The sequence below is a fragment of the Crocuta crocuta genome, unplaced genomic scaffold (assembly GCF_008692635.1).
Source record: "Crocuta crocuta isolate KB4526 unplaced genomic scaffold, BGI_CrCroc_1.0 scaffold113, whole genome shotgun sequence".
In the NCBI taxonomy this organism is placed as follows: Eukaryota; Metazoa; Chordata; class Mammalia; order Carnivora; family Hyaenidae; genus Crocuta; species Crocuta crocuta.
Genome location: NW_027530368.1, coordinates 8,844,998 through 8,908,749, shown reverse-complemented (window position 1 = coordinate 8,908,749; position 63,752 = coordinate 8,844,998). Strand labels below are relative to the sequence as shown.

The 63,752-nt window shown below is 42.3% G+C and overlaps 1 long non-coding RNA gene and 1 pseudogene across 1 annotated transcript; both read right to left on the bottom strand.

Moving 5' to 3' along the window:
* Nucleotides 1-12,993: 12,993 nt before the first annotated feature.
* LOC144233351 (uncharacterized) lies at nt 12,994-61,757 on the bottom strand. The gene is made up of 6 exons (XR_013335646.1): nt 61,718-61,757; nt 50,739-50,812; nt 38,832-38,938; nt 37,933-38,088; nt 18,346-18,489; nt 12,994-13,033 (listed from the first exon to the last, which is right to left on the bottom strand). It is a non-coding gene; the product is annotated as an uncharacterized LOC144233351 (long non-coding RNA).
* LOC144233507 (small ribosomal subunit protein eS25 pseudogene) lies at nt 27,522-31,926 on the bottom strand (annotated as a pseudogene).
* Nucleotides 61,758-63,752: the final 1,995 nt, after the last annotated feature.

Here is a 63,752-nt window from a genome sequence, read left to right as displayed (position 1 = left end):
GACATGAATGGGGGCGGGGGGGGGCAGCTGAGCAAGGTGGGCTTCTGTGGTTGGGGGATGGAGCCAGGAACAAGTGTCAAGTGTCACAGCTGGTGTGAAGTGAGGCAAGTGTGTGACCCAGCATTGGATTCAGATTCTATGTGGGTGGCATGAGGAAAGGATCTATGTAGAGAGATGTTGTTCTGGCACATTCCATTGTGCTCAAAGAATGATGAGGATGTGTTAAACAGATTCTCACTAAAGGAGCCCCCATTGGCCACACTGAGGACAGTTTTAATCTCAAAATTATGGTGATGATAGATTATAACCCTTTGAGTAAATCAGAATATCTCTTCAATACAGATATAAACAAACAAGGTAATAAATTGAACATTTGAGAAGGAGATATTTATATGGTTTCAAAGTCCCCCCCACCACATCCTGATTAATTCCAAAAGGAAAATAGTAACTTCACAGAAGAGAAGCCCAGCATGCCCCACCTTCGACAACTGATCAAAGGGAACATCATCAGAATGGGACAAGTTGACACCATAAACTTCCTGAGAGGATGTGGTGAGAAAAACACGGCACCAGCTCTGTGGTAGTGTGCACACCCTGACACATAACCTGAATCTAATCCTGAGAAAACATCAAAGCCCACTGAGGGACATTCTACAAAATAAGGTTATGTAAACCAAGGTCAGGAAAATCATGGAAAGATGGAGGAACTATTCTGGACTGAAGGAGACAAAACAGATATGGCAACTAAGTGCAGTGCTTGATTCTGCACTGGAATCATTTGCTATGTAAAATGGTATGGGAACAACTGATGAAACATGGAGTGTCAGGATTATCAGATGAAGATGTATCAGTATAAATTTCCTGATTTTGATCATATATGAGGGTTATGTAGGAGGATGTCCTTGTTTGTAACAAATACACTGTGCAGTATCAAGGCATGATAAAGCCATCTGTTCAAAAACGGACTCTCAAATGACTCAGAAAGACAATAATTCTTTATTTTATACATCCCCATTTTCCATAAGGTTGTGATTATTTCAAAAATTTGAAAAGGAAAAGAAAAACTCTAGTACAGGACATAGGAGAAGATCTACATACATATCCATCCTCTGTTGGATTGACTGACTTAATAATATAAAATGTGAATTCCCCCCCAATTAATCTTTGAATCCTATGCCATCTCATTAAAAATTCCAGCTAGATTTTTTGAGCAACTAAAAAAAAATCTTACTCTAAATGGAGAAATAAAGTTCCATGAGCAGCTGAGTAAACTTTACATTGAAATCATCATATTTTACACTGTATATTATGCATTATTTCAACCATTAAAAATAAAATACAGCATTTTGCCCTACGAGATAGTAAGCCATACTAAAAAGCCATAGTGAGAGTAGAATGGTTCTTGCCAGGAGCTGAGGGAAAAAGGGGGGAACATGAAGATGTTGGTCAAAATGTACAAACTTTCAGTTATAAAATGAGTAAGTTCTAAAGATCTAATGTACAGCATGGTAACTATAGTTAGTAAATAATACAATGTTATATACTTGAAATTTGCTGAGAATAGAGCCTAAGCATTCTTATCACAAGGGGAGAAAAAGTTAACTATATGAGGTAATGAATTCATTAGTTAGCTTGATTGTGGCAATCACTTGACAATGTATATGTTTATCAAATCATCATGTTGTACACATAAATACACAGACTATTTTGGCCAATTACTCTGCAGTAAAGCTGTGGGGAAATTTTTTTTTTAAACCCATACTAATAAAAACAGTATGGCTTGGGTGCAAAAATAGGCAAATAGGCCCATGAAACAGAGGATTCAGAGACAGTATGTAAGAGAATTTAGTTGCAACAATGTAATTCATAAATCAATAGGCAAAGAATGAATTATTTATTAGATTGGGTTGGCTTACCTTATAGAAGAAAATTAAGTTCATAGAAAAAAATGTAGACTATTTTGTGACCTAGTATTAAGATATTCTTAAACAAATCATAAAAAGCACAAACCCTAAGACAAAATATTCAATAAATTATATTACTTGAACATAGAAGGCACCTGTTCAACAAAAGGCGCTGTGGACAAAATGCATAGATTGCTGACAAATGGAAGAGGATGCTATTTACAGTGTCTAAAACAAACCAGGGATTGATATCTAAAACAGACAGTAATGCCCAACATCATGCATCACCAGGGACATGCAAATCAAAACCACAGTGAGATATGGCCTCACACCTGTCAGAATGGCTAGTATCAAAAAGACAAGAAATAAGTGTTGGCGAGGACATGGAGAAAAAGGAACCCTCAGGCACTGTTGATGGGAATGTGAATGGGCCCAGCCACTGTGGAAAACAGTATGGAGTTACCTCAAAAGATTAAAAATTGAAATAGCATATGATCCAGTAATTCTACTCCTGAGTATTTACCCAAAGAAAACAAAAACACTAATTTGAAAAGAAACATGCACTTCCCTATGTTTACTTTACCATTATTTACATTAGCCACAATATGGAAGCAACCCAAGTGTCCATTTATAGATGGATGGATAAAAGTGGTGTGTATGTGTGTGTGATGGAATATTACTCAGCCATAAAAAAAAATGAGATCTTGCCATTTGCAACAACATGCATGGGCCTTGAGGGTATAATGCTAAGTGAAATAAGTCAGACAGAGAAAGACAAATACCATATAGTTTCACTTATATGTGAAATCTAAAACACAAAACAAATGAACAAACAAAAAAACCCAGAAACTGACCCATAAACACAGAGAACCAAACTGGTAGTTGCCAGAGGGGAGGGGACGTGGGGGAGGGTGAGCAAAATGGGTGAAGAGGAGTAGGAGGCACAGGCTCCTAGTTATGGAATGTATTAATCAGCAGCATAGGGAATATAGGCAATAGCATTATAATAGCATTGTATGATTGCAGCTATTCTTGTGAATATGGTATAACATCCAATATAGCCCTGTCAAAATCACTATGTTGTACTCCTGAAAGTAATGTAACATTGCTTGTCAACTATACTTCATTTAAAAAAAAGAAAGAAAGAAAGAAAATGCATGGGTCACCTGGGTGGAAAATGCCAATTAAGAGGAAATAAAATAAAACTGAAAAAAGAAAACCAAAAAACCATAAAAAAATATATAAATAAGATGCACAATGAACTTCTACAAAAGCAACAAGGAAATGACGGCTACTCCAACAGGGAAACAACCAGGTCATGATTATGGTTATTTTATATGGGGAGCAAACAGTGCTCTCAGAGGCTGCAGCCTGAGAATTCCTGCTTCCTCTTGCTTCTCAATTTAGCAGACAGAAGATCATAGAGGGTGGCAGGGAGATAGTGGTGGGGGAGGTGAGCGGTCTCAGATTCAGACATGGTTTAAACACAGAGTCAGTATGATCTGCTGATACACTGAACGTGTATCAGTGGGAGGTGTAAGGTGGGAGAGAAATAATGACGCCAGGGTGACTCCAAGGTTCTCAGGCTGAGAGACTGGAAGCATGGATCTGTATCAGATAGGGACGTGGAAGGCTGTGGCTGTAGCAGGTTTGCTGGGGGAAGATCGGGTGTTCAGTCTTGGACTTGTGAAGTTTGTGATGGCCCTGTCACCAAGCACTGTGCAAGTCACATCATAGCTCTATGCCTCAGTGCCTCAATTTCTCTTTCCGTCAAGTTTTCCAGTCTTAGAGTCTTTTATGTGGAGTGTATTTAGTCCATCTCCTGCACTTTACAGATGAAGAGACTGAGGCCCAGAGAAGGAGGCTATCATGTTAGGACTATCATCCCAGCCTCCCGTTTCCTTTTAGCGACCTCTCCTTTATATGGTATCGCTTCTCTGCCCAAACCAAACAAAATGAGGGAAAGAATACAGAAGAATTCTGCTCTGTATAAAGTGGAGAATACAAATGCTAGGTATTGATGTTGCAATGAGAAGTAGCTTCCAAGGTCCTTTTCAAATTCGCTGTGACTAAAAGATAAGGGCCACTGTAGGTCCTAGGATCCCTCCACCTCCCTCTTTCTCAGGTGGCAATAACACAAATGAGAACACGTTTCTTCTGGCACATACTTTCCCCTTTGCTAAAAGGCCGGAGGCCATCTCATTCCGTTTGGAGCCATGCTCCTGTCTCTCCAAACGAAGCAGATGGTTCTTCCTTGCTGCAAGCATGAGGCCACTGGCTGAGTGGGCACTTGGCTTGGACTTGGGGAAGAAAGCAACTGCCCAGGAATCCCACCTTGTCTACAGCTATGCTTGAAATACCATCATCAATAACTAATATCTATTGAGTACTTATGTGCCAGGCACTGTTCTAAGTATCTCATGTGTATTCATTCATTTAGGCTACCAGTTGTCCTATGAGATATGGTACTATTAATACTTTTTAAAAATACATTTTTTAATGCTTATTTATTTATTTTGAAAGAGAGCAAGAGCAAGCATGAGCAGGGTGAGAGGCAGAGAGAGAGGGAGGGAGGGAGCCTGTCCCAAATAGGCTCCTCACTATCAGCACGGAGCCTGACTTGGGCTTCACACAAGGCTCAAACCCATGAACCAAGCTTAAATCGATAGTTGGTTGCTTAACTGACTGAGCCACCCAGGCATCCCAATATTGACCCCATTTTAGGGGTAAGAAAAACTAGATACAGAGGAGTTAACTAACTTACCTAAAGTCTCTCACTGGTAATTAGAGGTAGAAGCAAGATCTGAACCCAGAAAATATGGCCTTAGGGCCTAGGCCAGTATTGACTATGTTATAACTGTCCCTGGTAATTAGACACTGCACTAGGGACTTCTCTAAATGTTGTCTGTTGTTGTTGTTGTTTAATGCAGCCATCTACACTGAGAAGCCGATAGGGAAATCCATTTTCAATCATTCACACACTACTGTGTAACTTAGATTCTTAGATAATTTCCTGTCTGCTTGAGAGCACATCACCAAGACACCAGAGATTTGCTTTTGGTTTTTGCTTTAAGTAATCTCTACCCCCAATGTGGGGCTCAAATTCACAACCCTGAGACCAAGAGTCACATGCTCTACTGACTGAGCCAGCCAGGCGCCCCGAGATACCAGAAGTTTTGACATTGAAGAGGAAGCATTTCACACACAGAATTAACATTTACTGGGCACTGACTGGGATTTTACATATTTATGGGACCTTCCAAACATCCCTGCAGGGTAAGAATGACCCGCCCTTTGATGTCTGAAGGGAAATGGGGTTTCCAGAGAGGTTGGAGCCTGAGTTTGGTCCGTGGATATTCCTGGTGGCCGCCAAGACCCCAGGAGCCCCTTGGCTGGCTAGGAAGATGGAGAAGCTTTCTGGAAGGGAATAGCAGGATGCGAGAGCCAGTCACAGCCTTGAGTAGCTCTGGGCCTGGCAAACAGTTGTTTTTATTCAGTGGTAACAAGAGGGCAGTCGGGGACCTCCCTACTTCTGAGGCCGCTGTGTGCCAGGCTGGCAGACGAGGCTATGGCAGTGCACCCTGCAGTCTCACCGTTGTGCTGCAGAGTACCCCCTAAGCAAGAGCATTTTAGCGGGTGAGGACAGAGAAAAGAGAGCTGGGGCTAATTTATAACTTTAAAATTTGTCGTTAACTTTTCTTATTTGCCCCCAGTCTTCAGATACAAATATCCTGCCTGCACTGCTTTATATGCAGCTGTAATCTGAAATTGATGACTCTACCACACCCTACACAGCCCATTCTTTGTTCTGAGAATGATATTTACCTACTGTGCATTTCAGTTTAGTCTGGAAACTGCTTTGCTTGAGATTACTGCTTTGGGCTTTTTCCCCCACCATCCAGAGGCTTAAAAAAGGGTATCTTGGGGCGCCTGAGTAGCTCAGTTGGTTAAGCATCCGACTTCTGCTCAGGTCATGATCTCACGGTTGATGAGTTGGAGCCCCGTGTTGGGCTCTGTACTGACAGCTCAGAGCCTGGAGCTGCTTTGGATTCTGTGTCTCCCTCTCTCTCTGCCCCTCCTCCACTCACACTCTTGTGTGTCTCTCTCTAAAAATAAACAAACATTATATAAAAAAAGGGATCTCTCTGGCACATTCAGGCTCTCTTATGTTTCAAGCTACAAACATGTGAACCCAAGTCATGGTTGATGTACATTTCTGGGTTTAGGAACGGATGTTATGGATGAACTAACTGATCCACTGACAGAAAGGCCCCTATGGGAGCAGGGTGAGAGCACAGCCAGGTTTTGCCGTACACTTACCATTCAGAAAATCTCTTTCTGGAGGGGAGGCTGCAAACTGTGGACCCCCATCCAGGCATTGAAAAGGCAGCATACAACTCTCCATTTGTAGGCACCTCCCAAAATAACCCTCAACAGGATATGGCTCGTTATATTAGTTCTGTAATTTTATTTTCCAAATGATGCTTGTCTTTGATGCTTGGCTAGAGGAGCTGTTGCTAAGATTAAGTGGGGTTCAATGTTTTGTGACAATACTTCCTTAGATTTACACATGACTTTGAAAAAACACAGATTTTTTGGATCTCTTAAAACCTGAGACACAAAATATTGGCTCATCTCCCATCCTGTCATTTGTTTCCTGCATTTAATATAAGTATTGAGTGCCTCTGATATTTGTTGGGCCTTTCCTTCATTGGAGCTGGGAAAGATAACAGTAAATAGATGCCAACCGGCCTCTGATCTCAAGGACCTCAGAGCCCCTGGGAGGGGAGGGGAGGTGGACATTAATCCAAGGATCTTACAAAGAAATGTACAGTGCAGCTGTGACACATGCTTAGGAGGCCAGGCTCTGGTGCCAGGAGGATATGCATCGGAACAATCTAGTAGAGTCCAGGAGGTCAGGGAAGCAAGGCTTAAGTTAAGATAGAGAACAGCATGTGCAAATGCCCTACACTATGTCCAGTGAGGCTGAGTAGAGCCAGGGAAGGGAGGGTGCTGGCAGATGGGACTGTAGAGGCAACTACTCCATGGGGCTTTTACAAAATTTAGTACCCAGGCCCCAGTCACAAAGATTCTGATTCAGTTAGAGGAGGAGGCATTTTATTTTTTAATACCTAAAAAATGGTTTGTTTTGTTTTTCTTTAAGTTCCCTAGGTAAAGTATCCAGGGTTGAGAATCATTAGCCTAGGGTTATTTGATCGTGAACCTAAGGGCCATAGGAACTACTAAACTGTTGGTAACAGGGGATGACATGATTCAGATATAGTCCTTGTATCCCTAGGATGTCAGCATATACATATACCCAGTGGGGGGGGGCGGGGGGAAGGAACGACTCAAAAAATTTTAAATAGCTTTCAACTTAACAAAGGGATTTTTTTAAGATGAATAAACAGAGGTGACCATAGATGTGTATGTTTTTTTTCCTAATGCTATTTAGGTCTTCATTTAAGTCCCTGGCTTTAGAAATTTGGATTCAAATGAAGTGGCACAAATTTAAATCCCGAATCATCAAAGAATTTTCTACTTGTCCTCAGGAATTTGTACATTATAGGAGCTCCATCCTCTAAGATGAAAATCTTATACTAACCTAGGCTCTTTATTTGTATTTCCAAAATGTTTCCATAAAAGATCTACAGGTCACAGAGATTGTTCTGATTTGAACACTTTTGTTGCAGTAGGGAATTTGTGGTGTTAGAATGGTGTGATATCTTTACACATAAATTGTCTTCCAAACAAATCAGTTTGCTGATATGGAAAGTGTTTCCACAGTAATATCACATTTGATCCTTACAGTGATAGTGTGAGGAAACTGAGGAACAAGGACATTAATGAGTCCTTCAAGGTCAAAGAGAAGTTAGTTGTCAAACCAGAACTAAGCTTCAGTTCTCCTGGCTTCTAGCTTCATAGCCTTCCCTCCACCCTTCCCTCCACCCTTACCCCATGCAAAACCTGGGAAATGTGAGATCATAGTCAAGACTTTTCAGAAGATTCTGGGCATGTGATTATAATAATTGTAACATGCAGTTCCCTTTTGTACAGTCTTCAGACATTAATGTAAATGAGTCTTGTGTTCCACTTCAAGGTGAGAATTACTTCCCTTTCATCTTTGTTCACACAGGTTCGATGTCTTCCCAATTAGGCAGCCAGCCTCACAAGGGCACGTTCCATGTCTGTTTTATTCAGTGATGTGTTCCCAACCCCCCAGTGCTCAGCATAGGTAGGCATTCGATAAAAATGTGTTGAGTTGGGGTACCTGGGTGGCTCAGTCGGTTAAGCATCTGACTCTTGATTTCAGCTCAGGTCATGATTTCATGGTTTTGTGGTTCAAGCCCCACATCGGGGGCCCCACATCAGTGTCTGCAGTGTCTAAACTGACACTGTGCTGACTTTGCAGAGTCTGCTTGGGATTCTCTCTCTCTCTCTCTCTCTCTCTCTCTCCCCCTCCTTCCCAAGTTCACGCCCTGTCTCTCTCAAAATAAATAACCTTAAAAAAAGCTTTTTAAAAAATGTGTTGAGTCAATAAATGAATGAATGACTGACAGGCTAACTCAGACTGGAAATTCTTTGAGCATGAGAACTGCAACTGTGCTTTTTAATTTGTTTTATTTATTACATTTTTAAAGTAAAGAATATTTCTGCATGGTTTATTTTTATATTAGAGAGAGAGAGAATGCACAAGCAGGGGAGGGACAGAGAGAGGGGGAGAGAGAGAGAACCCTAACCAGGCTCGATGTTTAGCACAGAGCCTGATTTGGGACTTGATCCCATGGCCCCGGGATCATGACCCAAGAAGAAATCAAGAGTCAGAAGCTCAAGTGACTGAGCCACCCAGGCGCCCCAGCATTTTTATTTGTTTTAATATGTCTAATGTACCCATAGGTCGACTCTGGGACTAGTAAACTCTTTCTTTTTTAATGTTTATTTATTTTTGAGAGAAAGAGAGTGTGTGTATGTATGTAAAATGAGGAGGGGCAGAGAAAGAGGGAGACACAGAATCTAAAGCAGGCTCCAGGCTCCGAGCTGTTAGCACAGAGTCTGATGTGGGGCTCAAACTCCTAACTGTGAGATCATCACCTGAGCCCAAGTCGAAGCTTAACTGACTGAGCCACCCGGGAGACCCTGGGACTAGTAAATTCTAAACTAACTAGATAGCCTGTTGAATTAGCCCAAACTTTAAAAGATTAGGGAGATCACCATTTCTTCTATTCTTAGGATGATCAACCATCCTGGTTTGCTCAGGACCATCCCAGTTTAACACTGAAAAGTCCTGCATCCAAGGAAATCCTTTAATGCCAAGACCAGAACTGCTCACCCTAACTAGACATAGAACATAAGAGTTTTCACCTTTAAGAATGTATGTTTAAGACCAGTGTTTCTCTAAGTGTGATCCCTGGACCAGCAGCAGCAGCAGCATCTCCCATGAATCTACAAGACTACAGACCTGTTTTCGGGCCTCTCCCTTGTCCTACTGAATCCAAAATCCTGAGGGTGGGCCCATCAATCCATATTTTCACCAGCTCTCCGGGTGACCCTGATGCATGACAAAGACAGAACCACTGTCCATGTAAGGCTTGTAAGTAAGTAAATAAAGCCAAAATGCAAATGCTCTGATGATTCCAGTTCTGTTCCTCTTTAGCTTTAATTTTAGTGGCTTTAAATTCTCTAATTTTGGCTAACTTCTCTGCCAACTTGAGTGGTAAAGGAGGCATGTGTGGGTGCCTCTTAACCCATCTTGAGGCTTCAAAATTTGAAAAATTTGGTTTATGATAGTTTCCAAGTAGGGCTGATTTCAGTGGCCTCATCGCTAATTATTTACAGTGCACGAGTAGAGCAAATGAAATAGTTCGGTTTATGAGCAAGAATAGGCCATGAATAGGTCTATGAACAGGAAGATAACTATAATATTGGAGAAGAACATCTTTTAGAAAGGATATGTTCATGATTTTCTCTTTTTTTAAACCTCCAGTTTTGCAGAGACATGAAAGACCGGGCCAGACCTAATGCCCACCCTCCACATTATCCAGTTACTTACATTCCTGAAACATCAGTGAATCCAAAGTGAAATGGGCTTTTTTTTTTTTTTTCTGTTAGTCTCTGTAACACTGAGACTTTATATAGGATTCTTAGTTACACAAGTAGATACCATAAACTCCCTAGGGAGACAAGTAGGAAGTTAAGGCGCAGAATGTTTTCTTCTTTTTGAAGATAAGGAAACTGAGTAGTTAAGTGACTCCCTCAGATGACTTTTAGAAGGGGCATCTTGGCCAAGGACTTGGGGCTTCTGCACACAGCTGGGGCCATTTAGGCTGACAGGGCATTCATCTGTAAAGACCTGAAGATGGTGTGCTTTTTTTTAATGGCTTATCAGATGAAGTGATGGCTTCCAGCCACAGAGCTCACTCTGGGAAACTGACAAGGTTAAAAGTTCTATTTGCAGGTCTCCTCCATCAGACTGTTTTTGTTTTTTAAATTATTTCTAACATGGTTCCTAACCCATTTGGATGGCCTGGTAATGACATCGATTCACTGCTCTATGGAATGTTGACTATGTAGGGGTAAAGGTGTGGGCGCTGTGCCAGAACAGAAACTTGTGAATGGTGCCAGCCAAAACCAATTGCTGACTCACCAAGGAATGATGTGCTAGGATCCTGTAAGATGCCAATGTATTTTTCTAGGGCAATGAATTGACCAAATGCCCTTGCAAATCTGCCTCCTTCCCATCTCTGTTTTCTTACCATGTTGTCACTCCATTAACTAGAAATGAATGAAATATCCTCTCAGGATGACCTCCTAATTTAAATAAAGTTAAAATAGTAATAGGAACACATGTAATGCTTACTATATGCTTCTTCAAAGTGACTTACATATATTATGAATTCACTTAATCCTTGTAATTGCCCTCTTATAGATACCATATGTTTTCACTCATATGTGGATCTTGAGAAACTTAACAGAAGACCATGGGGGACGGGAAGGGGGAAAAATAGTTACAGAGAGGGAGGGAGGCAAACCATAAGAGACTCTTATATACAAAGAACAAACTGAGGGTTGGTGTGGGAGTGGGAAGAGGGGAAAATGGGTCATGGGCATTGAGGAGGGTACTTGTTGGGATGAGCACTGGGTGTTGTATATAAGCGATGAACCACAGGAATCTACCCCGAAGCCAAGAGCACACTTTACACACTGTATGTTAGCTAATTTGACAATAAATTGCATTAAAAAATAAAATAAAAACAGAGCACCAGNCCATAAGAGACTCTTATATACAAAGAACAAACTGAGGGTTGGTGTGGGAGTGGGAAGAGGGGAAAATGGGTCATGGGCATTGAGGAGGGTACTTGTTGGGATGAGCACTGGGTGTTGTATATAAGCGATGAACCACAGGAATCTACCCCGAAGCCAAGAGCACACTTTACACACTGTATGTTAGCTAATTTGACAATAAATTACATTAAAAAATAAAATAAAAACAGAGCACCAAAAAAAAAGTAATAATTGCCTTCCTAGGCAGGTACTATTACAATCCCCATTTTACAGATGAGGAAACTAAGGCACAGAGAGTTTAGATTATTTGCCTAGGATCACACAGCTAATAAGCAATATAACTAGAATTTGGACCCAGGTAATTTGATTTCAAACTTTGTGCTCTTAACTGCTTCCCCCAACATCCCCTTTATAAAGGGTAAATTAAATTAACCCAAGCTTACAATCTTAGCTTCCCCACTGCAAATGTATGTACAATATGTTATCATACTGACCACAGCAAACATTTCCTTTGGATTCCACAGGACAGATAGAGGTGATGTTACCTACCAATAAGTAGAATATAAGCTATTTCCCTAAGTCTTCCCTGTAAACCTAACACCTCACACATAGGAAAAGCTAACGAAGTATTCCCTTAATGTTATGCAAAAGTACATGAAAACTATGAAGCACTTTAAAATCTTTCTACGAATGCTCTATACACCCATATCTGTGTGCCAATCAGGCCTACCATTGTCATGATCTCTGCCATTTCTTTGTCTCTCTCTCTCCATATATATGTGTGTGTGTGTGTGTATATCTCATGTATGCTTTGTGCAGACACTCTTCAACCCACAAAGCTTTGTCAACTATTCCTCAGTCGCCCTGTCTGGCAGCCATTGCAGATGCACCCAGCTATAGTACCTGAATTCTCAACTTTGCTCCCCTCTGCTCTCTTTCCTCCACTTTCTCACCACCTAGAACACATTTCCATATTACCAGCTTGGCCTAGTCAGTACCTTACACAAATTATTAAAAACTTAAAAATGCTTTTCAGTGGCTACAGAACAGTAAAGTCAGTTAAAAGTAGCACTACTGTCGTTGTTGCATTCATTGGAAATTATATGAAATATAATGAACACAAAGCTTTCACAGCATTAAGAAAGTGGCTCTTATTAATGTGATTTCTCTTCAAACTTATGTTTCAAATAGAATCCAAGCATTTATAAAATGAATTTCATTGTTGGGGGACCTGGGTGGCTTAGTTGATTAAGTATCTGACTTTGGTTTGGGTCATGATCTCACAGTTCATGTGTTCAAGCCCTGCGTTGGGCTCTGTGCTGACAGCTTGGAGCCTGGAGCCTGCTTTGGATTCTGTGTCTCCCTTTCTCTTTCCCTCCCCTGCCCCTGCTCACACACACATTCTCTCTCAAAAATGAATACACATTAAAAATTTAATTTATTGTTGAGACCCAAATTCAGCTTTTATTGCCTGAGCAGCCATTTGTAAATGGACCGGCCCACTTGTGAGTGGGCTAGATTTTTTGTGTCTGGCATAGTACCACAGGAAAAACCAGCAGATGGAGAACAAGCTTCATGTTTGTATTTCTACTGTCTGGATAATCATTTAATCAGTCATCTCTTACATAAATATCAGTGCCCTCACTAAAAACTCAGTTCTTAGGTGTCTGGCCCCAGAACTTAGAAGGAAATGACCTCAACCCTGTGAGGCTGTGGGGGTCAGGAAGGTAAATCTGAGGAGGATGGTGGCTGGGCTCCAGGATCAGCTTCACCTGCCCTAGGCTGACTGCCTGCACTCCTGGAAATGACTGTGCCACCATCATGAGAAACGGGACGCAAGCAATAACCTGGTAGAGACAGAACCGGATAGACAGTTGGGCCTGCAACTTTGAAGAGTTAAGCATCAACCAATGAAGACCAGGTCTTTTTAACTAACAGGCTAACGTTGTTCCCAGGCAGCTTAAAGCCTTCTTGGGTATGATCTTCAGACCTCATCCCAGCTGGGTCTGTCTTACCATGACCCTGCCTATAATTTCTCTCTGCTAATCAACCACACACAGTTGGTGCTGTTCTCTGTTTCCTGTTTTCTGCCTGCCTGGTTGATTATAGCCTTGTTCTTGGTCCCCTGAGGGACCACTCATAGTTCTCCAGTTCTCTAACTGTGCCTTTTGCTCCTAAGTATATATCATCACAATCTTATATTTACATATGCTAATTTATGATGATAGCCAACACTTTATAACATTTACTTTGTGTCAAAGACTTCTTTTTTAAAATGTTTTTTAATGTTTATTAATTTTTGAGAGAGAGAGACAGAACATGAGTAGGGGAGGAGCAGAGAGAGGAGACGCAGAATCCAAAGCAAGCTCCAGGCTCTGATCTGTCAGGTTCTGCTCCAGGTTCTGATCTGCACAGAACCCAATGCAGAGCTCGAACTCATAAACTGTGAGATCATGATCTGAGCTAAAGTCAGATGCCCAACTGATTGAGCCACCCAGGTGCCCTTTGTGTCAGGCACTTCTGTCAGCAAAAAGTTACACTTCCTTAGACCAGTGGGCCAGTCCCAGACAGCTTATAAAACAGATTACAGGTTCCCAACTCCAGAGTTTCTGATTCAGTAGGTCTGAGTTGCAGCCCAAGAGTTTGTATTTCTAATGCTTATTTTTGAGAGAGAGAGAGAGAGAGAGAGAGAACGAGTAGGGGAGGGCAGACAGAGAAGGAGACACAGAATCTGAAACAGGCTCCAGGCTCTGAGCTGTCAGCACAGGGTCTGACGTGGGGCTTGAATCCACGAACCACAAGATCATGACCTGAGCCAAAGTCAGATGCTTAACCAACTAAGCCACCCAGGTGCCCCAAGAATTTTTCTTTCTAACAAGAGCAAATGCTGGTCCAGATGCCACAATTTGAAAACCTCTATTGTAGAGCATCAGATATCCCTCAGGTGGGCTTGTTAGAAATGGTCTTATACAAGGTTAGAAGGGCAATAGATAATTTTTCTTAATAAAGGTTGAAAGGAAATCTTCATCATAGTTCTCTATCAAGGTTCGGATATTGATAGATCATATCCCTCAAGAGTTAGAAAATCCGTTGGTTCTTATGGGCCTCAGCAGTTGGATTTCAGATGTAAGTGGAGAAAGCACCAGCATTGGTGTGTGCCTGCTATGTGTCAGGCACTGTACTGGGCACCTGAGTCCATGATAATCTCATGGAGGAATCACCAGTGTGGTTGGCATTAATCTCCCATTTTGCAGATGAGGAAACCACACTTTAGAGATCAAAGGGTCTACAGCAGACCTCTAAATTGGTGTGCTGGAATGGCTCATGTGCAGTGAGTTTTCAATCCCCTTAGCCCCAGTGATGCCAAGACTGGAACATCCTGCCAGTCACCTCCTGAGAAGAACAGAGCCCTCCTCTAGCCCCAGCAGTTGCCCCTAGGGTGCCCTGGCCCTAGAAGAGACCTTCAGTGAGCTCAGATCCAGGAGCAGACACTGCTCCTCTGTCCTCTGACACTCACAGCTCTGAAAGGCAGGGGTGGGACTGCAGGGGCAACCTCAGGAGCCTGCTCATGAACAAAGGCACAGAGAGCCTGGAGGCAAAAAATTTTCTTAGGATTAATGCTGAGGCTGAAGCACTAAACTGGTGAAATACTCCCAGGTACATTTGGGGAAAACAGACTCCTTTTCTGGCAAGAAAACAAAAGATCCCTGAGGATACGTGTGCACCCCAATCTTTGGATACAACTAAGAGAGAGAGGAGGAGAAAACTGGGACTCAGCTCCACAGAATTAGCTCTTAGCAAGGCCGGAAGATTGCCAGACGTTGTCTTTGGTGAAGTGTGGCAGAACTAGAGATTTATGACCCATATTTTAATAATCTCTTGATTGGATGATTGGAACTCCCTATATTTTTGTCTGCTGGCTAAGTAGCTTGGTGTCTGCACAAGACCCAAAGTGCTATAGCCAGACTCTGGACAGTCAATGGCTATATATGTTGGGGGAAATCTTAAGTAACTTGATTGACTTTCAGTTGTTGAGAGCATTGATTTTTTTTTTAATTGCTTATGGTTTATAAAACCCAAAATAGCCCTGGATGGGTTGCTCTATTAGTTCTTTAGGCAATTCTTGACATATTTTGTCCTCTAAAAGGGCCAGTTAATGTATCAGTTAATATATTAGGAGCTTCTAGTTCAAGCCAAAGCTTCCACTGATACGTCTACAGGACAATTTCCATTCATTCCCATGGAAAGGCAACTTTCAGAGAGTCACATGTCCCCACAAAGGTTCTGGGAGATATTCCACCTAAATGAGATATGTCTGGGGGTTGTGCAGCCTCTCTTTTGTTCCGAATGTGATCTGCTGGCACTTGTTTTCCTTTCCCGAGGGACTTTTGTTCTTAGAACCTCCACCAGCTCTTGTGGGCAAGGAAGCCATTTTCCAGGAATACTAATTATTCCTCATGTTTGTTTAGTACTAGCTAGCTTTTAGTGTTACAGAGAACACTAAAAACATCCTAGGCTGCTTCTGCTTTTATAAATAAAAAATTGAGGCCTAGGGAGATTAAGTGATTATCCAAAATGTCACAGCCAGCAAGAAGCAGGGCCAATGATTATAAATCTAGAGTCCTTGCCAGGACATCAGACTAATCTATTTACGGGTAGGGGATCCAGGCTCCATGATGTCCATGGGGAGAAACTCTTATTAAGTTTATTGAGGTATGTTACTTCTCTGCCATGTTCATATATCAGACTGGGGTGGGAAGATAAGGACACACACAAATGAGAGTGTGGGAGAGGAACCACAACTCCTACGTCCTTTCTTTAGGCAAGGTTTGGGAGGCTATAGGAAGGTTCCCCCTTCCCCATATTTCTCCCAATTCAGTTACTAAGTCAAGAAACCAAAGCTAATGGAATCAACATAAAATAGATTAGCTTTTCATTGCCCTAAAATAGTCCAGCTTAAGAAATGTTTAGGAAAAGGGCGCCTGGGTGGCTCAGTCAGTTAAGCGTCTGACTTCGGCTCAGGTCCTGATCTCGCAGTTCATGGGTTTGAACCCCACGTCACTCTATGCTGACAGCCAGCTCAGAGCCTGGAGCCTGTTTCAGATTCTGTGTCTCCCTCTCTCTCTGACCCTCCCCTGCTCATGCTGTCCCTCTCTCACTCTCAGAAAAAAAAAAAATTAAAAAAGAAATTTTAGGAAAGATACCAGGGAGACCAAGGTACTCATGCAATTAAAATATGAAGAATATACAATTTGTGCCTGAATGACTCTTTGAGGTGACACTTAGCTGAAAGGGCAGCCATATGTACCAGGTCTGGCATAGGAAGATTGCAAGGGCTGGAAGACATGTGTTTTGAAATAGATGATAGAGAAGATAGATAGATATTCCACAGGACTGGCACTGGTTACACAGACATACCCTAGAGAAGAGGGAGAGAATTTTACAGCCTCCCATGAATTCATTCCAGAAAGATTTATAGAACAGGTAGTGTGTGCCAGGAAAGGATGTATGGATATGAAGACTGCAGGGTCCCGTCTCTATGAGTTCTTCATCCTGCAGAGAGAGGACAATGTGGGGGCTAGAGGTGAGGAGGAGCCCAGAGTTAGAACAGATATTGTCAGCTCGGCAGGGGTTGAGAGTGACTAGGGCTGCTTCCCAGCAGGGCAGGGTGGCTGTGATCTCATTAGATCTGCAGCCAGCAAGGCTCAGTGCTGACAGGGTCTCGGAGGAATCACCCCCATGTTAGCTAACTGGTTCCCTAAAGAAATTCAGTTCGATTGCAAGAATCAGTAGACTTTACCTTATACCCCTTCCCTTGCTCAGAACCCAAGACATTGCTTAGGGATCACATTTTCACAGCCAAATGACAATATACCTGCTCTAATATCTGAAGATGAATTTGCAATCAATAACATTTTCTCAACCTTGGAAATGTGGTTTTAGGTGTTGTTGACTAAAAGCTGTTGCTTAAAGCAATATCCATCCCAAATCTCTTTAATAAGAAAAGGGTTTGACATTTATTACTTAACTTTGTGATAGGTGCTGTACATGCATTAGATCATTGAATCCTCCTAATCAACCTCTGGGTAGGTCCTATTATTATTCCCAATTTATAGATGAGTAACTGAAGCTGAGAGAGTAAGTGATTAGCTCAAGATCACATCAGGGGAAAACGGTTTAGTGGGGATTTGTAACTTCTGAGCCCATGCTTTGAGTCTAAGTAGCTTAATCACTGCATTAAACTGGGTCTTTATTGGAAATAATGGAACACCCAAGGCAAATTTCTGTTTCAGGCATTTTCAGAAGGGGTGGGAAGGGCTTCTCAGTTGTGGAAAAGTGTATAGTTTCAGGAATTTAGGTTTATCATAATATTTACTATTTATTTATTTTACAGGGGAGGTGCAGAGAGAGAGAGAGTGGGACAGAGGATCAGAAGCAGACCTCATGCTGACAGCAGTAAGCCTGATGTGGAGCTCGAACTCATGAACCACAAGATCATGACCTGAACTGAAGTCAAATGCTCAACCAACTGAGCCACTGCTATCATTTTATATTTTAAAAAATGACAATGATAAAGACTCTTTCATATACCTTAATTAAGGGAGGGCACTCATCTATAATACCCAAGTGGGGAGAAGCCAGAAGCTAAGCATCTCTCCATGGTGCTGGCAGCAATGAGCTGGAGAATAGTCAACAATCTATAAAGTGGAAGGGGTCACAGCACCTACACATTAGGGTGATGGTGAATATAAAGTGAGACAAGGTCTGTAAAACAAGTGCTGTGTCCACTAAGTAACTATAATTGATCACTCAAAGTTTTAGGGAGAAAGACAATGTGAGTAATAAAAAGGTGTTTTGTTGTTGTTGTTATTAAAATAAATGGGCATGGATAGGACTCGAATGAAAACTCTGCATATATTTAAAAAGATACACAATTGTGTCTCCTATTTCAGACCCCCAGTAGATGCTTGAAACCTCAGATAGTACTGAACCCTATATATACTTTTTTCCTATCCATACACAGCTAGGATAAAGTTTATAAATTAGGCACAGTAAGAGATTAATAGTTATAAAATAGAGCAACTGTAACAAAATGCTATAATACAAGTAAGTGATTTAAAGGTGGTCTCTGTCTCGAAATATATTGTGATGTACTCACCCTTCTCCATGTGATGATGAGAGATGATAAACTGCCTGCGCGAGGAGATGAAGGGAGATGGGGTAGCATAGGCATGTGATATAGCATTGGCCCATTTGTCGGAAGGAGGATCATCTGTTTCCTGACCACAGTTGACAGCAGTAACTGGAACCGAAACCATAGATAAGGGGGGACTACCAAAGATCAAACTTCAAAGATTTGCTGCCTGTTAGGGGACCCCTTTGGGATCTGCCTTAGACATTTATCTTTCTTCTGCTTTGGGAGCTACTTCAATGAAAATGGCGAAGTTGCCAGGTCCTAAAACATCTTTTCCTGTCAAAGGCCTCCAGCACCCACAAAAGGGGCCTGTCACTTTCCTTGAGATGTAAATGAAGCCCTTGAGACCTGGGCACTGAAAGTGGAAAGTGGCCCATTTTGTTTGTTGTTTTCCAGAACTCCCTGGTAGCTACTGACACCCAGGGAAGGCTAAGGCAGGGTCTGTGTTCCTGATACCATCTAAAGGGAGTTCAGGGAGGAGAAGGGATACTTTCCAAGAAGTGTGGCAAGCCTGAGGAATCTTGGTAACTTCCTCTTGTGAGTTTGCTTATCTCCTTTCTGTCTCCCTTTAGAGATTAGCAGTAAAACCCATCCAACCACTCTTGTGAAAGACACCAACCTAATACCATTATTTCCTTTTTTGCAACTCAGAGGCCCTGAGAGGTTGTACTATTCTTCACAGTTACACAAAAAGTTAGGTGACCAAGAGGTTCAAGAACACATCTTCCACGGCACCTGGGTGGCTCTGTCGATTGAATGTCCTACTTCAGCTCGGGTCATGATCTCATGGTTTGTGGGTTCAAGCCCCGTGTCAGGCTTTGCACTGACATAATGGAGCCTGCTTTGGATTCTCTCTCTCTCCCTCTCTCTGCCCCTCACCTGCTCGTGCTCATTCTCAAAAGTTAATAAATGTCAAAAAAAAAAAAAGTCTGTTCTCATACATTTGCCACACTAGACCACTAGGCATCTCAATAAGGGCCCTTCTAAAAACCATGGTGAGGAGATCTGGGCATGGAGAGACACAGATCGGAGTCAGAATCCCAGCTCCACCTCTTACTGGCTATGCAACAGTGGAACTTTTCACAACCTATTAAAGCTTTAGTCCCTGCCTGCGTAAATGTAGGGACAAAATGATATGCTCTATTTAAAGCCTGAGCACAAGGCCTGGCAGAAAGTGATCCCTTAAAAGATGTTAGGTATTCATATTTCTTCTAACAATTAATTCAAAGAAGTGCCTTTTAGGATTTTAGGGCACAGAACCTGAACCATTGTTCGGGTCCACAACCAGGCAGTTGGCCTTCTTACCTCCTTCAGAAGCTGCATGGAACTGTCTGTACTCAGCTCTACCCCAATGTAAAAGCTGAAGTTTCTGCAGCATGTGAGGGCTTGGTAAATACTTAGTAATAACACCTGGGTTGAGGAGAGGGGTGGGGTCCTTGATATACCTTAAATCCAGTGTGTGTGGGGAGAGGTGGTGTGTTCACCAAGAAAAGAAAAATTGGCTATATTGGCCCTGCTGAGTCATATTTCTATGTTGAAGGATGGCTTACTGGAGCCACAGTCCACACACAGGTCATTGTACCGAAGAACAACTAGTTTGTAGGGAACTGGTTTGCTTACTTATTGGAGCAGAATCTCACTCTTTGCTTCCTGCTCCCAGGAAAGATGCCCAGCCCAAGGACCCAGGAGGAGGATGTTAAAGAAAACAAAAACTCAATAACACTTGTTAAAAATGATAAGGCAGATCTTATTCAGGATTGACCGCAAGTGGGACTTTATAGCCAAGAAGGGGTATGGGGTTAGTGGATGGAAAATTACTAAGAGGAAACATCAGGGGTAAGAGGGCATCTGGATAAACCTCCCTCACAGGATTCTTGCTGAAGGCCGGCCAGGGTGATAAGACATCACCTGGGGGCTGTGGAGGAGGAGGAACCTGACTGAGGAAGAGCAGATATTGAGCTTGAGGCAGGGTGGTTCTGGTTAAACTGACTTAGCAGGGGTTTTGCTAAAAGTGGGTTTTACAAGGAAGTGGATGGAGAGGCCTATGAGAAGTTTCAGGAGGTTGACTGAAGTTTGGTCCAGCAAAGAATCTTCGCCAACGTTGTAAGTCTGACTTTCCCCAGTGCCATCCAGCTGGTGGGGCTTCCTTGATGCCTTTAACCTTTGTGAAGGAAATCATTGCTGCAGAAAGAATTCAGACAGGTTGGCAAACACCCAGATTTGGGTCAGTGGGGGGGTGGCGGTTGAGGGAGAAGGATCCCATGCAGTAAGAAGTCCTTATCTTACTGAGGGAATTTGTAGTCCAGGAATAAAGGAAACACAATGAAAAGAGAAATATGTTTTAGCTAAAAGAAGCATCCAAACAAGTAGTTTGGAACAGCAACTGGATTTCCTCAAGGAAGCTAAAGGCACATTCTAGTATCTCCTTTGTTAAGACACCATCTAGGGGAAGAGGTGGTGTGTGTGTGTGTGTGTGTGTGTGTGTGTTAGCTTAATTATTTTTTGAGAGAAGGAGAGAGAGCAGGGGAAGGACAGAGAGAGGGGGTGACAGAGGAACCGAAGCAGTCTCCACACTGACTGACAGCAGAGAGCCCGATGTTGGGCTTGAACTCACGAACTGTGAGATCATGACCTGAGCCAAAGTCAGACACTTCGGCACCCCAGGTGCCGACTGAGCCGCTTCAGCACCCCAAGAGGCAAGGTTTTTAATCAGCCCCCACAGCCTTTCCGGAGATGGGTCTCTGCCCAGAGAGACCAAATGCCAAGGCTCAGGTATGCTGGGGATACAGGCTCAGGGAGGCCACCTTGGATTTCCACCTGCTGGATCTTGCCTCTTAACAGAGACAGAACCCCACCTAGTTCCTATTAATCACATTTTTATTATGGAGGAGATGAGTGGAGAGCTCTAGTTCTATGTGGACTTGGGAGAGAACCTGGGATGAAGCTTCCCAGCTTCACTCTTTACTGATGAGCACAAGTTTAGCAGGACTGATGCAAAGATCCTACCCTCTCCTCCTCCTCCTTTTCTGTGGACTAGTTGGAAGAAGTCTATAAAACCACATTATTTTCAGTCTTTGAGGCGAGGCTGATCCACCCCTCCTCTCGCTCATTCCTTTGAAATGCAGAATCCTTTTTGCCCCCGCCTGGCCTGGGCACCCGGTTTGCCCCTGCATTGTCCTGGAGCAAAGCAAGCTCAGATCTGCCCCATCAGCAGGGTGTCTGTTCCACCTTGGCGGGAGTGCAAGAACGCACAGACCTGCCAGTGGGAAGGGTTTAAAGGAACCGAAGTCCCAGCCAGGGCTTTTAGCTGTCATGATTTAAATAGTCAGCCCGTTTGTTCATCCAAGCGGGTCAGCGGGATCCAGTAGAGCAGTCACAGGGGAGACAGAGAGACAGAGCGAGGGGGTCGGCAGCAGGGTGTTATTCCCAAGGAAGGATTGATGACTCAGGTTAAGTACAGAAATACCCTTTCTGTGATTAAAAAACAAAAAAGCCTCACGACACAGTTCTAAAATTACTTAGGAAGGAAGTGTATCTTTAAAAAAAATTATCCAGAAATCTTTCAACATATGAAGAAATGCACAGTACATTATAACTCACAAGTATGAACTCTTCTAACATCCCGATTTAACATGAAGCCCTATTGAATTTTATTTAATTTTAAGGAATAGAACCTTCCAAGTATCAGTTGAAGCCCTCTTGTGCTCGCTCTCCATTTCTCTATGCCATAGGAGGGGCTATGCATCTTTCATTCCATCAGAAGTAGTTTCAAAGCAGTCAGAGAAACAGAAGCTTGTAAATTAGCTACTAGCATTAAAACATTCTCTTTAACTTCTTCCTCTTCTTCAGGTGAGCAACGTCATTATCTTCAATAGGACCATTACCGTCAGTCGCAATAAAATATGTCTCCACTACTGTAAATTGCAACACAACCTCCAAGTCATAGATTGTTCTGGAATGGGTCTGAAATGGCCTTAACAGTTACAATGAGAAAACTAAGACCCCAGTAGGTGACAAGTCTGTATAGTGAAACCTCACACTCAAGTGCAGAAGCTGGGAAGGAATGGCATGACTCTCCCCAGGGCCCCAGCACCCCTGGCCTGGATCTGAACATAGGAGACGTGCTCCATAACCTCCTGTTGCACGATTCCCTCTGTTAATGAACAAATGAGCAGCTAAATCCTGCCCACAGTGCATATATAGTTCATGCCCTGAACTTCCACCTAATCAGCAAAAATCTGCTAGGGATTCACCTTGTTACTTAAAATAATGAATGGAATGTTTCACAAAACGTCCTAAGTCTAGAAAAGTCTGCTTGGGATCTTTAAAACACTTCAGTTGGGCAGTAGGTTTTCATTAATATGCAAGAGAAAGTGTTAGCTTTTTGGTGAGAATCACTCATACACACACACACACACACACCTAAAGAAGGAAAAAAAATTAGGCTTGCTTGGGTGGCTCAGCTGGTTAATCATTCGACTTTAGCTCAGGTCATGATCTTGAGATTCATGAGTTCAAACCCTGCATCAAGCACTGTGCTGACAGCGAGCTCAGAGCCTGGAGCCTGCTTCAGATTCTGTGTCTCCCTCTCTCTCTGCCCCACCCCCACTTGCTCTCTGTCTTTCTCTCTCTCTAAAAATAATAAAAAATGAACATTAAAAATTTTTTTAAAAAGAAAGAAAAAAATGAGACCCTGCCATCAATGTTTAGCATAGTTCAATAAAATGCCCAGAAGCTAGTTGCCCTGGGTGTGGTACATCCTATTTATTTATCTACTGTCTGCTATGTGCCAGGAAATAAGAATGGATAAATCACAGCCCTACAGGAGTACACATCTCTTGCCTGGTGTGGCATTTATAAGCTTACTGGCTAGGCTGAGGGTCACAGCTGGAGGCTGCATGAGAGAGACTTAAAAACCCCTAGAGATGCCAGTTTATTTGTTGGGACTCAAAGCCAGGTTTCAGTAACACCAAGCTCTAAGCCTTACCAGAGTTCTCAAGGGACTGCATCAATTTCTCCCCAGGAATCCAGGCTGAGCAGAGGGAAGGTGGTAGAGTGCAGGGCAGAGAGATTAACAAGACTGCCTGGGGAGGGGACTGATGCTGTGATTCTTGGCTGGATGGTCATATTAAGACCATACCTGAGTGGTCAGGCACTGTATTACTCATTGACTCCTTGTAACAAAACTGTGAGGTAGTTGCTATTAAACTCTCCAATACAGATGAGGAAACCAAGGTGCAGAAAGATTAAGTAACTTGTCTAAGGTCACACAGAAGTAGTGGAGTGAGGTTCTTTCCCAGGCCAGGGACTCCACAGCTCATGTCTCTCTCTCTTGGTTTCTTTGTTGTTGTTTGTTTTTGTTATTTTGTTTTTAATTTATTTTAAGTTTTATTATTTATTTTTGAGAGAGACAATGAGACAGAGCATGAGTGCGGGAGGAGCAGAGAGAGAGGAAGACACAGAATCTGAAGTGGGCTCCAGGCTCTAAGCTGCCAGCACAGAACCTGTCGCAGGTCTCGAACTCACGATCCGTGAGATCATGACCTGAGCCAAAGTCGGACCCTCAACTGACTGAGCCACCCAGGTGCCCATCTCTCTTGTTTTTTTTAAAATGAGTTATAACTTAGAGTAAAATTCACTCTTGTTAGTGGTGTACATTTTTTTTGTAATTAAAATTTTTTTTTAATGTTTATTCATTTTTTGAGAGAGAGAGACAGAATGTGAGTGGGGGAGGGGCAGAGAGACAGGGAGACACAGAATCTGAAGCAGACTCCAGGCTCTGAGCTGTTAGCACAGAGCCCAGCCCAGGGCTCATGAACCGTGAGATCATGATCTAAGCTGGTCAGATGCTTAACTGACTTAGCTACCCAGGCACCCCAGTGGTGTACAACTCTATGAACACTGACAAATGCATACAATTACATGACTATCACCACATCAACAGAGCAGTCTCATTATCCTCAAAAATATCCTGAGCACCTGGATGGCTCAGTTGGTTAAACAACCAACTCTTGATTTTGGTTTAGGTCATGATCTCACGCTTTGTGAGTTCAGGCCCTGCATCAGGCTCTGAGCTGACAGTGTGGAGCCCGTTTGGTATTCTCTCTCTTTGATCCTCCTCTGCCTGTACTCTCTCTCTCTCTCACTCTCCGAAAATAAAGGAACATTTTTAAAAAATTCCCTTGTTTCCTTTGGTAGTCCGTCTCTTCCCTCCACCCACCTGCAGCCCTGGGCATTCAGGGATCCGTCTGTTTTGCCTTTTCAAGAATGTCATATAAATGGAATTATGTAGCCTTTTGAGACTTGCTCCTTTCACTTAGCAAAATGCATTTGAGAGCTATTCTTCTTCTTTGGTTGCATACATCTGTTGTTTGTTCCTTTTTAGTGATGAACACTGTTACATTGTATGGACGTACCGCTGTTTGTTTCCATTCACTAGTTGAAGGGCATTTGGGTGGTGCCCAGTTTGGGGAGATTATGGATAAGTGTTCATAAACATCTGTGTACAGGTTCTCATGTGAACTAAAGTTTTTCTTTCCCTTCGGTTAATGCCTATGAATGGGCTCATGTAGCCCATGCTTTTAACCAGGCCCGGAGGTGCTAGGGACCCTAGATATGTTCACAGCCCCTCCTTTGGGGGGTGAGGGCATAAAGAAAAGATTTTTTTTCAACCTTTCAGAAAACTCAGAAGTAATTGTTTTTGTTCTAGTCTTCACATTTTTTAATATAGAAGAAAATGATTTTATAATCATAATAAAGTCTTAAGCTAAAAACATGATGTTTAATCTGTGACAAGTGCTAAAAACTAAACACTACTGTTTTTACTATTTGTGAGCTTAGTTCTCACACCCCAACAAAACTCACCCTTTCACATTACTTACTAGGTGTTTCCTATGTCACTCTGAAAGCAATTCTGGTCAGACTGGCATGTAAACGGGATATGTGAGGTTTTTCTCTCCCTCCTCTCTAGAAGTCTCCTCTTTCCTCTCAGGTTTATTTTAACTCTAATCCATTCTCCTCCCTTCCCTAGTCTCCTCCCTTCTTTTTACACATTATCTGCTTTGGAAGAGGGAGTTGGGTTCTCAAATGGAAGCCTCCTTGCTATATGTTTGGTTAAAATCCCTATATCAAGTCGAGGGCATCAGCTAAGCCATGTCATCTGACTTTGTGTCCTGATGTGTACATGTAAGCAGTGTGGGAATCTTCCCATTTCCAATGACCCTGCTCTTTCCATTGTTATGTGACAAATCACTGGCTCTCCTACAACATGGGTTGTAGTGAATCCACAAAATGAAACAAAACTTAATGAAAAGAATTCACCTGCCACACCTCTCTTATATAGGTAGAGGGATCATTTTCTCCTTCTCTGGGGTGGATGTATTGAGAACTTCTTTCAGAGTTAATGCTGGACTGCTTACACATTCAACACAAGCATAAGCAAGGATCGAGAAAACCCTCATTGCTATGGTCTGTTGGGCTCATTTTCAGAAGCCAAGTGTGACATCTTTTGAGGTTTCTGAGTGCCTGAGCCCATGTTCTCCTGAAAGCAGCCCCTGACTGGAATGCTTCTTCTTCTTCTTCTTTTTTTTTTTTTTTTTTTTTTTTTTTTACAAATAGTTTATTGTCAAATTAGTTTCCCTGACTGGAATGCTTCTATGTGAGTTACCTATCTGAGAGTGAAACAGGGAATGGGGAAGAGCCAATAAAAGGGTGTGTTATTGAATTGGCCACTTTCTGAGTAGCTTTATCAAATGCATCTCAGGAACATTCTGAGGTGAGGGAGAGAAAATGGGGAAGCATTTATGCTTCTGCTCTCAGCCCCTAGTGGGCAAGGGCAGCCCCATGGGCATCAATACCCCTGCACTCGCCTGATGTCTGTGGCAGTGTGGGGAAAGCCATGGATATGAACCCCACATGGGCCCATTGGCTACACAATGTCATTTCAACAACAGCTAGTGTTAGTTTAAGGGCTTCAGGCTCTTGTGGAGTAGGCGGCAAAGCTCTCTGGAAACTCCTAGGACTTGGATCTGGCCTTTGTCTTCCTACTGCCATGACTGTAAAACTCTAGCTGCCCCATGTGAGCTGGCAAGAGTGGTGGCTGTGGAATTTCTATTTGGAAGAGGCCTGGGGGCAGCCCTGGTTGGGGCTTGGTGGCAGATCTTGAAGCTGTGTTTGCATAGCAGACATTACATCTACTTAGACTGTAATTTGGGGGTGCTCTTAGCTCCACCAAGGGCAAGGTCCTTTTGAGCAAGTTCTGCCCATGGTATCCCAGAGTCTTCAATGCTTTCCATGCCTGATCTCTACCAAATTGTGCAGAGTCCTTGGCGGGGCTCTTTCCATTTCTCATCCTATGTGCCAATGTGGCCTGCCCACTCCTTCACTGGGGAGAAGGTGAAAGTGAGCAAAGAAGCAATCCTCTCCCAGAACAGGAGCTGTAAATGAGGTCTTGGTTGCCAAGCCTTCAGGGAAATATCTTCAATCCCCAAAGTTTGTGACTCTGGACTCTAGGCAGTATGATCCAAGCACAACAGAGAGAGCAGTCAGTTATGCAGTGTCCTCTGGTGCCAAGTTTTCGGAGCGGGAGTCATGGCGGTCACACTTACTCAATCAGCCCTTAGACCTGAAGAAAAGTGACCTCTTAGTATGTGATTTGTATTCCTTTATGCATGTCTTAGCTTGAAGAGCACTTGCAAATGACCGTGTATCCATAATCCTCAGCAATTGTCTTTTAAACTTTGGTTTTGCTCCTGGTAAGTATCACTATTTCCTCCCCAATTAGCTTTGACTTGGGGGAGGGGGCAGGGCAGAATGACGAAGCAAATTGGAATCCCCTTGCTTTGTGGCTTTGCTCACATGTCTTTGCCATGTCATTCTCCCATCCTGTTCCTACTTCTAGACATCCAGTACCTTGAAGCCCCACTTTCGCTCAATTGTGTGTCTGCTCCAGTTCCCAGAGCTCATCTTTGAAAACATAGCATTTTTTTGTTCAGCTCACTTGGCCATGCATCACTTCTGCCTAATGGCAGCTCTAGTCTTGTAATTTATTTTCTTTCTGCCTTATCTTTGTCTCCCTCACTCCCTGCAGATTATGAGCTCCTTGAATTTGCTTTATTTATTATTTAATAAAGTTTTGTTTTTCACAATGTACAGTTGGTGGGACCTGTGTATGCATCTTCACCAGCAGCTGGTACATCTCTGCCCTTGGTATTTCTGGTGTAAATGACTTGAGCTCTGTGCTTTGAAACTGGTTCAATAAGTCCTTTACTAAGGAGCTCCCAAAGGACTGCCCAGGCCAGGGAGCCCTGAATCTCCAGTCTCTCAGAGACAACAGCTGGGGTTATAAGTGTATAGTTGGGAACTTCCTTATGGAGTTGGTTATATGTCGCTTTGTCAAATAAGACTAGGTCATTGAGCTTGTCCCAAATTTTGTCTCTGGACCGCTTCTTCTTTTTGGCCTTGCCCTCAGATTTGTTCACTGGGTCTTTGTCTTTCTTGGGCGACTTTCCAGCATCTTTCTTCTTGTCGTCCCTGTAGCATAGTGAAGCTCGGAGAACAGCTGCCCTCACTGCAGGCTCACTAAGGTGTCAGACATAAAAGCCCCTTGAATTTGCTTCGTATTTCTGTGTAACCTGCACAGGACCTTGTCCAGTGCCTTAGACACAGTAGGAATCAGTAAATGCTCCTTGAATCAATAAATGAATAGAAAAAGGACTCATGAAAATTTGGGGAAGGACACTCTGATGGCCTCTATTTCTACCAGGTCTTAAACATGTTCAAGAAATTAGCCAGTCCTGTGCCCTTTGGACCAATGCTTGTAGGGCTTGCTTGCTAGCATCTTTGTTTCTTCCACAGACATTTCTTGAATACCATTCCTAATGGCCATCATTAATGGTGTAGACTCCAAAAACAGGCCACTTTGAGTCAAATCCCATCTCCCTCTTCTAGGCTGTATGACTTTGGACAAGTGACTCAGCTCCCTGAGCTTCATTTTCCTAATTTGTAAAATGAGAATGATGATAGTGCTGGACTCTAAGGGTTATCGTGCAGTTGAGATGAAGTAATGTATATAAAACCTTTGTCAGGAACCAAATGGTGAGTGCTTAGAGGAATAAGATATGGTGCCTGCCTGGGGAGCTCATTACCCAACAGAGAAATAAATGCACACTAATGCAACTCTGTATCTTGAGTTGAGTGCCCAGAAGCCAACCTGGAGACATGAATTCGAGTGCAAGTAGTTTGGAAGAGATGCCACGAAGTGCAGGGAAGGGCCTGAGGAGGGGAGATAATCTATGATACTTTAATGAACAGGTTACCACTGTGGGCAACTGGGGCTCAGCCCTGCTGGGACCTCTGGGAGACAGACAACTCAGAGTTGCCACTCCTTCTCCCAAGGGCAAGAAAGTTGGGGCATTTTTCACCATCTCCTGTTAGTCATTGCTTGAGGGTTTTTCCCAAAGGCCGACCTCTCCTGCACTTTCGTCCTGTTCTCTATGAGCAGTGAAAGAAAACTCTCAGGCTAAGAGTGAAAGGTGCCTACAGAAGACAGCCTGGAGACAGGGTCAGAGTCTCCACTGGACACCATGTAGGGACTGTAGGTGGGGCATGAACAATGAATACACTTGCTGTGAGTTACTCTTGTCATCTGTGAGAGCTGGTGGAGAAACATAATAATTACCCTTAAATCTGTCTAAAGAGAAGATCGGGCTGTGGGGCAAATGCCTCTGAAGAGAACCTTGTGGCCTGTACAAGGGATGTGCTGTGATGGGCGGCACTCAAATCCCAGCCGCACCCTATCCTGGCAGCACTGAAGGTCGGCTCTGGAAATGCAGAGACTGCTTGCTGCCCAGGGTCTCCATGAGAAAGGCTCAGGCTAATTGTCTCACCAGAAGTCCATGGCCCTGCTGTGTTAGCAGCAGGCAGCAGAGGCAGGAGAGAGCTAGCTCACTATTCAAAACGGCTCCTGCTGCTTCAGGCACCTCCTCCCACTTCTTAAACCTGAGAGGGAAGGGGAAACAAATGTACAAAAAGCACAGTAACTTTGGGAAAAATTTGCGGTTTTGCCTTTATATGTTCTTCATTACAGTCTCTCTTCTCCCTGACACAACTGTCTCCAGAACTTACGGTCAGGAAAAAAAATGGGCTTGGGGTGCCTGTGTGGCTCAGTTGGTTGAGCTTCTGTCCGACTCTTGATTTTGGCTCAATCTAGGGTCGTGGGATCAAGCTTTGTGTCAAGGTCCATGCTGAGCATGGAGTCTGCTTGATATTCTTGCTTTCTCCCTTTGCCTCTCTTGCTTGCTCATGCTTTGCTTCTCTCTCTCCAAAATGAAAGGAAAAAGAAAAAAGAATAAAAAGGGGGGAAAGGAGCACCTGGGTGGCTCAGTAGGTTAAACTTCTGACTTCGGCTCAGGTCATGATCTCACAGTCTGTGAGTTCGAGCCCTGCATCAGACTTTGTGCTGACAGCTCAGTGCCTAGAGCCTGTTTCGGATTCTGTGTCTCCCTCTCTCTGCACCTCTCCTGCTAACACTCTTTCTCTCTCTCAAAAATAAATAAACATTTGGAAAAAAAAGAAAGAGAAAGGAAAAAAACCAGGCTTTTGAACAGAGCTGGAGAGAATTCAAGAAGTATTCTTATTCTACAGGCAGTTTGAGAGGGTCCCTTGGGGACCTGGTGCAAGTCTGGCTCATAGGCATAGCTAGACTAGGAGGTACAAGACAGGGTGACTTGGGGGTGCTTGCAGGGCACCCCTAGGAAGCCCATACCCCCATATTTTAGCCCTCTTGGTCCATTTAAAGCTGTAATAGTAATTTCATGCCTGCAGTTTTTATTTTTTAAGTATTCATTGTTGTCTCTATCAGAGCATGAACTGGGGGGGCGGTGGTGAGTAGGGTTCCCTCCAGAATTCATGTCCACTCAGAACCTCAGAATGTGACCATATTTGGAACTTGGGTCTTTGCAGATGTAATTGGTCACGATGAGGTCATACAGAATCAGAGTAGGGCCTAAATCCAGTATGACTGTTGTCTTATAAAAAGAAGGCAATTTGGATGCATAGGCACAGATATGCAGGGAAGGGGGCCACGGGTGGGCAGAGGCAGAGATTGCAGAGGTATAGACACAAGCCAATGAAAACCAAAGATGGCTGGCAACCGCCTGTTGCGGGAGAAGGCAAGGAAGGAATCTCTTCCAGAACCTTCAGAGGGAGCACAAGACTGCTGACACCTTGATTTCTGACTGGTGGCCTCCAGAACTGTGAGATAATCCCTTCCTGTTGTTTGGAGCACCCCAGTCTGTGTCACTTGTTATGGCAGGTTTAGTTCAAAGCATGGTGGTTGACTCAAGATGTTAAAGGTTGCTTCTTGAAGAGTATATATCACCAGAAGGTGTGGTCCTTTCCATCATGGCTGCTGTCACAGCTGTAGAAATTAGGGTATCAGATGCTGAGAGCAGGACCCAGGGGTTTGGGGCGCCGGACAGTTGCCTCTTGGGAGGACTGGACAGTACTAGGGAAAGGAAACACTTGAGAGGGAGTTGAAGGGAAGCCAAGACTTCTTTCATCTGCTTCCCAGTTTGGGCTAGTGCTGGCCTGGTTTCAGGGCCCTCACATCTAATTATATGAGTTTAGAAAGGCTCAGACACTCTTTCTGGGCGTGGGGCAAATCCTCAAGAATCTAAGGTCCTGACCGTGGATTCCTCCAGCTGGACTCCGGAGGACAGCGTATCACCAGGGGTGGGGAAAAGGGGATGGTGGTTTGGAGTTGAAGTCAACTCTCGCAAATAGCCCATTGTTCTCTTTCATCCTTCTGTGAAAGAGGATCAGAAGTTCACTGCATGGCTCTAAGGAAGTTCCTGGCAGCTCTGTTTATAATAGCAAGATTTTGGAAATGACCCAAATGTCTGACAATGGATGATTGGTTACATAAAGCATGGGTTAGCCAGACACTGGAATTCTATTCAGCCATTAAAAATGATGTCATGGATGACTGTTTTTTGACATGATAAAAGGATATCATATATGGAAAACACACACCGCACATATATATTTTACACAAATTATATATGTATGACATATGTTTGCAGCATAGGAAAAGATCCACAGGAAATAAGACCAAGGTTTTAACAGGAGCCTTTACTTGCTGGTAAGATTGTGGGTGATTTTCTCCTTGACAATAGACACATATTTGTTACACAAATTATATATGTATGACATATGTTTGCAGCATAGGAAAAGATCCACAGGAAATAAGACCAAGGTTTTAACAGGAGCCTTTACTTGCTGGTAAGATTGTGGGTGATTTTCTCCTTGACAATAGACACATATTTGTTTGTAATATAAAACTAAAGTTGTTTTTAGTTTTAAAAAATGTTTCTCCAGTGTTGTATAGATTGGCCATGAGCTCACTCTCTCCTTCTCTTCTATCAAAACTTACTTTTCTGACTTTTTTTTTTTTTGGCACAGGTTTGGGTTCTCTCTCACTGAGTCAACACAGAGCCGTGACAGCAGCACAGAGAAAACCCCGTTACCAGGGGGATGGAGAGTCATGCTGCAGATTCGGGCATCTCCTTGGGACTTGCCTCTTTGGTATTGGGATCAACTAAGATCACCTGTGATGGTCCTTCCTCTTTGTGCAGGAGAGCGTAGACTTCCTGACCTCAACTCCTGCAGACCATTCAATGTTGTGTCAGCCTTTTATTCTCTCTGTTAAATCTTGTCTTGCTTGAAATCCTAAATTTCACACCATGTCTCTAAATATTGATTTAAAAAAGGTTTACTCGAGTTCAACTCAGCCAGCATTTATTTTACTGATGACATTGTGCTAGGCTTGATCACCAAGACAAGGGTCTACCCTTGAGAAGGGACTGTGGCTGATAGGGGCACCTATTAGGTGCCAGACACTTTGCTGAGGACTTTATATACATTCTCTCAATTTAATTGATTAGCGACCCTTTGAGTAAGTGCTAGTATTTTGGTGGCACAGATGAAAAATTAAGGTTTGGCAAGTGCTCAGTAATTGTTTAATAGCAAGACAGAAATTTAAAGCCAGTTCTATTTGACTCTACTACTACCACCACCACTAGCACTACTACCACCACTACTACTGCTAACTGCTACTACTACTACTTCATACTAACTACTAATACTATTACGACTATGACCACTGTTACTACTGCTACAGCTTTTGCTGCTGCTACTATGACTTTACTCCCCTCTACTTGCTCTAAATACTACTACTGCTTTATTCCTACTACTACAGCTATGACTACTGTTACCAACACCACACCACTACTACTCTGTTACTGCTACCATTCCTCCTCCTCCTCTAAATACCTTACAGTACAAAGTAGTTTCCATTATACAGTGCTCAGTTAACCAAATGTCATAGTTTAATGGAGTATTCCTTATTTTGAACAAGTAAGTACTTTTAAGTATTTCTACTATTATAACAAGATGCTATGATTGTATATCCATAGCTTGTGGTGACCTTTAAAAAAGCTCTTTCATACACATTTACATTATGTGTGCGTGAGAAAAAAGACTGGAAGAAAATACACTAAACATTTGACAACAATTACACATAGGGAGTGGGATAGGGCATGGCAAACTGAGTCACTTTTAAAAATAGACTAATTTTTAGAGCATTTTTAGTTTAACAGCAAAACTGCAGGGAAGGTGCAGGGATTCCCCACATATCCCCTGCCTCACCCCTCCCTAGCCTCCTCTACTACCAGCATCCCCCACCAGAGTGGTACATTTGTTACAGTTGATGAACCCACATTGGAAGGATATCGTGGTTGCTTCCAAGTTTTGGCAAGGACATCTTGGTTTGCTTCCAAGTTTTGAATTAAGCTGCTATAAACATCCATGTGCAGGTTTTTGTGTGGACATGTTTTCAACTCATTTGGGTAAATACCAAAGGGCACAATTGCTGGGTTGTATGGTAAGAGTATAGTTTTGTAGAAAGCTGCCAAATTGTCTTTCAAAGTGGCTGTACCACTTTGCATTCCCATCAGCAACAAATGAGAGTTTCCATTGCTCCAGATTCCTGCCAGCATTTGGTGGTACTGTTAGCATTTTGGATCTGACCATTTTAATAGGTATGTAGTGGTATCTCATTATTATTTTAATTTGCAATCCCCTAATGACATATGTTGTTGAACATCTTTTTTTTTATATGTTTATTTTCCATCTGCATATTGACTTTGGTGAGATGTCTGTTCAGGTCTTTTACCCATTTTTGAATCAGGTTTTTCATTTTCTTATTGTTGAGTTGTAAGAGTTTTTTGTGTATTTTAGACAACAGTCCTTTATTAGATATGCCTTTTGCAAAAATTCTCTCCCAGTATGTGGCTTGTCTTTTCATTTCCTTAAGCATTTTCACTTTTTACTTTACACACTTTGTTTTGCTTGATTTTTCCCCCCAAAGGGCATGCAGTGTTTTTTTGTGATACAAAAAAATTTTTTTTTTTAAATTGCCTTCCGATGCATTCAAAAGCATACAAATAAGCTAGGATTTATTAGTAACACAACTGCTTTTAGAAGGATTCCTAGGCAAAATAAAACATTTGCCCTAACTGGGGAGCTAACGTTCTGTCCTGGCCCTGTGAGGACAGAGTCATAAGTATGGGGAGTATCTCACACTGAAGGTAATGAGCTTTTTAATAGCTTGTGTGCGGTTATGACTGTGTCATGTATTTCAGAGTTTAATGACTAAATTATGCATTTATATGTCTGATAGGGGCTTGGATAAACAGGAGAGTCTCTACCTCCCTGAAAAGAAATCCTAACAAATTGGATTCCCTTTAGCTGACTGAAGAATCTGGAACCAGCATCAGCTAGAGAGAGCAGAGAAAGGTTTAGAAAGACAGCACCCTGGAGGCCAGAAAAAGACATTTGGCAGAGTATAAACTTTTCCAGCTAATGGGCTTCTGTAGCCCTTGTAGAAGGAGGCTCTGTATTTACAGTCAAAGACCGTGGGTCCCAGACCGACCCTACTGTAAACTGACTATGGGACTCAATCAAGATGCTAAGCTTTTTGAGCCACACTTCCCTTATTTTGGAAAGTCCAGATGATAACAGTAGTAACTATCTTACAGGGTTGTTATGGGGATTAAATGGTGCTTCACTTTCAAAGTGCTTTGTAAAGAACAAGGTGCTTGTTCTAACATGTGGTCTAAGCATTCCTTGGGTATTTAGACAGGCTGTGTTTGAATGTCTATTGTGTGCCACGCCCTGGGCATGCAAGAGGCATTAATGCCTGGTGCTTACAATCAAGAACCTGTCAGGCAACATGAAAAGTCAGATATGTGAAAGAACCATCCCAAATTATTGCACTGCAACTTACACCATATAACTTGCTCCTCAAAAATACAGGGTCACCTGTGTCATTCATTAGGATGAGAATATTCTCATCTTCTAGTGTAGATTGCAGAGGGTAGGACCATGGCTTCTTTTACCTCCACGGCAACTTACTTATAGTACTGAGCGAAAAATATCCTCGTATAGAGGGCTCTCCCTGGACTAGGCTCTATGTTAAAACCTCTTAGGTATATACTTAGATTTATGTATCTTTAAAACAATCCTAAGCGGTAAGTAATATTATAATTTCAATTTTACAGCGAGGAAACAAAGGCACTAGCAGTTAAATAAGGTGGCTCAGCTGTTGAGTAGCAGAATCAGACTTTGAACCTTAATAGATTGGATTTCACAGCCCATACTCCTACTTACTTTACTAGGAGCTCTGGAAAGCTCTACCTTGCTAACTGGTTTCTAAACTCATCTCAGAGCCTAGCATAGAGAACTTTGTGTTGAGTTTAAAAGGAAACATGAGGGGCGCCTGGGTGGCTTAGTCGATTAAGCGTCCGACTTTTGCTTAGGTCATGATCTCATGGTTCATGGGCTCGAGCCCCGCGTCGGGCTCTGTACTGACTGCCAGCTCAGAGCCTGGAGCCTGTTTCAGAGTCTGTGTCTCCCTCTCTCTCTGACCCTCCCCTGTTCATGCTGTCTCTCTCTATCCTAGAAATAAAAAAATAAATAAATAAATAAAAGGAAACATGAGGTGAGGTGTGTGAGGTGTAAGGGGGGAGCTCAGAGGACTGACAGGGGGCCTTTGGACTCTTGTCATGTCCCTGGGGGAATGTTCCTGTTNCTCTCTATCCTAGAAATAAAAAAATAAATAAATAAATAAAAGGAAACATGAGGTGAGGTGTGTGAGGTGTAAGGGGGGAGCTCAGAGGACTGACAGGAGGCCTTTGGACTCTTGTCATGTCCCTTGGGGGAATGTTCCTGTCATAGGGAACCATGTGCACACTCCTGGGCCTGTGCTGTGAGAATTGAGAATGGTTTCCAGCTCCTATTAAGCAGCAGCCAGTTAAAGATCTTGTGGGTTCCCCACACAAGGACAGGCCAGTCAGAGGACCCAGTGGGCTCGGAGGGGAGCACACACACAGTAGAGTCCAGGAGCCAGGTAGATCGGGGTGGGGGTCATCTGGGATGCTGCTTACACAGGGACCTAGTGACAGAGACGAGATGAAAGTAGAGGCTGGGAAGGAGTGAGACTGAGAGGAACGGTGAGGCAAATTAGTGGACAAATGGAGCCATGCATTGAAAAGTCTGGGTCTTCATGGTTTTGCTCTTTTAAATGAATGTAGTGAGTGAAATCTGTTGGAGTACAGGAAAGAGCACTAGAGAGGGATTATCAAGAGCAGGGAGAGATGCTACCACCCTTGGGCCTCAAGCAGGAAGGGGACGATAGCAGATACTGGAACCCCCTGAGAGCTTTAGCTGTGGGGCATCCCCTGGACAGGAGCTGTGGCCTTGGTAGAGGAACATAGGCCCTGCCAACCTGCAGCGTGGCAGGAAGCAAACCAGGGGAATAACACTTCAACTTCTCTCTCATATGGTTCCTGCCACTCACAGAGATTTCACCCAACCAGATGCCAGAGAGCAAGAGGGCCAGCTCATGCTATTTACAGTGATCAGCAACCCAAACACAGAGCAGAGAAGGATGGATCTGGAGGGGCAAATGGAGACTATCCAGTGCATCTATCCATGGAAGTGCTTAGAAGCTACAACCAAGAGGCTATCAATAGGGAAGTATCTAAATAAACTGTGATATGTGTACACTAGGGAACACTATGTGGCAGTTGCAAAAATAGATCAATAAATATTGACATGGAAGGATAACTGAGACGTATTGTTGAATGGCGAAGCAAACTGCAGAAAGATGTCTGGAGGAGGATGGCAAGTTTATCACACACACACACACACACACACACACACGCGCGCAAGTCTATGAAATATCCTGAGTCTGTTGTCTAATGTGTGTTGTGTGTATATATATGTATATTCACATAAAGTCTGGAATGCTAATAGTGGTTTGCACTGGGGGGAGGGTGGGAGGAGGTTCAAATTGGGGAAGACAGTCAAAGGGGATTTCAGTAGTGGTAGACATTGCTGGTTGCCTACTAGTAGCCATCTTCCATCCCCCACCTCCCAACTCTTCCATGCTAACAATTCAGATTATGTTCAGGTATCAAAGAGCAGCATTTGATTAGGGAAGGTAGTCTAGGCATCGAGTCATGATCTAAACCAAGTACAGTCATGTCACTCCACTTGCCTGTGTTTGGCCTACAGGTAGGCATGAGACTCAGTCAGCTGGTGATTTGTTTGCTCTAATACCAGAGAGTGGAGTGGGACTGAGTTCTGCCTCTCCCCTTCCTGTCTGTCTTGGGGTGATATTGTTTGAAAATGTGATCCTTGGAGCTGTGACAACCATCTTATGACCACAAGAGAAAGGCCAGGAGAACTGTGGAGACATCAGTCCAGCATCCTGACATCTTCTTGCTGTTCCAAGGCAGATACTATTCTACTTCAAACTTCTGGTTACTTGAGATATTAAAATGCCTTTATTGCTTACACCAGTGTTAGCAGGACATTCTGTTACAATTCAATTCATCCTAACAAATCCAGTAGCTCCATCTGAAATAGTTTAAGCATTTTCTCAGGAGAATTTATTCCTGTGCTACTTGTGTAGTTAAACACTTTTTGTAATGCTACCTCAGTCCCTTTTACTTCATCTCCAGAATTGATCTGGTTCACCTTCTACTGGCAACCTAAGGCTCTCTCTACCCTTGGGAATCCTTGCTTGCCTCTGCCTCGGCACTACTACGTGCTGAACTGCTTTGATTGATGACTCAGGCGGACAAGACTTGGGGAATATATCTCCTTCTCCCCCCCGGGGCTGCTGTGTCTTCTCCCCACCTCAGCCTGGGGGATCCACTGTCTGAGGCTGCCCTTCCCACAGCATTCCCTGCAGGGTGGCTGCCCTTGGGTAACAAAAGAGGTCTGGGGAGACTGGAGAGATGCAGAGTTGGAGAGGCCAGGAGGTCCAGACCTAAAGCAAACAGCACCAGCGTCTGGGTGGGATTCCTGTGTTCTGCCCCTAGGCATGGCCTTGGAATATTGTAAAGAAGCTCCTTCTAGGTCTATCCAGGGCAGTCATGCAGCTCCTGAGATTCCTGAGGATGCTTTTAAACCATTAGTACTCACCACTTCTCCTGGAGGTCCTGTACACTGGATTTCATCTCCACAGCAAGGGGGGGCTTGTGAAAATATCAGAAAGAGGAGGCTCAGTGGCTTAGGCAGGTTTGCTTGGTGGAAGGCCACCCTGGAGGCCAATGACTGCTGGGAGCCCCTTGTGACAGGCTGAGGGAGAGAAGCTGATGTTATGGTTGGGGCCCAGGATGGGGTGCAGGGGAGGGGGACTGGTGTGAGTTTCCCCCTCCCCTTTACCATGGACGATGCTCTACAAATGGGGACAAGGGAAGTTTTCTGCATTCTTCAGAGCAAGGCCAGAAAGATCTTTGGGAGCTGTTTCCAAGGGTATTTCAGGGAGCTCTCTAATAAGGGTTTCCTTTGTGGCATTGCAAAGTCAGTCCCATGTGAATCATTTCATTGCAGCAGGGCCTGGCCCTGGGTGGGGGTGGGGGGAGGAATGGGAGGCCAGGACTTCCTTTGTTCCTTTGCCCCTCTGAGCTCCTCCGCCCCTCTCCACCTGCCCTCTTCCTGTTTGCTCTACCTCCCCAAACCTACAGAGGGCTTCACACAAGTTTGCAGGGAAATTGACCTGTGGTTAAAGACTCGGAAAAGCAAACTTTTGTTTGCCTCAGATGCCTGCTGCTTTATTATTCATGGTTCCCTCTATCTCCCACTGTTTTCTGGAAAGGCTGAAAATAAACACTATTGTAATACAGACTTGTAATTCACACTTCCCTGACAAGTTACTCAAACTTGCAGGCACAGCTGCTTAAAGAGGGGGTTTGACGCAAGCCTTGTTCAGCAGGTGCTAACTCAGAAGTTTTCAACCTTTCAACGCAGTTCATCTTGCTCCTTCTAAGCTACTTAAGAGGCCTAGGAGGGAATCTGGAAATCCAGGGGCCAGAACTCACCGCCAGTGTCTTCATTGCACATTCAGACTTTTGAAACTGCTGAGTCCTTGGGGCTGTTATTCAATTCACTTTTTCAAGTCTTGTCCTGGAGTCATTGACAGCCTTACCTGGAAGGGATCGTAGAAATCTGTTAACTCATGAACTTTATCCTAAAAGCCAGAGAAGCGACTTCCCTGCTTAAAATGACCAGATTGGTTAGTGGAGCAGCTGGGAATAAAACCCCGGACTCTAGACTCCTGGTCCATGTGCTTCCCATTAAGCCACACTTTATTCATTTATTGGGTTTTATTTCTCCCATTTAAGTTTTTATTATGGAAAATTTCAAACATAGACAAAGTAGAGAGCCAAGAAGAGTAGTGCCCCCACCCAGCCGTGGTTTGGATTTGGCAGTTTCACTGATCCATGGTCAACTGCAGTGGGAAGCGGACACCCCTCCTGATAAATCATCAGAAGGTCAAGAGTAGTAGTCTAAGCTACCTCACCTGCCTGCGTCATTCACGTCATCATCTCACATCATCACGAGAAGGGTGAGTACAGTGCAATGAGATGTTCTGAGAGAGTCAGAGAGACCACATTCACATAGTTTTATTATAGCATAGTGTTATAATTATTCTATTAGCAATTATTGTTAATTTCTTACTATGCCTATTTTATTAATTAAGCTTTATCATAGGTATGTATGACTAGGGCTCAGTACTATCTATGGTTTTAGGCATCCACAGGGGGATGTGAAACATTTTCCCTGTGGATAAGGGGGGACAACCGTACATGAATACCCATGTACCTACCGCTCAGTTTCAATAATTGTCCTTGTTCTGATGTTCTTGCTTAATCTATTCCCCACCTTCTTCCTTTGCAACCAGACAGACTTCACACCACTTTATTAATATAGCAATATGTATGTTTAACAGAAAGCTTTAAAAACATAATGTAACCACAGAACTATTACTACACTCACAAAATTAACAATATTTCTTGGTGTCATAATACCTAACTCCTCCTTAATTTTCTCCAATTGTGTCAAAAATATCTTTCTTGCAATTTATATCAGGATCCAAACAAATCCACACGTTGCATTTGTTGATTTTTTAAAAAGGGCTTTGAAACTCTGGTAGTCCCTCTTCTCATACATCCCTGGCACTTTGTGTTTGTTGAAGAAGCTGGGTCATCTGTCCTTCAGAATTTCCCACATTCTGAATTTGGCTGGGTGTGTCCTGCTGGTACCCTTTAACATATTATTTCATCCCATGCCTTGTAAATTGGTAGTTAGATGTAGAGCAGTTGATTCTTCGTGAGGGGGAGATCCCCAATCCCATTTACCTCAAGGACATTTGGCAATGTGTGGAGAATCTTTTGGTTGTCACAACAGGGTGGTGCCATTATCATCAAAAGGCGAGAGGCCAGGGATGTTGCTAAACATCCTATACACACAAGAAAGAACTATCTGTTCCAAGATGTGTGTTTTGAGAAACCCAGGTGGGAGACTTGATGGGATTTAAGTTCATATTTGTTTCTTTGGCAAAGATATTTCACAGGTGGTACTGTGTATTTCCTATTGGATCACAGGAGGAGGACACCATGGCTCATGCTACGGTGATGTTAAAGTTGATGAGTGAATTCAGGAGGCATCAGCCTGACACATAAAGTTAGCCACATGGAGACATTTGGTGAGTGAACAAGCACTACAGATAGATGAAAACTGGGAATATCTCTGGCAAACAGGGACATGTGTCATCCTATTCATTGACTTTTCAAGAGCTTTATTCATCTCTAATTGATTTTCTTCACTCCCTCCTTCCCACAGTTTTTACAAGTTATATAGGCACATAAATTCAAGGGTCATATCATTCTCATTGCTACAGCAGTTCCCTCATCTCTCCGAACTTTCCCTTCCCAAGAGGCAACTACTTTTATTTTTTATTTTTTAATTTTTTTTAAATTTTTTAAAATGTTTTTATTTATTTCTAGGAGAGAGAGAGAGAGAGACACTGTGAGCAGGGGAGGGTCAGAGAGAGAGGGAGTCACAGACTGAAACAGGCTCCAGGCTCTGAGCTGGCTGTCAGCACAGAGCCCGACGCGCGGCTCGAACCCACGAACCGCGAGATCATGACCTAAGCGAAAGTCGGACGCTTAACCGACTAAGCCACCCAGGCGCCCCTAAGAGGCAACTACTTTTAATATTTATCTTTCCATGTCCTAATAATGGGCTTACATTGTTATTTCTTGAGCAATTTAAGTTTTTGGCATTTTCTAGTGACTACTCCCTCAAGAATACAACAATTTCTCCATTTTCTGATAATGCTTCTTAGTGGCCTGTTCAAACACCTTTTCTAACCCTTCATGTTTTCAGAACAAATTCTAATTTTAGTTGTCTGCTCATGTGTGAGGGTGGGATGTTAAAACGCCAACCGGAAGCTCCGATGTTGCAGGTGGGGCTTGTTACAAGCTTCACGGTAGGTTATCTGGCTATGCTGTTTTTTAGGGAACCCGCAGTGTCAGAATGTTTGTCTCTGTTGAGCCACTAAGGTTGCCCAGGGAAGAGTTTTCCAGTCTTCTGCCTAGAAGAGATAAGCCTGCTTGCCGGGGTTTCGGAGCTAAGTGGGGCTAGAGGGCTGAAAGTCTCAGCCTTTAGTATGTACACTTTCCTGTTTGTTTGTTTTAAAGATTCCCTTGCCATCTTTTGTGCCTGTTGTCCTCTAGTCCCCAGACTGTTAACTTCCTCCAGAGAAGAAACCTAAGTCTAATGACAGGGTTATGGAAAACCAGTTGCCTAGCTGCATAGACTTGGGAAAGGAACCTAAGGATCAAACTTTTTCATGAAGATGTAATTGTCATAAAATAAATAGCATTTATTTACACTGTACAATTTTATAAGTATGTATACACCCATGAAATCATCATAGCCAAGATAATGGACATATTAACTACCCCTACTCTTTCTTCCTCATCCCCAGACAACTACTGATTTGCTTTCTTTTACTAGAGATCACTTTGCATTTTCTATTCAAATGTTGTATAAATTGAATCAAACATTATGTGCTCTTTTGTGTGTGTGGGGGGGAAGGGGTTCTGGCTTTTTTCACTCAGTATAATTATTTTGAGATTCATCCATGTCGTTGAGCATGTCAATAGCTCATGTTTTTAATTGCTAAGTATCTCACTGTATTCATGTGCCACAATTTGCTTATTCATTCACTTGTTGATGAGCATTTGGATTGTGTCCAGTTTGGGGTTATTACAAACAAAGCTGGTATGCACGTTCATATGCAAGTTGTTGTGTGGACATAGTTTTTCATTTTTCTTGGGTGGGCCACAAGGTAGGTGCATGTTTAATTTTTAATGAAACTGCTATCGTATTTTCCAAAGTGGTTGCACCATTTTACATTCCCAACAGCAATGAATGAGAACGTTCTAATTGTTCAACATCTTTGCCAACACATGATTTGGTCAGTCATTTAAATTTTAGACATTCTAGGGGTCCTTGGGTGGCTCAGTCAGTTGAGCGTCCAACTTCAGCTCAGGTCATGATCTCACGGCTTCTGAGTTTGTGCCCCGCGTAGAGCTCTGTGCTGAAAGCTCAGAGCCTGGAGGCTGCTTCAGATTCTATGTCTCCCACTCTCTCTGCCCATCCCCCACTCATGCTGTCTCTTTCTCTGTCTCTCTGTCAAAAATAAACATTAAAAAAATTAAAAAAATAAATTTTAGAAATTTTAGTAAGTGTATAGCAGTATGTTATTGTGGTTTAATTTGCATTTTTTTAAAAAATTTTAATGTTTATTTTTGAGAGAGAGAGAGACAGGATGTGAGCAGGGGAAGGGTAGAGAGACAGGGAGACACAGAATCTAAAGCAGGCTCCAGGCTATGAGCTGTCAACACGGAGCCTGATGTGGGGCTTGAACTCACAGACCAGGAGATCATGACCTGAGCTGAAGTCGGTTGCTNTCAACATCTTTGCCAACACATGATTTGGTCAGTCATTTAAATTTTAGACATTCTAGGGGTCCTTGGGTGGCTCAGTCAGTTGAGCGTCCAACTTCAGCTCAGGTCATGATCTCACGGCTTCTGAGTTTGTGCCCCGCGTAGAGCTCTGTGCTGAAAGCTCAGAGCCTGGAGGCTGCTTCAGATTCTATGTCTCCCACTCTCTCTGCCCATCCCCCACTCATGCTGTCTCTTTCTCTGTCTCTCTGTCAAAAATAAACATTAAAAAAATTAAAAAAATAAATTTTAGAAATTTTAGTAAGTGTATAGCAGTATGTTATTGTGGTTTAATTTGCATTTTTTTAAAAAATTTTAATGTTTATTTTTGAGAGAGAGAGAGACAGGATGTGAGCAGGGGAAGGGTAGAGAGACAGGGAGACACAGAATCTAAAGCAGGCTCCAGGCTATGAGCTGTCAACACGGAGCCTGATGTGGGGCTTGAACTCACAGACCAGGAGATCATGACCTGAGCTGAAGTCGGTTGCTCAACCAACTGAGCCACTAGGCACCCCTATTTTGCATTTTCTAATGGCTAATGATGTTGAGCATCTTCGAATGTGCTTATTTGCCGTCTGCATATCTTCTTTGGTGAATTGTCTGTTCAGATCTTTTGCCCATTTAAAAAAAATTTGAGGGGCGCCTGGGTGGCTTAGTCGGTTAAGCGTCCGACTTTCGCTTAGGTCATGATCTGGCGGTTTGTGGGTTCGAGCCCCGCGTCGGGCTCCGTGCTGACTGCCAGCTCGGAGCCTGGAGCCTGTTTCGGAGTCTGTGACTCCCTNTCTCTCTCTGACCCTCCCCTGCTCACGCTGTCTCTCTCTCTCTCTCCTAGAAATAAATAAAAACATTTAAAAGAAATTTGATTACTTTGTTTTCTTACTGAGTTTTAAGATTTCTTAATATATTTTAGATACAAATCCTCTTTCAAATGTGTGACTTACATATATTTACTCCCAGTCTATTTAACAATGTCTTTCAAAGAGCAAATGTTCTTAATTTGATGAAGTCCAATTTATTACTTTTGCTTTTGGTGTTGTACCTAAGAAATCCTTGCTTAAAGTCACAAAGTCACAAAGACTTTCTCCTGTTTTCTTCTAAAAGTTTTATATTTTGGGGCCTTGTTTAGATTTGGGTCTATTATACATTAAAAAATTTTTTAATATTTATTTATTTTTGAGAGAGAGAGAGACAATGTGAGCAGGGGGAGGGGGAGGTGCAGAGAGAGAAGGAGACACAGAACTTGAAATGGGCTCCAGACTCCATGCTGTCAGCACACAGCCTGCCGTGGGGGTGGAATTCACAGACTGTGAGATCATGACCCGAGCTGCAGTCGGACGCTTAACCGACTGAGCTACCCAGGCGCCTCTGTGATACATTTTGAGTTAATTTTTTCTATATGGTATGAGGCGTGGGTCAAAGTTCCATTTTTTTGTAGGTGGATATCTGTCTGAGGACCATTTATGAAAAAGATTTTGATTTCCCCATCAAATTGCCTTTGTACTTTTGCAAGTTTTTTTGTTTGTTTGTTTGGTATACTCTCTTCTATTTTGTTGGTCTACTTGTCTGTCTTGAACTTAATACCACACAGTCTTGATTTTTATAATTATATACTAAGTGTTGAAGTTAGATAGTGTAAGTCTTCCACATTTCAAAGTCGAATTGGCTGTTCCAGGTCTTTTTCATTTCCAAATGAATTATAGAATCAGCTTGTTAATTTAAAACATATTTATATTATTAACATAAAAGCTAACAATATAATATAAAATGTAAAGGTAGTATATATGTAAATGTATACATATATATGTATAACATAATGCATAATGTAAACATCTTGCTGGGAGTTTGACAGGATAGTATTGTACCTATAGATGATGGAAAAAATGTACATCTTAGCAATACTGAATATTCCAGTGGTGCCTGGGTAGCTCAGTTGGTTAAGCGTCCAACTTTGGCTCAGGTCATGATCTCACGGTTTGTGGGTTTGAGCCCCACATTGGGCTCTGTGCTGACAGCTATCTCAGAGCCTGGAGCCTTCTTCAAATTCTGGGTCTCCCTCTCTCTCTGATCCTCCCCTGCTCACGCTGTCGCTCTCTCTCAGAAATAAATAAAACATTTAAAAAAATTTTAAATACTGAATATTCCAATGCAAGAAAACAGTATATCTCTATTTAATTATTCTTTCAATTTTCCCCATGATGTTTTTTAGTTTTCATTGCACATATGTTACCTTATTTATCCCTAAGAATTTCATATTTTTAGATGGCATTATAACTGGTATTATATTTTAAATTCTGTTTCTCTCTTTTTAAAATTAATTTATTTATTTTGAGAGAGAGAAGGAGTGACAACCAGTGGCGGAGGGGCAGAGAGAGAAGGAGAGAATCTCAAGCAGGTTCCACACTCTCAGTGCAGAGCCCAGTGCGGGGTTCAGTCTCACAAACTGTGAGATCATGATCTGAGCTGAAATCAAGAGTTGGATATTAACTGACTGAGCCACCCAAGTACCTTGTCAAACTCATTAATTATTAATTCCAGTAGCTTTTCTTATAGATTGCATAGGATTTTCTGCATAGACAATCATGTCATCTGTAAATAAAAACAGTTTTACTTCTTTCTTTCCAGTATGGACACCTTTTGTTTCTTTCTCTTGCCTATTGCACTGGCTAGAACCTCCAGTTCAATGTTGAATATAAGGTGAAAGCAGACAGCCTTTCTTTGTTCTGATGTCAGGGGGAAGGTAATCAGTCTTTCACCACTACCAACTATGTTGGGTTTTCATAGTTTTTTTTTTTTTTTTTAATCAGGTTGCAGAAGTTCCTATCTATTCCTACTTTGAAATGAAATGAAAGGTAGATTTTGTTAAATGCTTTTTTCCCCTGCTTATTGAGATGGCTACGTGCTTTTTCTTCTGTAACATATTACTGTCATGTATTATATGGATTGATTTACAGATGTTAAATCAGCTTTGCAATCCTGGGATAAAGACCACTTGGTCATAATATATTATTCTTTTTATATTTTGTCGGAATCAATTTTCTAAAATTGTGTTTTAAGAAACTTGCATCTGTGTTCATAAGGAACACTGGTGCATACTTTTCTTACAATGCCTTTGGCTGGCTTCATGTGTTTCCTTTCCTCCTCTTTAATTTGGTTGAAGAGTGTGTAGAATTAGTATTATTTCTTAAAATTTTGGGTATTATGCTTTCCTTTCTTCTGTTTACTTTGGGTTTCATTTGCTCTTCTTTTTCCAGTTTCTTAAGTTGGAAGGAAGCTGAGGGTGCTGATTTGAGACTTGTTTTTATTTTCCCTAATTTAGGCGTTTGGTGCTATAGATTTCCCTCTAAGTTCTGCTTCAGTTGTATCCCACAAATTCTGATATTGTATTTTCATTTCTCTTCCGTTCAAAATACTTTTTAATTTTGATTTCTTCTTTGACACATGGGTTAAGAAGCATACTATTTGGTTTTTAAATATTTGGGATTTGTAAGCTATGTTTTCCTTATTGGTTTCTATTTTAATTTCATTTTGGTCTCAGAACATACTTTGACTTAAGTCCTTCAGACTTGTTTTACGGCCCAGAATATGGACTATTTTGGTATATGACTTATTTGCATTAAAGAAGAATGTGTGTTCTGCCAATGTTGGGTGGAAATAGAAACTATCTCAAGACAGTAAGCTGGGATAGCCATAGAGTACGTCTTCTTTATTTCCTGTCTCTCCATGATGGCTGTACTTTGCTGCTTAACATCCAACATCTTGAGAACAATTATTTCATCTATTGTGTCTATTTTTTTGTGTGAATTGTCTGCTGTGAGGGTAAATCTGGTCTTTGCTGTTCCATCTTAGCCAAAGTGGACATCTCTGTGGGCTGCTTTTAATCTGGTGTCAACCAATATTCCTTTTAGTCTTACCCTAACCTTCCACTTCAGAAGTACCTGGTTCTGACAGTTTCTAAACCTTTGGGGGAGTTCTAAGGTGTCACTGTGCCATTTCCTCACTGCTGGCTCTGGAATCTTATAAATATCCTAGGAGAACTACTAAAGTAGAGCTGAGGCAACACAGGGGATACTGAGATTTGATAATCATGGCTGAGCTTGCCATTTTCTCATGAGGCTGCATTACCTGGAACAGAGTCTCAAATTCACATACCAACAAGGGCTCTGCGAGGAAGGGAAATGAAGGAAACAAAGGCAGAGAACAGGTGCAAGACAAGAGGAGGTTGAGGCACTGGCATAAACCACCTTGTTTAGAGATCTCTGCTCTGGTCTCTTGTAGCCATGAAAGCTGGAAATTCAGAATTTTATGCAAAACTTCCTCTTTTGAAGATCTTGACAACTAATACACATTTTTAAAAATGCTGTGAGCCAACTAAGGACTAGATCTGCCTCATCAGGCTGCTAGTTTGGTACTTTTGGATTTTCATGTCTGCTCTTCCTTTGCAGATTCCTGCTTCATTATGCAGGCAACTTTTCCTGCTTCCTCATGTGCCTCTGCTCCCCACACATTGGCTCACACATGATTCTGGTTTGCCATGCCATCTACTCTGACCCCCATTCCACATGGCCTTGACTCAGTGTCGAAATCTTCCAATTTCAGATTTTCAGAAGGGAGAATTGTCCAGCTTTGGGCTTATTCACTGTGGTTGGAGGGGGTCAATTAGGATCATATTTACTGACTTCTGGGACTGAGGGTGAGATAGGTTTCTATTGGATGGTGAGAAAATGATTGACTTTTTGTGGAAACTAACTGAATCATACAATGGGAGAGCTGGAAATGACCTTAGAAAAACTTAGTCAAACTCCATCATATTACATATGAAGAAACTGAAGCTTAGAGAAGTGGAGAGGCTTCTCCAAGCTCAAGGACTTTATTAATCAACAGTGAATATGAGTCTAGGATTTAATCACCTAGCCAAATTTTCTTTCCTCTGTGTTCCATGAGAACTGGAAATATATCAGTATCCTTAGTCCAATGCATGATGCATAATAGGTATTCAGCGAATATTTGTTATATAAAAAGATGTACTGAGTTATTTTCTATAATGGTAGCATACTTAATTTATAAGTTACGATTAGATTTAGCTATGTATAACAGAAAGCCATCAAAACAATGGCTCATACACAATCAAGTTTATTTAACTCTCATGTGAAAGAAGTCAGGAGCTGGAAAGGACCCATAGGATATCAACAATGTCTCCATGTCCTGATTTCCATTTTGTCATCCTTAGTGTATAGCTTCCATCTTTACATTTGTCTTAAGGGGGTGCCTGGGTGGCTCAGTGAGTTGTGCATCCAACTTCTGGTCAGGTCATGATCTCATGGTTCATAAGTTTGAGCCCCACTTGGGGTTCGCTGCCGTCAACCTGTCAGTGCAGAGTCTGCTTTGGATCCTCTGTCCCCTCCTTTTGGCCCCACCCCTGCTTGTGCTTCCCTGCCCAAATAAATAAATATAAAAAATAATAAATTTGTCTTATGATTAGAACTCTAGCTATGTACTTGAAATCCAGGATGGAAGAATGTAGAATGGGTCCATGACAACAAGGTTTCCTGGAAGTGCCATATAATGTCTGCTTAAATCTCATAGTTTGAAACAAAGACATGTGGGCACACTGGGTTGTAAAGGAGGCTAGGAAAAGGAAGTTGGGTAGATTGTCTTCTTGACTAAATCTGGGTTTTGTTAAAGAAATAGGAGGAATGGGTATTTGGTTGACAACTAGGAGTGTCTGCCAGAATTGGAAAGAGTTCATAACTGATTGAAATGTGTTTCCTGTAGTTTTGATGTGCACAGTAGCCAGGACCAAAGTATGATTGCCTTTAAAGATACTTAGTCAAGGAGGAGTGCCTTAGTGGTGCAGTCAGTTAAGCATCTGACTTCAGCTCAGGTCATGATCTCCCAGTTCGTGAGTTCTATCTGGCATCAGGCTGTGGGCCTACAGCTCAGAGACTGGAACCTGCTTCAGTTTCTGTGTCTCCCTCTCTCTGCCCTCCCCTTCTTGTGCTCTGTCAGTCTGTCTCTCAAAAATAAATAAACATTAAAAAATTTAAAAAAATAAAAATACTTTCCTGATTTCATATGCAAACAGACAAAACACTGGTTTGGTTGAGACAATATTCTAATATTCTGGTTTTACTGTTTTTAGAAAACACTGGTTCAGTTATAGTTCATACTAGTTAATTGGATTTTATTGACTTTCATAGAAATCTTTCTGAGTGAGTCTACAATTAAAAAAAAGTTTGGTTTTAGTTCAGTACTGGGTTTCACAAATTAGTGTGATCCCTTCCAATTTTTGGTTTATAGCTTGGGTCACCTCCAATTCCTGGCAATGATGTATCCACACTAGGAATTTTGCAATTCTGGTGTAGAATAGCAGACATAGGCCAAAGAACTTATTTCTACTTAAGCAGGAGTTTATTAATCCTGTTTTTCTTATGTAGGAACTAGTAATCCTAATGGTTTTGAATGATTCTAAATTTATCTCTGTGATTTGGCATGGCTAAAGGCCCCAGTTGTGGAAGATGTGCCAAAATGAACACATTAGCCTGTTTTATCCCAATTTGAAACTTCTCTGTTCTTACTCTGTTCTACATTTCATGGTTTGAATTTTTTTTCCATGTTAGTTCTAGAACACTATTCTGGATTTTGCTTTGTGTAGGGCCTCAGAAAATACTCTTAAAATTAGAGATTGCAAGTTCCATTTTTAAAATGGAGCATTAAGGAAATTTGGTAAATTTCAGAAACAGAACATGTGTGGAGAGTGTTATAAATCCTGCTCAAGGAAACACAGCTGATCAGGGCCTTGAGAGAACTGTGGCTCAACACTGCCACATAGTTTAGTATTTTAAACTATGGGAAAGAGATCTGACTTCATATGAAAATCCATACTTTTACATATCAACTCACTATTTTAAAAAATTAAAGTCAATGAGTGGGCCACTGCTGTGCAGGCCAAGTAAGATATATATATATATATACACATATATATACATATATATGTGTGTATATATATCAGATTCTTTTTTTAAAAAATGATTATTTATGACTGAGACAGAAACAGAGCATGAGTGGAAGAGGGGCAGAGAGAGAGGGATACACAGAATCTAAAGCAGGCTCCAGGCTCTGAGCTGTCAGTACAGAGCCCAACACGGGGCTCAAACCCAGGAACTGTGAGAACCTGAGCCAAAGTCGGACATTTAGGCGACTGAGCCACTCAAGCACCCCATATTCTTGAGCTACTGGTTCGCAGGGTCTGATTTAAGTATTCTTCATTTCCATGTATTCTATGCTTCACTTGATGATTCTGTCCTTATTCTTTTGAATAAAAATGTTAATAAAATATTTGAAAGTGGCTTCCTACTTGCATTGGTATCATACTATTGCCTGAGATTCAAAATATATTGCCTAAGATTCAGACTATATATTCTTCTCATTATCTAGGAAAGAATAATTCAATGAGAAGATGACATTAACAAGGCCAGGAATCCAGTTTTCTGGCTATGGCTATACACTTCTCAGAGTAATTGGCCATTCCTATGAAATTCATCTGGTAAATTTGCACATGTGACCATTGGTTGTAAGGTGGAAAAAGCAAGAGGATCTAACAGTGCATTATAATCCATCCCATAAAACCAATTAAGTATCAGATCTGTGTGTTTTTGTGCTACTTATTTTCCAAAATGCATTCAGGGAAGACCAACTGTGTGCTAGACCTGTGGAAGGGTGGCAAGTAGAAGGCAGAGTAGGTGCATGTGTTCTCTAGGTTTTACTTATTTATTTTAAGGCAATTGAGAAGGAAAGGAAAGGAGGCCTTTGCTCCCTGGTCACAAGCTGTGAGGTTGGAAGCCTTGAAGCCACCAGCAGACACAGTTTCTTCATCAGGAGAAAGCTGGTCTGAGAGAACAGGGCCAACATGCTGAGAGGTGTGTTATCCCTCACCTGGATATTGAACAGCTCTTTGACTTGTCTCCCTGCTTCCACTCTTGCTCTCTGAATACAGGAACTGTGGTGACCTTTAAAATAAAAGTTAAATGTCACTCCTTTGCCCAAAACCCTGCTTTGGGTCCCCATTTCACAGTGAGTAAAAAAAAAAACTGAGTAAATATGGCTTCCACATGACCTGGCCCTTTTGCTTCTCTGCCCTCATCTCCTACAAATACCCACGCTAATACAGCTGTCCCTCCAAAATGCCTGGTAAGACCTTTGTACTAGCTGTTGGCCTGTCCCTAGGAAACACTTCCTGGAAGACTAAGGCTCTACTCCAAACCATGCTCAAATCTTATTTTCTTACTGAAGTTTTGTTTACCTGGCTAGTCAAATATGATGCCTAACTTGACCCAGAGTTCTGAATCTTATCCATACAGATATCATCAGGGTCTTGACAACATTCTGTCTTTCATTAAGATATATCCTAGGGGCGCTTGGGTGGCTTAGTTGGTTAAGCATCCGACTTCGGCTCAGGTCATGATCTCATGGTGTGTGGGTTTGAGTCCCCCATTGGGCTCTGTGCTGACAGCTAGCTCAGAGCCTGGAGGCTGTATCAGATTCTGTGTCTCCCTCTCTCTCTGACCTTCCCCCCCTCATGCTATCTCTCTCTCAGAAATAAATAAAACACTTAAAAACAAAAAAGATATATCCTAAATGCCTCTATGGCCTGACCTTGCTCTAGCAGTTTGATCTGTCTAGTAAAAAAGACAATAAGGCTAAATGGGACTTAAGTTGAGCTGGATAAAATTCAAGACTCCTACCTTCTGTGAGCCTTAACCAGGACAATTCTCTCTCTCTCTTTTTAAGTAATCTCTACACCCAGTGTGAGGCTTGAACTCATAAACCTGAGGTCAAGAGTCGCACACTCTACTGACAGAGCCAGCCAGGCACCCCAACCAGGATAATTTTTAATTTCACTCAAACTCATTGGCCGTATTTCTCCAAACCCTATAAATCTATGAGATAACAATTTAAAAAAATAATAATGGTCATAGTCATTACTATATAATAGCAATAATGGTAATTGTTATAGTAATAAAATAGCATATTTTCAATATACCTGTGCCAGGTACTGTTATAAATGCCTTATATGTAGTCACTCATTTTATCCTCACAATAACCTTTGATGGTGATGTTTTAATATTCCATTTATGGGGCACCTGGGTGTCTCAGTAAGTTAAGCGCCCGACTTCAGCTCAGGTCATGATCTCACTGGGTTCGAGCCCTGCGTCAGGCTCTGTGCTCACAGCTCAGAGCCTGGACCCTGCTTTGGATTCTGTGTGTTTCTTTCTCTCTCTGCCCCTCCTCCACTTGCACTCTATCTCTTTCTCTCTCTCAAAAATGAATAAATGTTAAAAAAATTCCATTTATTAGTGAGGAAATTGAGGCACAGATAGTAAGTAAACAACCCAAGCTCACACAGCTAATGAGTCACAGAAAGAACCACAATTTCAAATCAGGCATTAGGATTCAGAGTCTATGGTATTTTGGTTTTTAGATAATAAAGGACCCACAACAAACTGATTTGAGCCAAACAGTCCTTAGGTAGGACTTGCTTCAGACCCTGCTCTACTCAAGTGCTCAAGCTAACAGGATTTGGTGCTCTTCTTTCTTGTTTGGGTTGTTCTTAGGCAGCCTCTTTCCACATGGTGACCCCAGCACCACTAGGTCCACATCATTATCAGCTTTAAGTTCATGAAAGAGAGAGAATGTAGGTCCAATGGTTCCAACATAAGTTTTAGGACTGAGTCTCAGTGAGTAATGAATTCCTAACTAAGTTCACTGCAGTACCAGGATAGAATATGCTGATAGGTCAGATCTTGACCTGTGACAATCAGTTCAATGGTGGTGGATTTATCAAAGCCACATAGGCCAAGAGTGGTAAGGAGCTGTTCTGCTAAAGATTAATGGACGCTGTTAAAGCAGGGGGATGGGTAGCAGGCAACGAAATATATCGAGTGGCCACTGTAGACAGGTAGGTACTGGGCTTTGTTTGCTTATTTATTTATCTGTTTGCTTGTTTTTTGTTTTAATTGTTTATTTTTTGTTTTTGTTTCTTTACACATGAGGAACCTGAGATTCACAGAGGCTAAATAATTTGCCCAAGACTAGAGACCTAGAGAGTGGTAGGTCACAACTTGAATTCCAAAACTTGTGCCCTGCTGCTGTAAAAAGATAAACTAGAAATGATCAGAAGTGCAGGGCACAGGGTGGTACTTGGGGTCAGAAGCCTGGCTCCCTGTCTAGTCACATTATCACTTCTTGCCTTTGAATTCAGCGCCCCCATGGCTCCAATTCCATGGCCACTGGGACTGGTCTTGTAGAAGAAATTACTTGGGGGAGACTGGGATGGGTGGGGGGAGTGGAGCTTCTTTGAAACAGCAAACTCAGTGATCTGGAGGAGCCTTGCTTCTGAAGGCTAATCTGACTAATTTTAGGCTGTTAATCAGCCTCTGGAAATTATTTTTCACTCCAGAAATTCCCCAGTTTTATTTACACTGAATGACTTAGTCTTTTCACAGACCACATCATCTCCTAACTTTTGGATATTTAAAAACCCACCAGCCCCAAAAGCTTCCCAAAAAGCTACACTAGAAACTGAGGCATAGCCCAGGGCTGAGTGTCTACACCTTCAAAGACAAGGAGATGCTGGAGGCCAGAAGGCTTCCTTTCTTTCTTTCTTTCTTCCTTCCTTCCTTCCTTCCTTCCCTCTCTCCTTCCTTCTTTCCTGCCTCCCTGCCTTTCTGCCTTCCTACTTAAAAACCCTTCATTCTTAATTTGCTTGGCTTATAGTCATTGGCAGTTACTAAGCATCTATTAGAAGTAAAAATTTTTATGAAATGTTTAAAGGAAGAGAGGATATGGTTTTGGAAAGATGGCTATAATTTATTTCCAAAAAGCTCAGCATAGACAAGAGAATCTTAAGTCTGTGCTATTTGTTTTAAGTTCCAACTTCCAGGGTAGCAGCTCTTGCCAAGAACACACAGTCCAGAGCAGTTCAGGGGGGGATTTGAGATAGTGGAGTAGTAGGGGGACCCTGGGCTTGCCTGCTCCCTCCAACACAGCTAGTTCAACATCAAATCATTTTGAACACCTAGGAAATCCACCTGAGGATTAAGAGAACAATCTGCATAATTTGAGAGAGAACCTAGAAAGTACAGTGTGGAGAGATAAATTGGGGGAGAGAAAAGGCAAGGTGCCATAGAGGGTAGGGAGCCTTTTTTGTGGAGAGGAGGAGAAAGGGGGAAAGAGACATTTGTGTTGGGTTCATGCAAGAAAAGCACTTCCCCAAAACCATTGACTGGGGAATCTGGAGGAATGGACTATCACAAGTTTTTGTAAACAGCAAGCTCAAATTCTGAGGTTTTGGAAGTTAGTGCCATTTGCAGGAGTTGATCAGGGCAGGCGGTGGTGCTCCTGGGGAGAAGGGGGGCGGAGGCCCCAGGCAAACAGTGGACAGTGTGGTGTGGGGATCCCCTGGGTCACACTGAGAGAGGTGTTCCTTTCCTGCAGAGCATTTGGAAGAGGGTATACTGTCTCTCCAAGGACAAAAGACTCAGCTGGTGCCTTTGAGTAGCTATTCAACAGCAAAAGACAGAGGCACATGCAGAGGGTGGATAACCTGGTCACAGCTTCTAGCTGCACTTCACCATAAACTCCAGGCACCAGGCAGCTGTGTGACTGCTTTTCTGGGACAGAATGGCAGCAGGGCGAGCGTTGCAAGCCTTTCCTCCATAGTGGGGAGTGAGTTGGTGCACTGCCTGGTTTTTCAAGATTTGGAGTTTTGAATCCCAGCCACCCGTCGGAGATAAAACACAGGAGAGCTGTGGTGCCTGCCTTGTCCACAGCCAGGTCACAGATAGACTGAGGACAGGGATCTGATGGAAACCTAGTAGACAGGAGGGGAGACTGTTCACCTGTCTGTGCGGGTCTCCTGACCACCAGCTGGTCTGATCCTCCCACCCCAGCGGGGAGAGAGCTAGCTGAGCCCATCTTCCCATGGCCCTCAACAGAATGGTGAGACTTAACTGAACAACACAGTGCCCCCAGTGGAGTCTGGAGCCACTTACACCAAACTCCACCCTCTGCACCCTGCAGGGGCATCTTTACTAGGGCAGGTCTGACTGTGAGCCAATGCAGGGGGCTTCTCCCCCAGAGGACCAACACAGATACCCTGCATACACCACATCTACTGATCATATAGTGCTCCAAAGCATCAGCTTCAGTTCTGGTGGAAATAGGACCAGGCTTTTAAAATTCTTTTCTTTTCTTCTTTCTTTCTTTTTTTTTTTTTTTTAATCAGGCTTATAGTTTTCGTTCTTTTGGTTGTCTGGTTTTTTGTTTGTTCCTTTTCCTTTTCTCTCTCTTTTTTTAAATTTAAATCAGGCTTATTTTAAGAAACAAATAAAAGCACACCTAGTTAAAGGTCCAAACACTCCCCACTGTAAGCAAGGAGGAACTCTGCAGAGAACTGACCTGGGGGAAGAGCAGCCAAATCATAATAGCAGAGTGCACACGGTATACACCAGGAATACTTCCTGAAGTGTCAGGCCCTGGACAGTGTACGACTCCTTCTTAATATAGCATTACTCTCAGGAGCAGGAAACGTAACAAGCTTTCATAACATGCAAAAGACAAAAATAAAGAGAGAATTCTGAAAGCAGCTTACGGACAAAAGATCCTTAACCTATAAGGGTAGACATACAAGGCTCACAGCAGATGAACATGGATGCAAAGATTCTCAACAAGATACTAGCAAATAGAATCCAATAGTACATTAAAAGAATTAATTATTCACCACAAACTAGTGGGATTTATTCCTGGGTTGCAGGCACAGTTCAATATCTGCAAATCAATCAACGTGCTACACCACATTAATAAAAGAAAGGATAAAAACCACATGATACTTTCAACAGATGCAGAAAAAACGTTTGACAAAATACAGCATCCTTTCTTGATAAAAGCCCTCAAGAAAGTAGGGAAAGAAGGAACATACCTCAACATCATAAAGGCCATAAACAAAAGACCCACAGCTAATATCCTCAATGGGGAAAAACTGAGAGTTTTCCCCTTAAGGTCGGGAGTATGACAGGAATGTCCACTCTCACCAGTGTTGTTCAACATAGTACTGGAAGCCCTAGCCACAGCAGACAACAAAAAGAAATAAGAGACATACAAATTGGCAAGGAAGAAGTCAAACTTGACTATTTGCAGATGACATGACACTCTATGTAGAAAACCTAAAAGACCCCCAAAATTGTTGGAATTGACACATGAATTCAGCAAAGTCACAGAATATAAAATCAACATATGGAAATCTGTGGCATTTCTATACCCCAATAATGAAGAAGCAGGAAGAGAAATCAAAGCATTGATCCCATGCACCAAAAACTATAACATACCTAGGAATAAACCTAACCAAAGAGGCAAAAGATCTAGATTCTGAAAACTATAGAACACTTATGAAAGAAATTAAAGATGACACAAAGAAATGGAAAAATATTCCATGCTCATGGGTTGTAAGAACAAATACTGTTAAAATGTCAATACTACCCAAAGCAATCTACACATTCAATGCAACCCCTATCAAAATAACACCAGTATTCTTCACAGAGCTAGAACAAACAATTCTAAAATTTGTATGGAACCAGAAAGACCCTGAATGGCTGATGTACTGTTGAAAAAGAAAAGCAAAGCAGGAGGCATCACAATTCCAGACTTCAAGCTACATTACAAAGCTGTAGTCATTAAGACAGTATGGTATTGGCACAAAAATAGACACATAGATCAATGGAACAGAATAGAGAACCCAGAAAGGGACCTACAACTATATGGTCAATTCATCTTTGACAAAGCAGGAAAGAATATCCAATGGATAAAAGTCTCTTCAACAAATGGTGTTGGGAAAACTGGAGAGCAACATGCAGAAGAATGAAAGCAGACCACTTTCTTACACCAAACACAAAAATAAACTCAAAATGGATGAAAGACATAAATATGAGACAGGAAACCATCAAAATCCTAGAGGAAAACAAAGGCAAAAACCTTTTTGACTTTGGCTATAGCAACTTCTTACTGGACATGTCTCCACCAGAAGAAAAAACAAAAGCAAGTTGAACTATTGTGATTTCACCAAAATAAAACTCTCCTGCAGAGTGAAGGAAGCAATCAACAAAACTAAAAGGCAACATAAGGAATGGGAGAAGATATTTGCAAATGACATAACAGATAAAGGGTAGTATCCGAAATCTATAAAGAGCTTATTAAACTCAGCACCCCCAAGGTAAATAATCCAGTTAAGAAATGGGCAGAAGACATGAACAGATATTTGTCCATAGAAGACATCCAGGTGGCTAATAGACACATGAAAAAATGCTCAAAATCATTCATCAACAGGGAAATACAAAGCAAAACCACAATGAGATACCACCTCATACCCGTCGGAATGGCTAAAATTAACAACTCAGGAAACAAGAGATGTTGGCAAAGATGTGGAGAAAGGGGAGCCCTCTTACACTGTTGAGAATTTAAACTGGCGCGGCTACTCTGGAAAACAGTATGGAGGTTCCTCAGAAAGTTAAAGATAGAACTACCCTACGACCCAGCAATTGCACTACTAGGTATTTATCCAAAGGATGCAAAAATTCTGATTTGAAGGGGCACATGCACCCCAATGCTTATAGGAGCACTATCAACAATAGTCAAATTATGGGAAAAGCCCAAATGTCCATCAACTGATGAATGAATAAAAAAGAGGTGGTTGGTGTGTTGGGGTGTGTGTGTGTGTGTATACATGACATGAATGGAACTAGAATATATTATGCTAAGTGAAATAAGTCAGTTAGAGAAAGACAAATACCATATGATTTCACTGATATGTGGAATTTAAGAAATACAGATGAACATAGTAGAAGGGAAGAAAAAATAAGATAACAACAGAGAGGGAGGCAAACCATTAAGAGACTTTTAAGTATAGAGAACAAATTAAAGGTTGCAAATGGGGATGTGGGGTGGGGGTGGGGGCTAAATGGGTGATGGTACTAAGGAGGGCACTTGTGATGAGCACTGGGTATTGTATGTAAGTGATGAAACACTAAATTCTACTCCTGAAACCAATAATACACTATATGTTAACTAACTTGAAGTTAGATAAAATCTTAGAAGGAAAAAGAAAGAAAAAAGAACACACAGTCCAGGACGCAGCCAGGTTCATCCCAGTCAGGAAGCTCAGGCGGCTACCAAAGCACTAATACTATCCATACCTTGCTCAATACCATATGCTTCACTAATTAGCATAGTGAATGTCAAAAAGGGGTTATATCAGTGAAAGTAGTAGCTAGTAGCCTACATAATAAAAGTAGGCCTTAATTTGATGAACTGAATATATCTGAGGTGCATGTGTAGATGGGCTAAAATGTTTCAGAGCTACTTGCATAAACAGGGGAGAAAAACTGATTACAGCCTGCAGCCTGCATCCTTACAGCAGGCAACAGGAGCTTGATCCTTAAATGGTCTTATGTCCAGCTACTGCTTTAGGAGGATGTCTGGTTACCTAATGCCACCTGTGCAGGTATCAGAATCTTGCTTCTGAAATGCTGTCTTGTCTTTCTCAGATAAATCTTTCACGTGAGGGGGTGGTCAAAGCACTTCAAAGGGTAGCAAGCTAACTTCACCGGGCTTATTGAACAGGGTTTATGAAAGGCTTTGTGTTTGTAATTAAGGTGTTTTTTAGTAAATGTGTGTATATGTGGCAGAGTTTGGTTTGAGGTTTCCCATCAGCATAACGGGATGGGGACGGTGTGGGGAAGCTGTGAATCCTCACCCACGTCTGACTTCTTCAGTAGCTACTGTTTCCATGAAAAACAAGCAATGTTGTGTACAACCAAATTAGCTTAGGTCAGGTTTCAGTAACTCCCTCCGAGTTACTTGCATTTTAGCTGGAAAGATTAAGGATTCGAATAACAATTGGAAAAAAACACAACTCAAAAAAGGATACCCCATACTGCATACAAAGCACAGGCAGGAACAGGAGGACTTTGGAAAGATCAGGAAAAGGTGAGCAGTTTGGTTTTTTTGTTTTTGTTTTTGTCAGCTTTCTTGAAGTATAATTTATATAACACGGGGATGCCTGGGTGGCTCAGTAAGCTGAGCTTTGGACTGTGTCTCAGGTTGTGATCTTGAGATTCGTGAGTTTGAGCCCCACGTCAGGCTCATCACTGTCAGCTGCCCCCTTCAGATCCACTGCCCCTTTCTCTTTCTGCCCCTCCCTGCATGTGTGCTTTCTCTCAAAAAAAAGTAAAACATTTTTTAAAAAGTATAATTTTATAACATGAAAATTACCCATCTCAGGTGCACAATTTAATGAGTTTTGATAAATGTATACACACCTGCATAGCCAGCATCAAAATCAAGGTATAGAGCATGTCCATCATTCCCTAAAGTTTTTTCTTTCCCATTTGTGATCCATCCCTTTCCCTCACCTCATGGCCCCTGACCACCACTGTCACCATAGTTCTGCCTGTTAAAAAGAATCCCATACAAAAGGGAGGCAGTTTGTAGCCTTTGAGACTGGCTTCTTTCATTTGGCATAATGCATTTGAGATTCATTCATTCATGTTGCAGTGTATATCAGTAGCTCATTCCTTTTCATTGCTGAGTAGTGCTCCGGAGTATGGACATACCACAGTTTGTTTATCACTTCACCAGATGGTGGACATCTGGACTCTTTCCAGTTATGATTATCATGAGTGAAGCTGGTATCTATGCATATTCACATATACATTTTTGTATGGACATATGCTTTCATTTCTCTTGGGGGTAGAATTGTTAGGCCACATGGTGAGTGTATATTTAAATTCATGAGAAATAGTCATATTGTTAAACATTAAAAAAATTTTTTTTTAATTTATTTTTTTAATGGAAGTGTAGTTGGCATACAATGTTATATTTATTTTCGGTGTGTAACAGTGATTTGACACTTAAACACACATTGTGAAATGTTCACCATGGTAAGTGTAGTTACCATCTGTCATCACATGAAAGTTATTGCATTAACTGTATTCTTGGTGTGGTCCTTTTCATCCCTGTGACTTATTTATTTTATAACTGGGAGTTTGTACACCATATTGCTTTTTAAAGTATCTGTACTCCCACCAGCAAAGTATGACAGTTTGTTATTCCACCACCTCACCAATATTTGGCTTTTTAACCTTAGCTGTTTTAATGGGTGTGTAGTGGTGTCTTCTTGTGGCTTTAATCTGAATCTCCCTAATGCCTAATGATGATTAGCTTCTTAGCATGTATTCATTTTTCATTTGTGTTCTATTCCCCAGTGTTCACCTTTAATTGGGAGATTCATATTTGTTGACACCCAGTTTACTGAAATATTTTTGAATTTGAATCCATTGACAACCCCTTATATAGTATTCAACTAATCTTGTGATTACTTATTATTTTGAATTACCTCGAACCTCTATTTTTCAGAATGCTGTCCTTCGTCCATCTCCGACCCCGTCACCCCCTTAATACTAAATACATCGTTCCCTCAGAAGCAGTCATGTTCTTCCATGGCCCTGTGACTGTCTCAGAGGGGCCCTTGATGGTTTGGGCCAATGATCTGTTTCCTGGGATTTTGAGACTAGAATGGAAATAGCCTAGTCTTTCTTTGGTGGTTGATGCTAAAAGCTGTATAACTTGTGGGATTTTTTTTCCTGCCTTGTGGGTTATAATGGACATCTGTCAGGTGTGGCTGCCCAAATCTTGTGAATATTTCCACATTTTGATGTGCCATATTTTATGAATCTTGCCACCTCAAGGCAAGTTCCAAAAACCATGATCAAACAAACCAAACTACATTTCCTAGCTTCCTCTGCAGAAAGGGTATACAATTGGTGGTGTAGATTATCCCGACCGGATCATCCTGTGTGGAACTTTAGGAATTACATGAGTAAGCAGTTTGGCTAAGTGGGCTCCATCTTGATGGCACTGATGGATGGGGGAGCCAGAGTGGCTCTGGGGTGGGTAGCAGTTCCTACATCAGGTCTGCTCTTTTGCTGGGGTCTGGGAGTTGCTCTAGGAAGCTCAGTCTAAAGCCTGTCACTCCACATTCATAATGATTTGATGAGCTCACCACTTACCATGTTAAGTGGCATAGCTGGGCACTGACCCCACCTGAGTGGATGCTGTGACCAGTCAGAAGTGAGCAGCCAGTAAGACCATGTGGGTGCATGGGAGCTGAGTGTCTGAGGACGGCTAGGCACTTTCAAACATCCCTTTCTCCTGAAACCATATATTTGTTACCTATAACAATTGGGAGAAAACCTGGAGAAAAATAGTCTTTAAAGGAGAGAAGCTGTAAGTCGGTTTACAGAAAGCAGCATAAAAAAGGGGCAGAGTCCATTGTGAGGGGTTTCTATCACTCCCAAGGCCCAACTGGGTCTCTTCTCTTCCCCAGCTTGGCTATTTCCTCAGACTCCCCTGCATCCTTCCTAAACCCCGTCCTCTGACTTAAATTGATCAAATTGTTTGATTCTTGCTAACTTAGACATCCTGAAATAAACAGCAGAGCAGAGGGCTTTGGTGGCTTCTTGGTGGATGCAAACAACAGAAATGTTGGTAGATCTTGAGAGTTCCAAACAGGAATGGAGAATGCTGATGCCACATGGCCTTCCTGAAAAGTACTTTGTTCCTGTGTCACTCCAGAATGCTATTTTTGGACTGATCAGTCCCTTGCCTATTGTTGAGAGAGCACTCCAGGGGACTTTTCCACCCCATTCCCATCCTTCTCCCCCTTCCAGGCCTCTGTTCACCAAGGGACAGAACAGCAGGAAATAGGTGTCAGAACAAAGAGAAGAGACTTTGTGTGCCCAGGACGGCAAACTTCATGACATGGTGGCTCAGAGGAACAAATGAACTTGACTCAAAAGACTCACCATGTGGAGACGCTCCCACCTTTCTTTCCTTAAAGAGACTGAAAATTAGTAAATTGAGTAAGAACCATGAAGCAGTCGGGGCTCAGAAGCTGCGGGTAAGTGCCGACTAATTTAATAACGCAGCATGCTTCAGGCAGGCTCTTTGCTACTGCTTCAGGGCGGACCCTGAAGCAGGGACTTGAGTGCAAGTACATTACTGAGGAGACGGTTCTAGGAAACGGCTATAGGAGAGGGAGGGAGGGAGATGTGAGGGGGAAGGCAGCCAACACGTGCGCTTTATCAAGCAAGCTGCTCGAATGTGTCAAGGGAGCTAGACCTCCCTCAGGAACAGTGGAGGCCAGCGCAGAAAATGTACCTTCTACAGAAGCTACCCAAGAGGCAAGGTTGCGGGGGTATTTGTACACCAGCTCCTGTCAGTCACTGCTTGAAGACCTTTGCTGGTGGCAGGGCTGGGTGTTCCTGATCTAGGAGGGCAAGCTACAGCAGGCAGGGAAGCCTTGAAGCAGAGAAGGTGTCGGTTGGCGGCTGGAGTTGGGCGGCTGCCGTGAAATGGCAGGCAGAGGGAGAGGGGTGTGGCTTGCAGCTCTGCGCAAGCGCACTTGCTCCACACCTTCGCGTGTCTGCATTCCCGGGGGAGGCGCAGCTTCCCTAAGAGAGGTCTCCCGGGACAGTGACGTGTTCGCAGTCAGGGACGTTCAAACTGACTTGGGATTTGAGATCAGTGGCAGATACACCGGAATTCTCCGAACTATGATTGCTTAAAGCCCCTCTCTTCTGTTTGACTGTAAGCTTTATGAGGGCAGATCACTGTGTTATCCTCACACTCTGGCATGGTACCTGGCACAGTGCTGGACCTCAATACATTTTTATTGAGTGGATGTTGCATAACTAGACACAATGTGAGGTATCACTAGATGTGTAAAATTTAGGAAAATCTGAGTGTGCACAACATGAAAAAAAAAGTTCTAGTTTACAGCTTCAACATGTCATTGTTAGTTTAAGAATATATTACAGGGTGACAAGCAAGTTGATTTGCTCATAAAATTATTAAGTGGTATGTTTAGAGGTCTAACGACTCCAATGAAAAAACACTGGAGGATTTTTTTTAACTCAAAAAATTCTGAAGAGGGGAAAGAAAAAGCCAATTTTTCAGCTGTTTGTTTTCTTTTCCCTCCCAACACTCTGAGGTTTCTATGTGCTATTAAAAAGGGGCCAAGAATCCCTGGCTTGGGTTCTGTCTTTCCTTGGGGCAGAAGTAACCCCCTTAGGCCTCCAGGGTCTTTCCAGTCTGCAGATTCTTCAAATATGGGCTGGCCAACCCAGAAATGATCTATTTTGTTGACTGACTCCAAGCACATGTGTTATTTGTGGAGGAATCGTTTTTGAAAGAAAGGCTGCACAGTTTGCATTTGAAAGAGAGGTGGATATTTTCAGAAGCTACTATGGGAGGGGAGGGTGATATTTGTACTCACATGGAGAGCCTTCAAGCTTGGTTTTTATGGGGAACCTCATCAATTTCTTCCTCCCTACCTCCTTTCTTTCTCTCTCCCTTTCTTTCTAAAAAAATTTAAAGATGTTTATTTATTTTTTAGAGAGAGGAACATGAGCAGGAGATGGGCAGAGAGAAGAGGAGACAGAGGATCCAAAGGGGGCTCTACGCTGACAGAGATCCTAACACAGGGTTCGAACTCACAAACTGTGAGATCTTGATCTGAGCCGAAGTTGGACACTTAATGGACTGAACCACCCAGACATCTCTCTTTCTCTCTCCTGGAGCTCATTTTCTCTGTTCTTTGGTTAAACATTTTTATTAGGTGGATTTTACAATGGGGAGGGACGATTGTTTTGTTGTTGAAAGAAAATCTGAGGCTAATGGAACCCACTTGGGCCCAGAGAATAAAATTTGGGAATTCAGTTTCCTCAAACTGCATAGACGTTTTACTGCTCTTGTTTCATGTACTTTGAAATGTGGCATGTTTATATATGAAGCCACAGAGAGTTGAGCTAATTATTAAGTGAGGTGTTGTAGGCAAGA